The sequence below is a fragment of the Neovison vison genome, chromosome 12 (genome assembly GCF_020171115.1).
Source record: "Neovison vison isolate M4711 chromosome 12, ASM_NN_V1, whole genome shotgun sequence".
NCBI classification, from domain to species: domain Eukaryota; kingdom Metazoa; phylum Chordata; class Mammalia; order Carnivora; family Mustelidae; genus Neogale; species Neogale vison.
The window spans coordinates 102,194,507-102,265,222 of record NC_058102.1 but is presented as its reverse complement, the minus strand read 5'-3'; the positions used below and the strand labels follow the sequence as shown (position 1 = coordinate 102,265,222).

Sequence of the window (70,716 nt, the reverse complement as noted above, 5' to 3'; positions counted from 1 at the left end):
GAAATTCTTTTTTTTTTTCTTTGTTAATAGGTTTGTTTTATTTATTTATTTATTTTTAATTTAAAAAAAAAATTTATAAACATATAATGTATTTTTAGCCCCAGGGGAACAAGTCTATGAATCACCAGGTTTACACACTTCACAGCACTCACCACAGCACACACCGCTCCCCAATGTCCATAACCCCACCACCCTCTCCCGACCCCCTCCCCCCAGCAACCCTCCGTTTGTTCTCTTATGGTTTGTCTCCCTCCTGATCCCATCTTGTTTCATTTATTCTTTTTCTACCCCCCCAAAACCCCCACTTTGCATCTCCACTGCCTCTTATCAGGGAGATGATATGATAGTTGTCTTTCTCCGATTGACTTATTTCACTAAGCATAATACCCTCTAGTTCCATCCACGTCGTTGCAAATGGCAAGATTTCATTTCTTTTGATGGCTGCATAGTATTCTATTGTATATATACACCACGTCTTCTTTATCCATTCATCTGTTGATGGACATCTAAGTTCTTTCCATAGTTTAGCTATTGTGGACATTGCTGCTATTAACATTCAGGTGCATGTGCCCCTTCAGATCACTATGTTCATATCTTTAGGGTAAATACCCAGTAGTGAAATTGCTGGGTCATAGGGTAGCTCTATTTTCAACTTTTTGAGGAATCTCTTTGCTGTTTTCCAGAGTGATTGTACCAGCTTGCATTCCCACCAGCAATGTAGGAGGGTTCCCCTTTCTCCACATCCTCGCCAGCGTCTGTCCTTTCCTTACTTGTTAATTTAAGCCATTTTGATTGGTGTGAGGTGGTATCTCATTGTGGTTTTGATTTGTATTTCCCTGATGCCGAGTGATGTGGAGCACTTTCTCTTGTGTCTGTTGGCCATCTGGATGTCTTCTTTGCAGAAAGATCCATTCATGTCCTCTACCCATTTCTTGATTGAATTATTTGTTCTTTGGGTGTTGAGTTTGCTAAACTCTTTATAGATTTTGGATACTAGCCCTTTTTCTGATATATTGTTTGCAAATATCTTCTCCCATTCTGTCAGTTGTCTTTTGGTTTTGTTAACTGTTTCCTTTGCTGTGCAAAAGCTTTTGATCTTGATGAAGTCCCAATAGTTCATTTTTGCCCTTGCTTCCCTTGCCTTTGGCAATGTTCCTAGGAAGAGGTTGCTGCGGCTGAGGTTGAAGAGGTTGTTGCCTGTGTTCTCAAGGATTTTGATGAATTCCTTTCTCACATTGAGGTCCTTCATCCATTTTGAGTCTATTTTCGTGTGTGGTGTAAGGAAATGGTCCAGTTTCATTTTTCTGCATGTGGCTATCCAATTTTTCCAACACCATTTGTTGAAGAGGCTGTCTTTTTCCATTGGACATTCTTTCCTGCTTTGTCAAAGATTAGTTGACCATAGAGTTGAGGGTCTATTTCTGGGCTCTCTATTCTGTTCCATTGATCTATGAAAACACAGAAATTCTTAGGGAGCCTCAGGTGGTGACTTAGACCAGGAGAATCAGAATGCCAGAATGCAAGGGTGGATTCTGGGTAGATTTTGAAAGTTGGTCCGACAAGACGTGCTGATGAATTCTTTACAGGGTGTGAGAGAGAAGGGTTGAGGCTGACCCTGGGGTTTGTGACTTAAGTGGCTGGAGTCTGTATTGTATCATGCCTTGAAGGCAGAAGCTGTGTCTTATCCATCCTCACTGTATTCTCAGGAATACAGAATGGGGACAATGTGCAGTGCATGATAAGGGAGAGAGGAAGGGAGCCAGGAAGAGAGGGAGTCTTGAGGGAACGGGTAGATGGCAGAAGAGTATTTATGCCATTGATATTTCGAAATACTGCCTACTGACAAATAATTCACAGAATGACCCAAAGATGTCTGACAGCTTGCTGTGCCCTTCTCAAGAGCATTCTTATATAAAGATGTGTGTGTGTGTGTGTGTGTGGTAATTATTTGACAAAGAGAGAGAGCACAAGCAAGGGGAACAGGAGAGGGAGAAGCAGGCTCCCCGCTAGGCAAGGAGCCCAATGCAGGGCTGGATCCCAGGACCCTAAGTTCATGAGCTGAGCCAAAGTCAGATGCTTAACCCACTGAGCCACCCCTCAAGGTTATTCTTAAATCTACCTGTCCTCCCAACTTCCCAGTCCAACACCCAGCCTTAAAAAATAGCAATGCTCTGGCAACTAGCCTGTTGAGAACTGGTTTACCATTTTGACCTCACCATCAGGTTCACCTTCACGTGGTAAAGCTAGAGATCTGACTGCTATAACAATAACAACGCTGTAAATGAGACAAAAAGCATTTCTCCTTCATGCACTAGTCTGAACACAGGAACCCAGAGTGCTACAGCAGCTCTGCATGGCAGGAGACCCAGCACCATCCATGTTTGCTCAGCCGTCCCCAGGCTGGGGAGGAGGGAGGGAGGGCCCTGGCCATATCTCATGGTCTCAGACAGCTGGTCACCACATCCGGACTCTGGAAGGAGGATGAAGGAAGGAGCAGGGTGGGGGAGGGGTGTAGAATAAAGAGCTCTGTCTTTTAAGGACATATCCAGAAATTGCACCAATACTTCTTTCTTTCTTTGCTTTGTTTAAATAAAGATTTATTTATTTATTTGAGAGAGAGAGTGCCAGCAGGAGGAGGGGCAGAGGGAGAGGAAGAGAGAGAATCCTCTAGCAGACTCCCCACTGAGCACAGAGCCCCATGGGGGGCTCCATCCCAGGACCTTGAGATCATGACCTGAGCTAAAACCAAGATACAGCTGCTCAGCCAACTGAGCCACCCAGGCACCCCTCCTCCACCCACTTCTGCTCATATCCCATGGGTTGGAGCTTGGCTGTGTGACCAAAGATTCTGGGAAATTAAGACTTAGTCCTGGAAGTCAAGTTTCCTACTAAAATCCAATGGCTATGGAAGAAGGGAAGGAGAATGTGTGGCCAAGTGGCAGTTTTGCTACCTAGGTTATCCAAAGGAGTTCCATCTGACCTAAATGTCAAGATCCCCCCTCCCCTCTTCAGATAGGGCACAGCTCAATTCTTTCCATTTTATAGACAGAATTTTTCAATATATTGCCCATCTATAAAATTGTACTCCAACTTTACAACACCCAGTGAGGTGTGTGGTTTTATCTGACTTAAACTATAAGAGAACCGGACCCAGAAAGGCAGGCGTGTTTTCTCCCGGACAAGGGCTGATGGACATCTGGGATTTGAATTCAGACCTTCTCTCCAGAATCCCAGCCCTCACTTCTCACTGACAGGGCACTGAATGGTAATCATTGTGATGGGAGGGAGATGTGAGCCCTGGCACTCATAACATGCACTAGAATTTTCCAGGAAAGGCATCTGCTAAAGATTCATGTAGCCTAATAGACCCAGACAATGGTACTGTTCTTACTGAAGTAGAAAAATCCCTCCAGCTCTGCACATCCGGGTATGTGACAAGAGACAGAGGAGTAGAACTGAGTAGCCAGGACCACCCCTGCGCCCCAGAAGGATTCAGCCAACATCCCAGTGCCAACAGTCTCCTTGTCTACGGCAGCAACTGGGAATATTGGTTGGAGGCTGTGCCACACCACTGTTGAATATTTTTAATATCACTCCTCATGAGCTCTGTTCCTGGTCCATCCCAAGGTGTCCTGTCATCTTGGAGAGCTCTCTCAGCTTCATGTCACACTTCTGTGCAAGAGAATGAGTCTATCGTAGCCCTCCCCACCACCCCCAGTCAGTGAGGGGACAGCTCTGAAGACACTGGGACAACAGGAGAGGTGACAGCCAAGTTTCTTTCCAGGCTTCTTTGCGACAGCACCTGAGCCCACAGCATCTTCCAGTCCAGCCTGCTCCCTCCCATGCCCACAGCCTCTGCACCCCAACTTTTGCTCCCAAAGCTACAGCTCGCCAGCCCCTAGCCTGCAGACCCAGCCCACTCCTACAATGCGGGGCAAGCTTGGAAGAATGGGCAGAAATCACAGGGCTTGGTGTATCAGAGAAGAGAGACCTTCAGAGACCATTGATCCCAGGGCCTCAGTGGCCCCGAGTGGCAGAGCCTCGATGAGGGCACATGATGGGGGAGGGGCACCCCCTCAAACTCTCAGCACGTGACTTGACCTGACTCTGAGGCTGCCAGCTGGCTTTGATGCCAACTCTGCCACCTAGAGCTGGATGGTCTCAGCTGAAAGAGGCAGCCTCTCTGGGCCTCCGTGTTCTCATCAGCAAAATGCGGATAATGAGAGCCCTAGGAGGGTCATTGTGATGACGAAATGAGTTTCCACAGCTGCTTCTTGGTATTCAGGGTTGTGCTGCTCCGTGAAGTGGCTGTACACCAAATTAGCAAAGATTAAACCACTGCCTCTGGGGACATACAGGAAGGGTTAGGTTCCCGCAAGCAGTCACACTTCCATCAGCCCGGCTGTACAGAGTCTGGCTTTGGGTGTGAACACACTTGACACCTGTTTTGTAGATGCCTTTACGTGACCTCATGGCTGACAGCACAACAACAACTCATGTTCCGATGAAGCTTCTCCAACATACCTACCTTCCTCGTCGGGCACATGACGGCCTTCTGGAGCTTAGGAGCGCACCAGACGGCGCTTCAGTGCTAAACTCGGGGGACACTTTCGTTGTTCTTTATTTTATTGAAGTGTAATTGACATACACTGCTATATTAGTTTCAGGTCATACTGTCTATTAATTCCACAGTTCTGTACATTACTCAAGGCACACGGCGAGAAGCATGGTCACTGTGTGTCATCATATGACGTCATTGCAATATTGCTGACTCGATTCTCTACACTGGACATTTCATCTCCTTGACATTTATTTTATAAGAAGAAGTTTGTACCTCTTAATCCCTCTTCTCTAGGTCACCTAACTCCCCACTGCCTCCCCTCTGGCAAACACCGCTTTGTATTTAAGAATTTGTTTGTTCATTTGTTTTGTTTTTTAGATTCCACATAGAAGTGAAATCATGCCATATTTGTCTTTCTCTGTCTGCCTTCTCTCACTTAGCATCATCCCCTCTAGGTCCATCCATGTTGTCGCAAATGGCAAGATTTCATTCTTCTTTGTGGGTGAGCAATATTTCATTGTATATACCACAACTTCTTTAGCCATTCTTCTATAGATGGACCCTTGGGTTGCATCCATATCTTTTCTATTGTAAATAATGCTGCAATAAACATAGGGTGCATTTATCTTTTCAAATTAGAGTTTTCAGTTTCTTTGGGTAAATATTCAAGAGTAGAACTACTAGATCAAGTGGTAGTTTTATTTTAAATATTTTTAGGAATGTCCTTACCGTTTTCCACAGTGGCTTTACCAATTTGCATTCCCAAAGAACAGTGCATAAGAGTTCCTTTTTCCCCACATCCTTGCCAACACTTGTTATTTCTTATCTTTTTTATTTTAGCCTTTCTGACAGGTGTGAGTTGATATCTCATTGTGTTTTTGATTTGCATTTCCCTGATGATTAGTGATGCTAAACATCTTTTCGTGTGTCTGCTGGTCATCTGGATGTCTTCTTTGGAAAAATGCCTATTTAGGTCTTCTTCCCATTTTTAAACCAAATTGTTTGGGGTTTTGTGTGTGTGTGTTGATGTTGAGTGTTGTAAGTTCTTTATGTATTGTGGATTTTAACCCTGTTATTGGCTATATAATTTGCAAATATCTTCTCCCATTCAGCAGTTTGCCTTTTTATTTTCCCAGTGGATTCCTTTATTTTTTTTTTAAGGTTTTATTTATTTATTTGTCAGAGAGAAAGAGAGAATGAGTGCACAAGCAGGCAGAATGTCAGGCAGAGGCAGAGAGAGAAGCAGGCTCCCTGCTAAGCAAGGAGCCCGATGTGGGACTCGATCCCAGGACCCTAGGATCACAACCCGAGCCAAAGGCAGCGGCTTAACCAACTGAGCCACCCAAGCGTCCCTTCCTGGTGGATTCTTTTGCTGTGCAAAATTTTTTATTTTGGTGTAGTACCAGTAGTTTATCTGTGCTTATGTTTCCTTTGCCTGCAGAGACCCAGCTAGGAAAATGTTGCTAGGGCTGATGTCAAAGGGCTTTCTGCCTATGTTTTCCTTCAAGAGTTTTATGGTTTCAGGTCTCACATTTAGGTATTTAATTCCTTTTGAGTTTGTTTTTGTGTTCGGCGTAATACAGTGATCCAGTTTTATTCTTTTGCATGTCGCTGTCCAGTTTTCCCAACATTCAGGGGCATGTGAAACTGTGAACCAAAAAAAGCACAAAATTGTGAACAACACAGCACTAAAATGCCACAAAAAGGACAGTAGGAGCTGAAACAAGAAGGCAGACCGTCGCCTTGTTCAACCTCCGCTGGGAACACGCGCACCAGGCAGTTCAAATGTCTCCCCGCTCCACACATGTACTGGAATGTCTGTGAAAACACGAGTATTGATTTTGGGAGTTACACATAAAATGTGAGTAAGGAGGCGAATTTGCAAATATGGAATCTACAAATAGAGTGGGTCAACTCTATAGAGAAAGCCCTCAGAACTGTGCCTGGTGTGTAGGAGGCATTCACAAACAGTGTTACTTTGTACGCCTCACAGTGTCTGCCCAGAGACAGAGATGGCTCCTCCCATTTCACAGATGAGGAGAGGAAGCGTCTGGGAGGCTGAAGGACTGGACTCAGGCCACGTAACTGGCCAACGATGGACCCGAGTGTAGGCCCAGCCTAACTATTTTCTATGCTGCCTAGAACCCGGGGCCCCTGCTCCTTCGACCTGGCCTCTGCACAGGCACAGGGACACTGGCTGAATATGACACACAGGCAAGGCAGCCACCCCCACCCCCAAACAGAAGCCCCGTGTTTACACAAGAGCTTCCTTTCCCAAACCTTCTCAACTCTGAGACGCCTTAGGAACAAAGAGGTTGCTGGGCTTCCTGCTCCAGGCCATGGCATTCCTCCCTTGTGGCTGTGGCTCTCCCATGCCTTTTCTCCTCCTTCTGCCTCAGCACCGCCCAGCCCGTGCCAGCCACCAAGGCGGCCTGGCAGAAAGGCCTGGGGACCAGCAGCTAAAGACAGATTTTCTCCGTTGGACTTACCTGACCAAGAACAGAAGTCCCAGGAGAAATGAAAGCAAGAGAAAGTGGTGTGGAGGTGGAGAGGCCTGGGCCCAGGGACCCCAGTGAGGCTCTCCACAGAATAGGGAGCAGAGGGGAGGCTGGGCAGGCAGAGGGGCAAGGGTGAAGCTGCCCAACAAAACAGACAATGAGAAAGGCCCCGGAGCCCACATCCCAGTGGGTCTTCAGCAAACCAGCACCCATTTGGACCAGTTAGGTAACCCCACCACACTCCTGGGCCCAGGATTCTCTGAGTGGGTTTCAGATCCCCTCTGAAACATGGGAGGGCACATCATTCTGCATTTCTGTCTACCTTGTTACCAGGGGTCGGTAAGCCATGGCCTGTAGGCCAAATCCAGCTGGTGGCCTGTTCATTACCATTCACGAGCTAGGAATGGTTTTATACTCCTCAAGGGTTGAAGAGAGAGGAAGGAGAAGAGGACATGACGTCATATGTCACCCACAAAGCCTAAAATATTTACTTTTTGTAGGAAAATTTTGCCAGCCCCAAACCAGATTGACCCAGCTGTGGGGGCCCTACACTCACCCATCGCTGGCCAGTGGCCTTGGGTATATTTTCTCACCTCTATAAAGCTCATTTTCCCCAGCGGTACAGTGGGGGCAGTAACCCTATGTCCCAGGGTTGAGAGAATTCAATCAGGCATCATCTGTGCTATGCCCACAGCCCAGAGCCTCCGGGATCCTGCATATAGCCATGGCAGTGGTGCTGTGTGGCAATGTGTGGTGGGAAAATGAGGGAAAAGGACCCATCCTGATTGATGGGCCATCCTCATGTCACAGACAAGTAGACAATCTAGAGCATGGGAGAGTGACTCATTTGAGGCCAAAGAACTAAAAATAAGATGTCACCAGGACAGCTTTCCACAGACTCATGAATGTCCTTGTGTCTCCCCACCCACTGCCCCTTGCAGCCCTAACCCCCGCCTTTCTTTGACCTCTGCCCTGGGTCCCTCTCTTACAGGACTCTGCTCTGAGCAAGAAGCTAGTTAGTTGACTTCTTCCTCTGCCATATTAGCTGCCCAGAGCTCCAGTGATTTCATATCCCAGAGTATTTTCATTTGACAGGTAACTCCTAGACCCCCAGACAGTCACAGATATTTACTCTGATTATGTCATGTCAGCACAGTGACGGGCCTTTGGAGCTATGCTGAAAATCATGGATGGCCACTTCCATCCAAAAAGCACCCTTTTATTTTCCCACATTCCTCCCAACATCAGGATCAAAATCTGGCCAGCCAGAGCCTTGCCTCTCCGGTCAAGTATCCAAATTCAGGCTCGCGTGTTGAGCTCACGATCTGGAACCGACAGATGAATGCAAGATCATGACATGGCCACAGAGTTTGGTGCAGCCCCCGGGGCAGCTGGTGCTTCGAGGCCTCTGAACATGGGGTTCCCCTCTCCCCAGCTCCTGGTGCTTGAAGGAGGCATGGTCTCTTGGGGGGTCCTGTGAGCAGGCCCCGGCCAAGCCATCTTTTGTGATTACCAGTACCTATATTTTATAAGATGAGGAAGTCCCCAAACAAGGTTAAGACACTTGTGATCTATTTTAAATATTTACACTGCAAAATTTACAGTTCCATCCTGAATAATGCAACCTCGTGGTGCTAATGGACAAAATACTTTCCAGGTTATAACAAATATTTACTTCTCCTGAACTCTTAGACAAAAAGGCCCAATGGTAAGCTAAATGGCAGTTTAACGTTGAACAGCATGTACCTTTTTTTGTTATTGTTCCATCACTGTGTCTCCATGTCTAATTATAGCGTTGCTGATTGAGAGATGAGGTCCATGAAAAGGAGACCCCAGCCACCCAAGCTCTGGCCTGCTTCTCCAGGAAATGCCCAGGTGGGTCTCCCAACACTGGGCCATGCTGAGTGGCTGCTTGGCCCTGATCCTGGGCCTCAACTCTTCTCTTACATCAAGCCCACCTCAGAGGCCACCAGCTTCTCATGGCCAGGTGCAGATTTTTCTGATACAGGACACCTGCCATCAGCCTACTCTGCCCTCCCTCCCCTCCCCCTGCTTCTAGGAGGGTCCCCAGCTTCATCTCCTCATAGCGCTCAAAGAAATAACTCTTAAGTACAGTATTGGAAAGGGAGAGTCAGTTTCCAAGAGACAAACCTTACCTCAGCTGGGTGATCAAGGTCAACACCAACAGGCACAAATCATGTTGACAATACATACTCTTAATGTGTAATAAACCAACAGGGACATGTCATGTTGACAATATGCTTTCTTGATGCATAATGCAAATGGCACTTTACCCTTGTGCTCTTCCTCCCCAAAAGGCATAACTCTAGCCCCACCGTGAGAAAAATATCGGACAAATTCTAATTGAGGAACATTCTACAAAATTCCTGACCATACTAGTCAACATTGTCAAGGTCACCAAAAACAAGGAAAGTCGGAGAAATGGTCACAGCCCAAAGAAGCCTAAGGAGATGTGACAACAGAATTGTAATAGGGCATCTTGGAGCAGAAAAGAGACATTAAGGAAAAAAAAAGGAAATCTGAATGAACTGTGGGCATACCTTAATCATCATGTATGGATATTGGTTTTTGAATAGTGATGTATGTGACTTCTAAAGCAGGAGGTCTGTAACAGGAGAAACTGGGCATGGGGTACACGGGAATTCTCTGTACTACCTCATCAACAGCAGTTCTAAAAATCTACAAATATTCTAAAATAAAAAGCTTTAACAAAAAAAGAAAAGAAAGACCCCTCTATGCTTCCGTTGCCTTCCTAGGAACAGGAAGGGGGCGATACCCACAGGATCTGCTTCGTGGAACTGTTGACAAAATTAGTATGTAAAGCTCTTAAGCAGAGCCTAAATCAGAAAATGTTTGTTGTGATGTTAATATTTTGTGTAGTCGAGTGATAACATCTAGAAGGAGGGCTGCCCCAACATGGCAGGAGCTGCATGGTCAGAGACCTCCCAGCCCTTCCCAGGTCACAAGGCAAAGATGGCCATCGTGTCCTGAAGAGGATGGAGTCCAGGAGAGGAAGAGGAAGCGGGCGTCTGGGAGACCTCCCATGAGTGACCACACTCAGGAGCCTCCTTGGAATGCGGGGGGGGTGGGGGGTGGCGGGAAGTACAGGGTGTTGCTGTGCCTTCTACAAAGGCATCCTGGTCTCTGTGTTCATGACCGAGGGCACTGGCGAGCACAATGGCCGGAAGAGCTATTCACAGCCCAGCAAACAGACAGTGTCTGCCGCCTCCCCTCGTCGCCCAGGAGATCTGCTCACCAAATCCTGCTGAACATCAGGAACAGTGGACGCAGCAGGTCCCCCAAATAAACCACCGAGTAACCTGGGCCTCCAGCGCCCCCAGCAGCCAGGCTGCCGCAAGGCCATCTCACAGCAGCCAGACCAGGGCGGGCCTTGCCACAAGCCAGCTTCCTCGGAGCCTACCCCTCAGCATTTATGGAACACCATCTGGGAGCAAGTCCCCAAAGGGCACGGCCTTCCAGACAGGTGGCATGGAGGTGTGCCCGTCCTGAACCAAAAGTCACAATAGTGGATGTGAATTCCACAGGGTCCCCGATTCACTGTCACCCAACTTCTCAGTGCCTTGGTTTCTTCTCTGTCACCGGAAGTAGCACCACCTATCATGGATGTCTCAGAGCCCGGGAAAAGCACAGGGAACCGTGTGGATGAAGGCGTTCGGTGAACCTCAAAGCACACAGCTTTCTTACTCCCACAGCACCTGCCAAGCTCTCGATGTCAGGCATTTTGTACTACAGAGGACTTCACCTAGGGATACCCTCTCCCCTGCACACCCATTCTCTCTCTCTCAAAAAAAGTGTCTTAATCAACACCCTCGATATCATCTCTCCCTACCCCAGTCTACACCATCACCAGGGCTATTTACCCCACCAAATGCTGACTGAGCCACACCCCTACCGCATCAGGCAGACTGCCAGGGAGAAACGGAGGGAATTACCACAGGGGTCTTTTTTTTTTTTTTAAACTTTATTTATTTATTTGACAGAGAGAGATTACAAGTAGGCAGAGAGGCAGGTAGAGAGAGAAGGAGGAGGAAGCAGGCTCCCTGCCGAGCAGAGAGCCTGATGCGGGACTCGATCCCAGGACCCCGAGATCATGACCTGAGCTGAAGGCAGCGGCTTAACCCACTGAGCCACCCAGGCGCCCACCACAGGGGTCTTCTAAAGAGAGTCTAAGGGATGCCTGGGTGGCTCAGTCAGTTGAGCGTCTGCTTTTGGCTCAGGTCATGATCCCAGGGTCCTGGGATCGAGTCCTACGTCGGGTTCCTTGCTCAGTGAGGAGCCTGCTTCTGCCTCTACTGTTCTCCCTGCTTGTGCTCTCTTTCTCTCTCTCTCTCTGACAAATAAATAAAACCTTAAAAAAAAAAATCTAAAGAGAGCTTACTGCAGGGTTAAGTGTACCAACCAGGGATGGAGATGGCCCTGGGAACTAGCCCCGTGGGAAGCCTCCACCTTCCTAAGCCTGAGGGTCAGAGAAAGAAGCCAAGTTACCAAAGCCAAGGAAAACCAGAGCTGTGGCCGCAGAGGGACGCTGCCACTGCCTGGAATGTGACAAGGCAACAGGGAGATAAACACCCCAACCCATCTCTCCTCCCACCTTCCAGGGAGGGTAGGTGAAGCAGCAATGGAGAGGGCGAGTAGAGGGTAGAGAGTGGGTGGGCTAGCAAGAAGTGGGGCAAAGAGAAAATAACCAGCACACACTCACATTCTAAGGAGCAAGTCCAAGTGCATGAGTTGGACACAGTCTGGCCACACTCTCTCTCTACAACAGGGGTTCCCACGTGTGCCGCCCACCACGCGCACGCCCAAGCCCCCTATCCCAGACTTGCAAGGCCCTCTCCTGACTTCCCACCTTGTCAGGTGCTATTCCCTCGGCTTACATTATGCCTTCTCCACGCCCCAAGCTCTCCCCTTCTTTTACACATCAAAGTCCCATTCATCCTTCAAGGCCTTTCTCCAATGGCACCTCCTTTGTGCAGCCTTGACCAAGTCCCACACTCAGAGCCTCTCCCGCGCTTCCACAGCCTCCTCCAAAGACTCCATCAGAGCAGCTGTGCCCTTGTTCTGGGGCGGTTTGCTGGTCTACCTCGCTGTTCAGGTTGTGAGCTCCTTGAGACCGGGGATTGAGTCTCTTCCTCTCTCCATCCTTGGCCTAAACACAGTATCAGGCACATCGTCAGTCCATAAATACTCATCGCATCTATGAATTGAAGATGAGGAGAGGACTTTCGTTTCCTTCCAATTCTCACCCCCACCCCTATTTTTTTGCTCCCACAGCAGAGAAGCAGAGTAGGGCAGGAATGAGAAAGAGAAAGAGGAATGTGTACTGCAGTATCAACCCTCTGCTTTTCACTCCCAATCCAGCCCCAGGCTCTGCCTGACCTAATACAGGAAACCTTTCTCCTTGGCCTTTCTATTACTGGACAAGTCCAGGTTTGAGTGGAGTGGACCTAAAGAAACAGCTTTTTCCCCCAGGCCGCTGCCCTGCCCCCAGCACTTTCTGTGGTAGCATCCACCCCACCCACAAGAGGTCCTAACCATCTGGCGAGTCACGAAGAGCGCTCTACTGCCCTATGTATTATAAGCACTTTTTGTCATAGCATGTCTGATGGGGCCGGGGCGGCAGGGTGGTGGGGAGACAAGACTCATTCCTTCCCCTTCTACAGAATTCACTCATTTACAATTTGTACCCAGTGCTTCAAAGGACCAGGCACAGAGGACACTGCCCTGAATGAGCACAAAAGGCCCCTGCCTCCCGGACCTACAGGCTCGTGGGGGAGAAGATGCTGAACAAGTAACTGTTCACATATTGTGCAGGGACTGTAGAGAAGGGGGAGGAGGCCGCGGAGGGAAGGAGCAACCAAGAGAACAGATGGAATGAAAGAAAGCCAAAAGCAGAAAGATCCTCACAAACCAGCTCCTCTTCTCTCTTCTGCTTAAAACTCCAGAACTCAAGGGACCGGGAGAGAAAGAATTACCAGGCAGGAAGGGGATTGTATCCGTTTCCTGGGGCTGCCGGAACCTACCACAGGCTGGGGGGCACCGAACAACGGAACCTATTGTGTCACGGTCCCAGGAGCCAGGAGCCTGAGAGGAAGGTGTGCACAGTGTTGTTCTTGTGAAGGCTGTGAGGGACAAGTTCTCGTGCCTGTCCCGCAGCTTCTGGGGGGTTGGTGGGCCATCACCGGTGTTCCTTGACTTTCAGATGGTGTTCTCCCTGTGTCTTCACAATGTCTTCCCTTTGTCTGTTGTCTCTCTTCACAGGGGGTGTGTGTGCGTGTGTGTGTGTAACATACATAACAACAGACTTAACTATTTCAGCCATTCTGAAGCACAGAGTTCAGCGGCACTAGGCACCCTTCGCGACGTTGGGCAACCATCACCACCGTCCATCTCCAGAACTTTTGCATCTTCCGAGACTGTAATTCTGTCCCCGTTCAACACTAACTCCCCATTCCCCACTCCTCTAGCCTCTGGGAGCCCCCTCTGCGTGCAGTCTCTGAATCTGACTATTCTAGGTACCTCCTAAGTGGAACCATGCAATGTCTGTCCTTTTGTGTCTGGCTGATGGCACTTAGCACGAGATCTTCAAAGTTCGTCCCTGTCTGCATGGCATTCTTTTCATGAGGACACAATCATACTGGATTAGGGGACTGCTCTACCAGTATGATCTTATTTTAACTTGACTGATTATATCTGCAATGACCCGAATGCCAATTGCAGTCACATTCTGAGGTCCTAGGGGGTGAGGACCTCAACATATGGATTCGGGGACAACAGTTCAACCCATACCAGACATGCACTGATCAAGACAGGGATGGGCCATACAGAAAAGTCTCCCCTGATGGGCAGGGCAGGAGCGGTGGATGAGTAAGAGCTTGTTTTGTTGACCCCTAACCCTGCTATACTCCTGACAGGGGCCACTTCCCCGGCACATTTCCCCAAGCTGGCTGACTCACTGCACAGGAAGGGACGGGCAGGAATGCTGGCTCTTGAGCCAAGGACCCTTCACCTCTGGCTAGGCCTGGCATGACCTCCTACGAGTCCCACTCATCAGCCCCCCCATTCCACTCTGTGTCCTGCCTGGATAGTGGGTGCCCACTTAGCCCTCAAAGGGAAGCCAAGGGGGCCCCTCTCTCCCTTGACAATGTCCTTATCCAGGGGCCCAGCCCTCCCAGCCCAGAGGCTTCCGCTGCAAGTCACACCCATCCACACAGACGAAGCACTCCCTTCCTTTCCAGCAAGTATGTATTAACACCCACTGGAGGCCTGATCCAGGCCTTAGCGATAGAGCAGAAAATAAAAGAAACAGCCATTGTCCCTGAGAAACTTATGTTCAAGTGGAAAAAGGCAAAGACAAAACAAATCAACGGCACCAAGGCAGGTGGTGACAAGGGTGATGGAGGGAAAGAAGCCTGGGAGGACCATAGGGAATGGGTGGGTGGGGCTGGGCTGTGTCCTTTGTAAAGTTGAGAAGCCATCCAATAGCAAAGGTCCAGAAGAAGGAGGGGTCCTGAGGAAAGGGATCCAGGCTGAGGGAACAGCACAGGTGCGAGGACATACACATACTTCCTCACCCTGAGGAAGCGGTGGGGCAGGGAGGAATGAAAACAAAATGTCCCATCCCCTCAAGGAGCTTCCAATCGAGGTTTGGAAGTGGAGCAATCCCCAGAGGTGGAATTCAGGCTGAAGAGGCTTGGAACCAAGCTTGCCTTGAGAGAGTCGAACTGCGGTCTGCCAGGCCTGGGGAGACACCGCAGGTCTCAATTTAGAAGTCCAGTGTTCTGTGTCAACATTGGTTTGAGACTCTTTGTTCCAAAGGGGGTTGTTTGTTTGTTCATCTTAAATTTAAATTGGGAGGGAAAGTCCAGTAATCTCTGGGTTAACCACTTTTGCCTCGGAAAGCTGGTGACTCCAGCCACAGCTAACCCCATGCCATGCAAGGCAAGACGCAGTGTGTATGTGTGTGTCTATGTGTGTGTGAGTGCACACATGGGCATGCAGAGAGCAGTGTATAACGCCCTCCCCAGCTGGCCTCTTGGGCCAAAAATTTGCAGATCTGGTCAAGTTCAGGAGGAGAGGGGTGCAGGGGGATGGTCCAGGGCCAGAGCTGAAAGTATTAGCATCTGTGGGTTCCTGTGGTGGAGAGAGGAGTTTCCGCTGTCACCAAGCTCAGTGGGGCCAGAGGAGAGGGGAGCGCTGGGCCGGCCTCAGCTGTCAGCAGTGAGAGAGGACAGTGCTTCCCCCAGAGAGGAAAGAGGCTGCTCCCACCAGGAAGCAAAGCAGAGAGAAGGGCCCCGGGGCCGCACCCCCCACCGTGGGGCAGGAGGGGCTGAAGGCAGACTGCCCTGCAGCAGAAGATTTCCTGGAGGCCCGCCCATGGGTTAGCACCCTGCACTCCCCACTAGCCCGAGGGGGTGGGGCCAAGCCTGGTGGTGGGTATTAAGGAGGGCACATATTGCACGGAGCACTAGGTGTGGTGCATACACAATGAATTCTGGAACACTGAAAAGAAATTAAAAAAAAAAAAAAAAAAGAACCCAGAAGGTGTGGTCTAGAGCAGGAGAGAAGGAAAGCCAAATTTGCTGGACTTTACTATGTATGGGATATTTTCCATAGGGTCCCACAATGATCCTGAAACGTAGGTGTTTTTGTTCCTTTTCTACAGATGATGAAAACAGAAAAGACTCACACAACCCCAGGCCCACCCAGCAAGTGAGTGCCCTCCTACACCCAACATTTCTGTCACCCCCACACTCATGTAAAAGGCAGAAGAGCTGCTGTGTGTGAGGGGAAGCAAACACATTCCATGCAGCCCCAGAGGGCAGAACATAGACTCGGTTACAGGCAGGGTGCAAACTTTTCCAATAGCCACAACTACCCCATGGGGGGGGGCCGGCCTGAGGAGGGGTGAGCTCACGCCAAGCTGACTACTGAGTCATTACGGGGGACCCTGGAGGAACAGATCCCTCAGAGAAGCTATGCCGGGTGAGAGCAGCACGGGAACCTGCCAGGGTCCCCTTGTGCCCTTGATCTGCCAGGCACTGTGCTCGATGTGTTGCATGCCCTGTACGATTTAACTCTCAAAGCAACACTATGACACAGGTGCTCTTATTATTCCCCTTTATTTCTTTTTTTTTTAAGATTTTATTTATTTATTTGAGAGAACAAGAGCGGGGTGAGGGGCAGAGGGAGAAGCAGACTCCCTGCTAAGCAGGGAACCCAATGCAGGCTCTGTCCCAGGACTCCAGGATCATGACCTGAGCTGAAGGCAAATGCTCAACCAACTGAGCCCCCCAGGTGCCCTTTCTTACTCCCTTTTTACAGATAAGGAGACCAGCTCAGAGAGGTGTTGTAACTTGCCCAGAATTGCACAGCTTTGTGTGGCAGAGCCAGGACCCCAGCCCAGATCGGTGAGACTTCAGAACCAGTGTGTCATACAAGGAACTGATGATGCTACCATCTGTACCAATACAGAAAGATCTCCAAGATAGAAGGTGGGAGTTTTCCATGGTGCTGTGACCGGTTACAACACACTTAGAGAGGTCAGAAGTCTGGCACATGGGTCTCACTGGGCTGACATCAAGGTGCCAGCAGGCCTGCACTCCTGGTTCTGGGGACTTTGCCTCTTCCAGCTGCTAGAGGCCATCCTCATTCCTTGGCTTGGGTTCCTTTCCTTCAGCTTCAAAGCCAGCCCTCTCCTGTCTTTCCGACCTTTTGTCACATCTCCCTCGGATGACAGCCAGGACCACAGCTCTGATTTTAAGGATCCATGTGATGAGACTGGGTCCACTTGTATAATTCAGGATAATCTCCCATCTCAAAGCTCTTAATCATGATCATATCTGCAAAGTCCCTTTTGCCACATAAAGTAACATAGGTGCAGGTTCTGGGGAGAAGGATGTGGACATTTGCACAGAGAGGCGTTATTCCACCTACTGCATATAATAATGGTGGGAAAAGGCAAATGCACCAGGAGAGAGGTGCGAAAAAATGGTGGGGAAAGGAAGTGAGTCATAATATATGAGTATTTGCATAAAGAACCATGCATAAAAACCGGTATTCATTCCTGGGGGAGGGCTAGACTGATAGGGGATGGAGAGGTCCAATGAAGATGTCTTTTGTCATTATGGAAGGGTTCAAACACACACAAGACAAAGAGACAAGTATAATGATCTCCATGTACCCATGTACCCATCACCGTGCATCAACAATCACCACCATTTTTCCATTCTTATGTCATTCGCTTCCCCACTTTTGGGGAAGGGCCTGAGAAGTGTAACGCAAGTCCCAGGCACAAGATCATTCTAGCCTTAAAAATTTCAAGATGGGGGTGCCTGTGTGGCTCAGTGGGTTAAAGCCTCTGCCTTCGGCTCAGGTCATGATCTCAGGGTCCTGGGATGGAGCCCCGTGTCGGGCTCTCTGCTCAGCAGGGAGCCTGCTTCCCTTTCTCTCTCTCTACCTGCCTCTCTGCCTACTTGTGATCTCTGTCTGTCAAACTAATAAATAAAATCTTTAAAAAAAAAAGTTTTTCAGGATGAATCTCTAAGAGATAGGGTTTTTCAAAAATATCCCACAACACCATCATCCTCCTAAAAAAATTAACATGTCCTAAGGACATATCATTTAATACTTAGATAATATTTAAATTTCCCCCATTGCCTACAAAAAAAAATTTTTTTTTAGTCATTGGTATGGTTGAAGGAGGATTCCAACCAGGCCCACATGTTCCCCTTAGTTGACAGGACTCCTTAATCTTAATATAGAACAATTTCCAGAAGGGTCACTTCTCCCTCCTTACTCTTTTATGTCTTTATCTTTTAATCATCTAAAGTTAAATTTAGAGAAAAATCCAAACCTAATGCTTAAGGGAGGGTTAGGGCCCCCCAAATGTGGGGGGTTGAAAGAAAGCCCCCAAGCAGTGGAGACTCAAGGGTGGAGAGGATGAGGGGTGGCAGAAAGCCCACCAAAGTTCCAGGTGGTAGAAAGAGTCAGGGATCCCAGGGGCCTGGCATTCTGGGGGGTTTCCTGGCCTGCTCGGCGAAGGTGGATAGAAGGGGGGTGGGGACAGGAGCTATAATCTAGCTTGGAATAATAACCTGAGGAAAACCCCCAAAGCCAAGGGTGATAAAATCATTCTAAATATGCATGGTGGTGAGACACCACAGGAAGCTCACCGTCCACCAGATTGAATCAAGTGTTGTACCAAAGCCCACCCAGATTGGACAACCGGGGACAGTGGAGACAGGCAAAGCACGGAGCACAGAGACAGTCAGAAGAAACTGGAACTCGAACACCTGAGTTCAGGTTCTCGCTCTGCCACCAGCTGCCTGCACTATCCTAGGAAAGTCACCTGTGGACCTTGAGGAACCATGGCTGGGGGAGGGTGGAGTGAACAGTAATGTATGTTAGTATTTGCTTGCATGGCATAAAGAAGGATGCAGAAAACCCAACTGAGAGTCAAATGAGATCCTCAGTGTGGAAAAGGCAGTGGCAATTTCCCCACTTAATACTGCAGAATGGCCAGATCCCCAAATCCCACTCCTACCAAGCGCCCCACATTATTTCTAACCCAGCGGAAGGATTGCTGCAGGATGTGTAAGAGTTTGCTGTGAATGGGAAAGCTACTGTAGACAAAGGAAATGGCAGGCTCAAAGGCAAATGGATGAGAATGAGCCCAGTGAATTCAGAGAATTAAAAGGAATACAAAATACTAAATCACTGTGGGAACTTAGATTGGATATTGGAACAGGAAATGGACATTAGTGGAAAAACTGGTGAGATCAGAATAAAATTTGCAGTTCAGTTAATAGTACTGTACCCATGTTAACTTCTTAGTTTTGACAAATACCCCATGGTTACGTAAGATATTGGGGGAAGCTGTACTATTTTGGCAAATTTTCTGTAAACTTAAAGTAATTTCAAAAAAAAATTTTTTTAAGCTATTAAGAAAGAGAGAGAAAATAAAAAAAAAAGAAAAGTAGTGCAAAACAGCCAGAGCATATAAGGAGCTGAAGAAGGGAAATGGGTGACAGGCATCAGTCCATGCCAGGGGCCTCCTATCTTGTGGAGCTGGGGGCAGTGACTCTGTGGCCATATTCTCCCTCTCTGAAACCTCCCTGTGGGTCCCAGGTGGACACTAGTGACAGCTTGTTTTTTTTTTTTCTTTTAACATTTTATTTATTTATTTGACACAGAGAGAGAGATCACAAGTAGGCAGAGCAGCATGTGCGGGGGAGGGGGGGGAACAGGCTCCCTGCTGAGCAAAGAGCCCAATGCAGGGCTCAATCCCAGGACCCTGAGACCATGACCTGAGCCAAAGGCAGCGGCTTAACCCACTGAGCCACCCAGGTGCCCCTATTTTTATTTTTAAGATTTTCATTTATTTGACAGAGAGAGACTCCCCCTGCACAAGCAGGGGGAGTGGCAGGCAGAGGGAAAGGGAGAAGCAGGCTCCTGACCGAGCAGGGAGCCTGATGTGGGGCTCAATCCCAGAATCCCGGGATCATGACCTAAGCTGAAGGCAGATGTCCAACTGACTGAGCCACCCAGGAGCCCTTAGTGACAGCTTCTTAACCCTATTTCTCCCTAACTATAATTCACCTGCCTGAACCCACACACTAAGGTCCCAGGTCACACACACAGACACACACACTGCCCCTCTGCGAGGAGCCTGTGTCCAGTCCCCGATCCTCCGCCTGAATCCAGAAACAGCACCCAGAACAGAAGTCAGCAGCCATTCCCACTCAGTGAAGTACGGAAAATGCAGCAAGTCTCCTGTTCCCACAGCTGCAGAAAGGGAGGCTCAGAAAGGCAGGCCCAGGTGCAAATACCACCTGTGCTCGAGAGTCAGCTTGCTCAGAGGCACCTTCAGGATGACATCGCCCTCAGGGCATCACCCTCCTCCATGATCAAAGGCAAAAAAAAAAAAAAAAACAGTAAAGAACAGTGCCAGTGTTAACACAGCCCCTTACCCTGTGAAGAGGCAGGTGAGCACCTGGTCCCTGGAGCTGGACCACCTGAGTTCAAATCCTCGCTCTGCTGCTTCCTAGCAAGTTCATTAACCTCCTTGTGCCTCAGTTTGCCCACTTGTAAAATAAAGATCATAAGTCTACCAACCTCATGGGGCCACTTGCAGGCTCAATGAGCTTATCTAGCAGTTAAAACAGCCCCCTAGCACATCATACGTGCCATCCAAGTGTTATTCTTTGAACTATTTTTTCACTGAGTATCTCCAGAGTGCCTACAGCACCCCAGGAGCTGATAATTAGTTGAGATTTTTTTTTTTTTAAAGACACATGAGATATCATATTACCATCCAGGGCAATGTCCGGATACAGTCTAACAGGTAACTCAGAAAGAAATTCCTACAAGAGTACTGGGTGAAGGGGGGCAGAGCAGACTGATGTGACCAAGGGTACTGGGGCAGGGGGAGGCCCCAGTGGCCCCAAAGCCGGGTCAGCTGCATACAGGGCAAGAGAGGAGGAAGGGCCCTGGGCCAGGAGCTGGGGCTAGGGCTGAGGACAGAGGAAGTGGGAACTTAGGTCTAGATGCGGGAGTGCACACAGGCTCTAAGAACATGGACAGAATTGTAAATATCAATCCGTTAAGACAAGAGGGAAAGGGCTTTTGTGATGAGTTTAGAATTGGAACATCAGCTTTTCGTACATTCAATAAATACAGATTTACTGAACACCTACTGTGTGTCAGGTACTGTTCAAGGCACTGGGGACACATCTCTGAGCAGGACGGTTCAAACCGCCCACTCTAGTGGGGTTTAAATTCCAGCAGGAAGAGGCAGCCCATAAACGGGACACATACCAAGAAAAGTCTCCACTCGGGCGCCTGGGCGTCTCAGTTGGTTAAGTGGTCCACCTTCGGTTCAAATCATGATCCCAGGGTCTTGGGAACTGAGTCCCAAATCAGGGTCCCTGCTCAGCAGGGAATCTGCTTCTCCCTCTCCCTCTTCCCCTTCCCACTGCTGGCTCTCGCTCTCAAAAACATGAATAAGGGGGCGCCTGGGTGGCTCAGTGGGTTAAGCCCCTGCCTTCGGCTCGGGTCGTGATCTCAGGGTCCTGGGATCCAGCCCCGCATTGGGCTCTCTGCTCAGCAGGGAGCCTGCTTCCTCCTCTCTCTCTGCCTGCCTCTCTGCCTACTTGTGGTCTTTCTCTGTCAAATGAATAGATGAAATCTTTAAAAAACAAACAAAAAAAAAACAAAAAAAAAAAACAAAAAAAAACATGAATAAGATCTTTAAAACGAAAAAAAAGAGAGAGAAAAGAAGTCTCTAGTCTGTTAGGTGAACGTGCTCAGAAAAACAGTGTCAATGCAGGGGGAGTTAGGAGGTTTTCAAGCAAGAAAAATGAGTAGGAAAGAACAAAGCAAAGCTTCAGGAGTACAACAAAGTATATTAAATATTCATTACCTCTAACCTCTTCCGCCCCTCAGTCGCCTAAAGAGGACAGATCCTGAGAAATACACTTGCTTGGCAGAGCTGGGGAAGTGGGAGTGGAGAATACAGACTGGAAATGCACAGTGAGTACTCACCGCTCCTCATGGACAGAAGGTTGGCTGGTGGGGTCTGGGGGTAGGGGGGCGTGGGCAGGGGACAAGGCAGGAGCGGCTGCCATGGAATGGGAGCTTGCAGAAAGAGACACCTAGAAAGGGTTTTTAGAACTGTGTTCTCTGGCCTTTGAGGAGTCCTCCCTCCTCCAGCTCTCCATGGCACCTTCAGGGACTGCCCACTAAACACAGGTGGTCCCACGTTGACTGGGTGCATGTCTAATGCAATGCAAAAATGTGGCTGGGAGCAGAGGAGCCCAGAGCAGCCCAAGCCCAGCGACGGTGCAAGGCAATGGGTCGAGCGATGTGTGCAGACTGGACAAGTGAAGACAGGGGGTCAGGAAGAGGGTGGAACGGTTGTTTGGACTGAGGAAAGAGCTTTGAGGGCCTGGCCTACAGGATTCAGGAGGAATGAAGGCTGAGAAACTCAGAGCTGGCAGCAGAAGGCCCAAGACCCAATCTTTGGCCATAAATCACCAACACCTCCTTCTTCAGCTTGCTTCCTGATCTCTAAATTGGGCAGCCTTGTGGCCACTGCCAGGAGCAGTGGGAGAGATTCCCAGAAGCAAGACCCACATTCGAGAGGCAGGTGTGGGACTGGAGGCAGAAGCAGTCACAGGTGCTATGAATCTCTCTGCTGACGGATGAGACAGTGAGGAGAATGACCTCTGGAGCAGGGAGGCTCTCAAGGTCAAGAACTCTGATCTGGATATTTGTTTTGAGATTCCTATTGCTTCTGTAACAAATTACCACCCATTTAGTGGCTTACCATAACACACATCATTTTACAGTCCTGAAGGCCTGGAGTCTAAAATGAGTTGTTCCTTCAGTCAGCCTTAGAGGAGAATCGGCTTCCTTGCTGCCGCGAGCTTCTGGAAGCAGCTGTCTGCGTTCTTTGGCACGTGATCCCACATCACTCAGCCTTCTGCTTCCACCTTCAGATCTCCTGTTCTGGCTCTGACCTTCCGTCTCTTCTCATAGGACTCCCACTGATCACACCTGGCCCACCAGCATAAGCCAGGATAACCTCCCCATCTCAAGATCCTTAACTTAATCACCTGTGCAAAAAGCCCTCTGGCGTGCACGGTGACCTCCTCACAGATTTGGGGGGTTAGGACATGACGGGCCATTAAAGTGGAACTGCCCAACAGGCCCTCAGTTACCATGATGAGTTTAGGGAGAGGTCAGTTCCAAAGAGAGAAAGTGAGAGGGGGCAAGCGCCCCGTGAGAGCTGAGAGGAGGGCAGAGGCCCAAAGCCTGAGGAAGGCTCACTCCTCTGCAGCTTCTCCACACATGTTTGCAGAGGGCCTGATGGGCCGGCAAGGGACAGGGTTCTACGGAAAACACAGAAATTAATCAGGTTAAGTTTAACTTTAGAGGAGCTTACCACCAAAATGTGAACCCACAAGAGAACATGACGAAGGTAAATAAGTCAGCATGAGGGAGATTCAAACAAGGTAATCCATGGAGGAAAAGACTGAGATGTTCTTCATGAAGTGGTGGCATTTGACCTTAGTAAGAGGAGCAGGAAAGAAGTTTCTAGAAGTGAAGGGAGTGAACCAAGATGGTACATGTAGCACCAGGGATACCCAAGGGAGAAATGTCTAGAAAGAAGGTACGGTCAGCATGGTGAAATGCTGCTGCTGCAGCAGCAGCAGCAGCAGGAAGAAAACAAGCCCCCAAATGATCCCTGGTGGGATGTCTAGGAGGGCAGTGAGTGCCCAGTGAGAGCAGGGGTCCTGCCTGTTGTCTCCCATGGCTGGAGAGATGAGCAGTCTCGGGGAGATGGGTGTGGCAGGTCGTTAGTTCCCGTGCCCCGGAGGTTTCAAACCTTACCACCAGGGGGCGCACAAAAGCCAAAGTGGGCCTTCAGCCCCAACCCGGGTTTTTCCAGAAACAGGATACCCCAAGGGAAGGGAGGGAAAGTTTCCCACTCCCAGCACCACAAAGCCTGGAAGCCCTCTTTGCCTCCATGTGATCTCTGACTCAGGGGCTTACCCAAATTTTCCCCTTCCAGCTGCAGCAAACCACATTTTTTTCCATCTCTCCCTTTCCTGGTTACCCATAGAACTGCCCGTAATAAACACACTTTGGCCCAGAGGCTTTTTGGATTGTCAGATGGAGGGCACCCCGCCATCTCCTAACCCAAATTGCCCATTCTACAGGTGAACAGCCTGACACCCAGAGACAGCAAGTGACTTGTCCAAAATAAACCAAAGGGTCGGATTAAGACCCTTAAGATCTGTGGTCAGATGGCCACACTCACGTTATAAGGACCCCCTTGATTGTATGTAATTTGGAGCTGCACCATACCCCCCCCCATTGCTTCTGTAACAGTAACGGTAACATTTCTTGCTCACTTGTGTGCCAGGCACTGAACTAAGCCTTCCTACAGGACTACCTCATCCAATAAGCACATTACCCTGAGAAGGGGTTTCTAGTATAAGCTAAATAGTTCCTGAACTCTCCTCCCACCTGCACTGGTTAACGGGTGGGGGAGCAGGGAGGAGAGGAGAGAAGAATACCAAAAGATAAAATCCTCTTTCCCTCCAACCTGTTTCTCCTTAGGTAGGTTGCCTCTGCCTCAGAGCAGCACAATGGAACATTGTCTGATTTCCTACCACCCCCACATACGGCCCGGCCCCAACTGTCCTCAGTGGACACTAGATTAGGGTGAGTGACGAAGGTGAAGCATTACCAAAATTCCTGCAGTCGCTCGCTCTTAGTATTGTGCAACACTGAGGGGAACCCGGCTCCAGCTCCTCGCTTCTCTTTCCTCATCACAGCAGGCTCCCAAGAAGCCTTAGAACACGTGAATGGAGTTCCCCATCATCTGGCTCCAGCTGTTCTGGCTGAGATCTTCCCCGCCTCCTCCCGCCTACACACACACACTACACACACACACACACACACACAGAGTCCTCTCTTTTGGTTTTGCTGCACTCTCCAACCTATACCCCATCGCCCCATCTTGTTCACGTCTCTCTGTCTCTCACCTGACCTCTCCTAGGGCCTCCTGACTGCTCTCCACATGTCCCCACCTCACCTTTTGTGTTCCATGCTCCCCTCACACTACCCAGTTGCAGGGCCCGGTTACAACACGTCACCTGTCAGCTTCCTCATAATCCCCCAAAGCTCTGAGCCAAGGTCGGGACAGACAAACACTAGTCCTTATCCCCAAGGGGCTTGCTGCCTGCACCTCCTGCCCTCCCCACCCAATGGCCTAAAATATAGGAAACCCTCAACCTAAATCACACAGCAAGGGGAGGCCCCCCTCACCCCAGCAGCTGGGTCTCCACCTTGACCTTCCACATACCTCCCCCAGCTGTGAGATCCGCCCCAGACCCCAGAGAACCCCAGGGCCCCAGGCTTTGCCAGAAGATTCTCCTGTGAAACAACTTTCCCTTTGGTTCTGCAGCATCACTTCCCAGTCTGTGTCAGAGGCCCCTCCTCGGAGCTCCCTCAGCCTCCAAGCCTATCTCCAAGCCCCAAACAGTACTCTCCCCCACTGTCTGGCCACCTGAGTCCCTCCACTCCTGCCCTCTACACGCAGCTCCTGCCCCTAAGGAGCCCCCTTAGGAGTAGAACATGAAAATGTTTTTGAACAAATCAATGAAACAACTGAGAGTGATAATAAAAAGCAAAATCAGAGCTACAAAGGGTGACACCCTCTGTTTCTAGTGGGTGAAATTTGAGTTAGGCTCTTTTTTTGCTTGTTGGTATTTTCTGTTTCTTGCTTTTGTAAGGGAAACTTCATTTGGGAAAAAAAAATACAAAGGGGCTTCGGGACTTCAAAAGCAAAAGGAATCTCCTCATCCTTTGGTGAGAAACAGGAGAGGAGTTTCTCCAACTGAAGAGGGTAGGGCCAGGCAGCCCCAAGGCCCACACCACATGCCACAGGCAGGGTTAGGCCACATAGAGGTGGGGAGCTGAGTAGGGCGGGGAGTGCCAGGGAAAGCAGCATTCAGCATAGACAGGAGATGAGGAACAGAATGCCAGATGGGTAATTTCAACTCAGGTCACTAAATGTGGGGAGCTACAGAAAGTTGTGGAGCCGAGGAGAAAGGGGATCAGAACTCAGCATGTAGAGGTCAAAGGGCAAGTGGAAAGGCCATGCGGAGTAGAGGTGAGAACAGAAGCCTGGCTAGGAACTCTCTCTTCTCTCAGGGCATCTGAACCCCAAGACCAGAAAACACGGCAGGACCCCTCGACTTCCTCAGCCATATTACTGTTCAGGAAGCATATTTGAAAATTACTCCCATAACTCTCCATCCTCTCTTGCCGCCTGGACTGCCAGTTGCTAATTCCTGTTCCACAGAGTGAGATGCCAAGTAAAGAGTGTACTCCATGAATGAAAGTTTGCAAGGAGCCGCCTCACGGAGAAATAAAGCCGGGCGGCTCCCCTTCAAATCGAGCCCAGAGCAAGAAGAGCCTTCACTCGGCGGGCAGCCGCCTGGACTAAGGGGACTGGATCCCAACCCCAACCCCCAACGACCCGAGAAAGGTTTCCCGAGGCAGAGGGCTCAGGCAGGGAGATCAGAATCAACAAAGCGGGAACTTCAGGGCAAGGCTTCCACAGAACTCCTAGGTAAAAGCGGAGAGGAGGAGGGGAGCGAGCAGTCTGGAATGATCCCGGGGCTGTTGAGAGGAAAGGGGAAGGTCGGTGGCGGGAAGGAGGGTCGGGCCAGCGAAGGTGAGCGAGAGGGCTGTGCCCGGAGAAAAGAGAGGAAAGGGCAGTGCGGGTTCCAAGACCGCGGAGCCCCAGTACCCCCCGGAAGCCCGGCGGGAGCCGGCCTCTGGGCGTGGGCGGGGCAGGTGGGGCCAGGGGCCGAGTCGACCGGGGGCGGGGTCCACGGCACATGCGCACCGCAGCCACCGGGCTCAGTAAGGAGTGGCACTTTTTAAAAGTGCAGCCCGGAGGCCAGCCCGCTGCCGCCGAAGCCCCGGTCCCAAGTCTGCAAACCCTCGTCCCGGCCGCGCGCGCCCCCAGTTCCACACCGGTCCGGCCCAGGCCAGTCTAGCCCGCACCATGCCGGTCAAAGGAGGCACCAAGTGCATCAAATACCTGCTCTTCGGATTTAACTTCATCTTCTGGGTGAGTGAGCGCCAACCGCCGCGCGCTCCTCTCCGGAGCCACCTGTTCATCCCGGGGACCCTGTCCGCGGTCGAGGCTGCGGGTAACTGGCACTCCCCGCGCCGGGTGGACTCCGGGCGGGAGGAGACAAGGCACCGTGGCCGCCAGCTGGCTCCTCGACCGGGTCCGGAGACGAGCGGGGCGAGCACGATCGGTAGGGGCTCCTCCGAACCCGAGCCGGGCAGCGGGGCGCGGGGGGCTCTAGGGAGCTGGGGCGGGGAGACCGGTCCTAGCCCTCTTTTTCGCCGAGGTTTTGGGGTGGGGTTCGCGTCTGCTCCCTCCCCTCCCCCAGCCCCTCCGAGTGCCGAAGGGGAAGGCTGCAGGGAGAAACGGAGCACCCTTCTTCTTGGAACTTAAGGCCCTGGCCAGGGACTACTGTGGCGGGCAGTACGGTTCGCGATCTGGGTGGGGTCTCAAAAGTGGCCGGGGCCGCGAGGAGGGGATGGGGGGAGATGCGGGCGCTCTGAGGACTTCAGTGGGGCGAGGAGAGCTCAGCCCAGAGCTGTTGACACTTTTACACTGGAAAGGGAGAGGGAGGGAGGATTGGGAACGCGTCCCTGAGTGAGAGTGGGAGACCCCCTCCACCCTCCAGGAGGTGCCTGCAGGCTTGATTCTGTGCCCGCCGTGAGAAAGTCGGAGCTCCCTCGAAACTACCTGAAAGACTAGCTTGTCTTGATTTTTTTTTCCCCCAAAGGCGATAAGTATCTGAACTGGAGAGAACTCTGGGAGAGTTGGGGAGAGGTGGGGCAAATGCCTGTTGGCGCTTTTAGTCCTGTGTTTCCCCATTTCCGGGGGAAGATCAGGTGCCCTCCGCCTACTGCTAGCCGGGGTCCTCCAGCCTGGCCTACACCCCTGTGCCAGCCCACCCAGTGGCTGGGCGGGGCCACGGACAGTAGTTCACCTGGATAGAACACTGAGCTGGGGAGCTGCAGGACACCCACTGCTGGCCGCACTCGGCCTGTCTGCAACTGGAAAGCCTGAGGCAGGCACCTTCTCTTGGGGAATTAAGGGACCACCCAGAGATGGAAAAAAGCAAGGAAAAGGGAACCTTTGTGTCCTGAGTTTGAGGCCCCCATGCCCTGCACACAAATGGATGGCATTTGCTCCTTGCAGTTAAGGAAGGAGTTTGGAAAGGCAGTTCCTGTACCACTAGAGCGACTGCTGTAGAAACAGGCATGCCACCAGAGCCTTGTAGCAAAAAATATACTGTACCTGTTCCCCTGGAGCTGGTCACGGGGGTCCCCACGAACCTTGGGGCAAACCTCTTGAGATTTTAATCCTCTCCCCTGAGCGGATACGAAGAGTCTGACCTGCCGTACACAGCACATATTCTAGTGAGGATGCCACATAGATGTACCCCTGTCCAACACTTGGCCTGTTTTAGGGAGACCACCCCACACAGCAGTGGGCACTCTTCCTCCCTGTGTTCCCACCAGTCCCCAGCAGCCAGCCAGCTGGCTCCCAGGCTGGGCTTCCTCCTCTCACCAACCTCTGGCACCAGAAAAGAATGTGAGAAGGCTGGCTAGCCCCGCCCCACCCCACCCCTGTCCTTGGGGAGTCTTCCTCTCCCCTCCCCAGCACAATCTCTCCTGCCACCCTGTTGCTTAGTCCTCAGTTATCTGCCTCGGCTGCATCAGGGGTTTGGGCCAGGGAGGAACCACAGACTGCCATGTGCCTTCATTAAACACATACACACACACACACACACACACACACACACCCTCTGCCCTGTGGCTCCTGCAGGAGCCTGATGAGAGGCTCCAGTGCTCCTCGGTATCTGCTCAGTCTCATTGTCTCCATCCTGTACCACTCCACCCATATTCAGAGCTGCCCCTACCTGGTCTAGGCGCTGCTGGTCAGCCACGTCATCTGAAACAAATATGAATCAAATATGAAACAAATAGAATCTGGAAATGTTGGGGTCCACAATTGGGAATGACTTTGGTGATTATCCAGTCCAGCCCTGATATTCACAGTGAGAAAGCAGAGAACCAGAGAGGGGTAGGGTGATTGGCCCAGGATCCCGGGGACCGAATCAATACCATAAGCCCTGGCTCCCTGACTTAAGTCCCATCCTCTTCTGTCTCCATCAGGAAACCAACAAGGGGACCTGGTAATGGACTTGGGGGAGGGGGGAGGGGGGACAGCACGGGTAAGCCACATTTTTCTGAATTAACGATTGTTCAGTAGGCCTGTATGTATTAAGGTCCCTAAAGAGATGCTAGAATAAAGGAGTATCAGGATCCACTGGGGCAGTGTTCTATAGTCTGCAGAGGCCTTTTCCAGGTCCCATGAGAGAAGCCGGAGCAGGAAGCATTATCCCTGTGGTACCAGTGACCAGGAAACTAGTCTCCAGAGAGGTTAAGTGACTTATCCAGGGTCATGTGGCAGGATAGCATCAGGAGTAAGTTTAAAGCCATGTCTGGTTGGCTTAAAGTGCAGTCTGCTTTCCACCCCAACCCGCTGCCATCCCCAGCCGGGGAGAAACAAGCTCTCATAGATACCTTTAAAGGGAACGGCTCAGACTGTAATGATGGCACTGGTTACCTTTCTCTCTTGAGACCAGGAATTTTTAAACTTGGCATTTGGGATCTGATGCGGGCCTTGGAAAACAGGAGTGTGAGGCCAGGAGCCAGCAACACCTCATGAACAAAGGATGCTGGGAGGGGTGGCCTAGCAGCGACCCAGAGAGAGAAGCAGTGGGATGATCAGGGTGGGGAGATGGCACACGTCTGCGCCGGCCTCAGGGAACCCCAGTGACAGCTGAGCCCACCCTCCCTGAGTAGGGCCTCTGATGCTCACAGCCAGACCAGCAACCAATCTTTTCGTCCAACACCCCACAACCCTAACTTCTTGACTCTCAGTTGTTTCTATATTTTCCTCTGGGTCATCTTGCCTACCCATCTACCCGCCCCCAAACAACAACAACAACAAAAAAAAAAACAGTGGGAATCTGGACAGGGACCTGGGTATTCATCTAGATCTGTCCTCAGGTCACTTTGAGACCCTGGGAGGTGGCTTTTGTGTTTCAGACCTCAGTTTGCTCATCTGTAAAACCAATGGGTTTTATAATTTTTTTTTTAAATGTTTAATTCTTCTTGAGTTCTTTTTTTTTTTTTTTTAAGATTTTATTTATTTATTTGACAGAGATCACAAGCAGGCAGAGAGGCAGGCAGAGAGAGAGGAAGGGAAGCAGGCTCCCTGCTGAGCAGAGGGCCCGATGCGGGGCTTGATCCCAGGACCCGGGGATCATGACCTGAGCCGAAGGCAGAGGCTTTAACCCACTGAGCCACCCAGGCACCCGGTTTTACAATTTTTTACAATTGGGTCTTTACCTCTGAGGCCTGATTCTTGGTCTCTTTTCTGTTGACCTCACATCTCCCTCTGTCGCCCTGGATAGGGTCCCTCTGTTTAGGGGTTTTCTGTTTTCCTGACCCTCCGCAATCCGTGGTAGTCCTGCCCACTGGTCGGCGCATGGTACATTCAGCCCTCCCCGCCATGAGCAGACGGAGCCAGTGTCTATGCCAAGGACTTGCCGTGGGTTAAACGAGAGAACGTATGGGCTGCCCTTGGCATAGCTTAGCGCCAGACCCAGTAAACTTCCAACCAAAGCCGCTATTACTCCACAGCTGAGAAAGTAGATTGAGGCCATGGGGAGGGTAGGAGCCCTTCCCCAAGAAGTGTGGATATTGAAACCAGGGATGTAGGCAGGCATCCACACTCCACACATCCCCCCGCCCCCTTCCGACTTCCTGCATCCCGGCCAGCCTCGTGATCCACCCCACCTCCATGATTCCTGCTCCAGGACACCCACTCCATCGCATGTGCGGCTCCACGTTTGACTGTGGGGCGGCCCCAATTCTGAAAATAAACTACACGGCAGAGAAACCCTAAGACCTCAGACTTTTGGGCCTGGGCAGTGTACAGACCTAGCAGTGTAGACAGGGGCAAAAGCCCCTCCCACCCCACTTGCTGCTTCCCCCAGAAGCTGTTGGCCTTCTGCGTTGGGCTGAGCAAGCAGCTGGGACGCTTGCCTGAAATGGCTCCCCACCTTTGGCACACAGACAGCGGGAGCTCTGGTAAAGCTGGCGGTGTCTGTACTGAGGCTGGCAGGTTTGGGGAGAGGTGAGAGGAGGCCAGGTGTCCGCATCTGCTAAGAAAAAGAGGACCTCGCCCCTGCCCGGAATCTTGACGGCTCGCCCCTCACTTTTCCCTGCAGTGGTTGTCAACAGCAAAGCTCTGATTCCTGATTTTGGGGGGCAGGGGGATTCCTCTACACAAACGCTACCCCTGTCCTTTCAGAGTGGCCCATGGCACCGTTCCAGACCTGACTCTTCTGTACTCAAAGGAAGAGGTTTGAGGACTTGGAACCACTTGAATAAGCAGCCCATGGAGGGCCGTCCTTGCCAGGACACCTAACCAACTCTGCTAAATGAGTCTTCTGTGGCTTCAAACGTCACAAGTCAGCGTTCTCACACTCTTTTGTATTAGATGTGGAATCTTCCTGTTAGACGCAGTGCTGGGTGTCCTGTGTTTGATTTGTGTGCTTGTTTTCCGGTTCAGTTCAATTTTATGAAGAGGTGTGGCTTTGGGTCACACAGTTCGCAACTTAATAATACACCTCCAACTGGCAAAAGCGCCTTTTCTTCTGAAGAACCTAAGCCTTGACAGTTCTTTGCTGGGTGTGCCTGGCTGTAGGTAAGGGTACGGACCTGAGGTCATGGGGTCATCATGGCTTCTGTGGCCTGTTGTCTCCTTGGTAGACAAGTATTCTTGACAGACCTGTGTCCAGCTGGGGAGAAGAGTGAAGTTTGAGGGGGTGCAAGTTTTTATTCTGCGTTCCCCCCTCCCCGGTACAGGGGAGGGGAGTAGGGGGGGGGGTCAGTGGGATTGCCTCTCGGCCTGCCACAGGTCTTTTCAACCAAAGCCCTGCAGAAACCTTCGTTCCATCTCTTCCAAACGAAAAAGCAGTGACTTACTTATTCTGGGGTTTTGAAACTCTGGGCAAGAGCCCGATGTTCTCAACTACTCGGAAATGTCCTCTGCAACTGAGGGAATTTAGGAGACCAGAAGGGCTAATCTTAACAATACACTTTTTAAAAAATTTATGTTTTGAAGTCTGACTGCAGATCACTTGCCTGTTTCATTCTGTGGAAAAAGTAATGCTGGTCCAGGGACATTTTCATTTTCCATCAAGTGATGGCATGCAGCTGTGGAAAGCAGCATCCTGTCTCCAGATGAGATAATTTTATAATAATTACATCCATCCGGTAATTCCAACTCCTGTCCGCCCCCCCATCCCCAACCACCACCACCACCCCCAAAAAGTCCTTCATTTTGAATTGTTTTTAAGTACTGTGTACCATTGTCCTAGGCTCATGGACCTTAACCTTTTTAGGGAATTCCACAAAAATCAGAGACCCACCTCCAGAAAAATGCTTTTGACTCCTTTTCTTTTTTTTTTTTTTCCTTTTTTTTTCTGGAGGCCAGTGAATGCCTCATACTGGCTTTTCTCCTCTCTTGGTTTCCAAGCAACCTCTTCTCTGTTCTGAATCCCATGCTTCAACCATAAGCCGGGGGTTGCCTCGCCACCACCCAGGGACTGTGTGGGGGAATCCAGGGTGACTTGAGAAAGCGTGAGTTCCCCAAAGATCAAGAGCAACCTGGACTGGAGAGCCAGCCTCCCCACCCATACTTGCTCTGACTCTCAGCTTAATCATTGCCCAAGGAGTGGCTTTGACTCTCGATTAATTTAATGAGTGTTCTGTATTTCTGATCCACATGAAGAATCCGACTTTATGAGCTTCTCGCCAAGTTTTGCTTCTTGGGTTAGTTTTTCCCATAGTTCAGGTGATTTGTATTTGTTTAGGAAGAACTGAGTTCTCTGTTTCCCTCCACCTCCTTCCCATCAAATGGAGAGTGATACAGCCAACCTTCCCCAGCCTTGCCCTTGAAGGCTTTGGAAGTGGGGGTGTGTGTGTGCAGGGGCGCTGTTTGGAGATTTGGATTCCTGGGGAGATGATATTCAGTTTGACTCAGAGGGGCCTGGATTCATTTGATTCTGGCAAAGATCCCTGGGTAGAGAGGTGTGGGGACTATGGACTTGGAGAAAAAAAATCAGAAATCTGGATTTTAAAGGTCCTTCTTGTTCAGTCCTCTTGCCAGCCACTATACAGGGATGCTGAAACAATGAATCTTGCTGGCTCTTGCTGAAGGAAAGTCAGCCTTCAAAGCTTAATCCTGTTACTGTTGTGTTCAATGTACATTCCGGGTTCCAGTGAACACCTCTCAGGCCAGGCAGGCCAATGGCCCGTGACTTCTACTAAACCCTCGCCTCCAAATTGCTCAGGACTCAGCCCCTTGCTTCTGTTCCCAGTATAAGGTGCTTTTCAGTTTCCACGTATAAAAACACCACAACACATGGATAATAGCAGAAGACCCTTGCATGGGACTTAGAAATATTATAAAGTAAATCAGACAGTTTTACTGAATTCAAAACAGGTTTCTATAGCGTTCTAGTTTTATCTTTAAGCCTACATTGATTGAAGCAGTAGCATGATAAATGAAAACCTGATGTATTAAAACGTTATACAGAAAGATCAGCAAAGGGACGGACGCTTAGGTGGCTCAGTCAGGAGCCTTCAGCTCCCAGGGTCATGGGATTGAGTCCCATACCTGGCTCCTTGCTCACTGGGGAGCCTGCGTCTCCCTCTGCCTGCTGATCCCTCTGCTTGTACTCCCTCCCCCCTTCCCCCATGACAAATAAATAAATATAATCTTCAAAAAAAAAAAAAAAGATCAGCAAAATCATATTTACGAACTCTTGCTTTTCAAGTCAGTAGAATTTTGGTGTTTTTAAAAGATAGTTTGCTATAGACTAGAATGTTTGTCTTCCCCCAAAATACATATGTTAAATCCTAAAACCCAGTGTAATGGAATTTGGAGGTGGGCTTTTAGGGGTGATGAGGTCGTGCAGTTGGAGCTCTCATGAATGAGGTTAGTGCCCTTATAAAAGAAGAGGCCCCAGAGCGTGCCCCCCTCCCTTCCACCATCTGAGATTATATTATAGCAAGAAGACAGCCCTCTGTGGACCAGGAAACAATTCCCCACCAGACACCAAGTCTTTGGTGTCTTGATCTCGGACTTCCCAGCCTCCAGGACAGTAAGAAGCAGTTTTTGTTGTTAAGCTGCCTGACCGATGGTCATTGGTTATAGCCACCCAAACAGGCTAAGACATAATTATTCACAGGTTCAAATCAACATCCCTTCTTCCCGTCTAGGTGAGCAGTTGCGGTGTGCCGTATTTCATGCCCAGCTCACATCCATGCCCCCCTCTAGTGGGCAGCAGGCCCCCTCACCCCCACAGCAGCCCCCCTGCTCCAGTCTGTAGAGACCAGAAACTTGTCTCTTGTCCCTTCCCACTAAGACCCTCTCTCCTGCTCTCCCCATTGCTTCCCGTGATACGGGGCTGTGGGTTTAAATACGTTACTGTTACGCTTAGGCTTTCTAAAGTTTTCTTTCTGCCAGCCTGAGAACCTCTTCTCATGCTCTACTTTCTCCCATTCCCACCATATTCTAGTCGCTCCGACTCCCTAAGACAGATAACCCTTAAGAGACCCAGAAAGCCTATTTCAAGTAGAAATTAGCTTCTCTCCCAGTGCTGGGGAGAGAGCCCGTTAGGATTAGAAGCTGGCATTACCCTCCTCCTGTGGCAGGTGCCTCCCAGGACCCCATAGCCAGGGCCATAATACAGGCCTGTGGTCATGCCCGCTCGTGCCCTTTGGTGGCAGGATGGTGCTGTGGGGGAAAGGCAGAGGTTCTGGGCTTCCCCTTGGGGCCATTCCTATAGGGGATGCAAGGGCCGTGGCCAGTGGGCAGCTGTAACCATGTCTGCACTGCAAGGCTTGCCGTAGTAGCAAAGCTGGGATGAGAAGAGGACACGCCAGGTGACTCTGGGGAATCTGTTTCCCAGAGCAGTGTTGTGTCCACACCAACTTTCTGGCCAGTACAGCAAGGGCATAGATGAAGTTCTCGGGCCACAGACCAGCAAGAAGAAGTGCATTCTCTCTGTGTCTCTCTCTTTCTCTCTCAACTCTGTTCGTTGGGCAGCTAGACTCAGAGAAAGGCCAGGGTCAGTGACGCCTCCAGGCCAGGTGGCCAAGGCAGGTGCCTTCCTGTCCTGAGAAGGTAGAGCATTCTAGTTCAAGTAGGCTCCTCTGAGACCTTTTAAGGATATAAGGTGCACTTTTGAAATGCAATCAGCTATGGCTGGGAGGGAGACAGGACAAAAGTGAAAAGTTTTGGCTCTGAAATTAATGACACTGATCAAGGAGACAGTTCTGCAGAACAATTGAGAATCTGGGCTTTGCAGTCAGACTCTCCGGGGTTCAAGTTCTCGCTCAGCCGCTTATTTGCTGTGGGATCTCTGACGAGCTGCTTCTGTGCCCAGGTTTTCTCAGCTAAAAAAATGAAAGTAAATGTTACCTACTTGGTGGGTCTGTTGTGAAAATTAAAGAGTACAGGCAAAGAGCTGCAGGCAGGGTATGGGGAGAGTAAGAGTTACAGGCTAGCTGGCCAGGAGCATACTGTTAACCCTTGAACATTACGGGGTTTAGGGACACCAATCCTGTGCAGTCAAAAATCTCTTTCGAACATTTGCCTTCCCAAAATTCTACTACTAATAGCCTACTGTTGACCAGAAGCCTTACGGAAAACAGTAAGATACTGTTAGCACATACTCTGTGTATGTATTATATGCTGCATTCTTAAAATAAGAGAAATGAAAATAGTATTAAGAAAATCATAAGGATGGGCGCCTGGGTGGCTCAGTGGGTTAAAGCCTCTGCCTTCAGCTCAGGTCATGATCTCAGGATCCTGGGATCGAGCCCCACATCGGGCTCCCTGTTTGGCGGGAAGCCTGCTTCTCCCTCTACCACTCCCCCTGCTTGTGCTTCTGCTCTCTCTCTCTCTCTCTCTGTCGAGTAAACAAATAAAATCTTTAAAAAAAATAAATAAATAAAATCATAAGGTAGAGAAGAACTGTAGTGTATTTATCTGCAAAATTTGCATATAAACTAAAATCTGTGTGTGCAAATGGCAACTATAATTAAGAGACCCAAAATGAAGGCAGAGATCATGGCAAAGGGATGGATGATAGGTTGGACGCGGCAGTTGGAGACCTTCGGCCCCGCTCCTCCCCTGGCTTTGGGCTCAGAATGCCCCATGATGAGGAAGGAGGGACATTTCACTGAGCAGAGCTGGGTGTGCCTGTTGCCAGCACTGCCAATCCACACACCACATGGCATGGCTTCAAAGGTCTAAACAAAGGGGCATCTCCCACCACTCAGGGCCATGCAGGCAAGTGGTAACCGGTCCCACAGATGGAATGAGAGCTAGCTGGTCCACATGGCTAAAGTGTATAAACAAGAGTGAGTGAGTGAGTGTGTGTGTGTGTGTGTGTGTGTGTGTGGTCGCCAGACATCTTAGTGAGGCATACACAATGGAAAACAAATGTGTGGTATTCTGGAATTTAAAGCAAAACATCCCCAAAACAATCCCCCACATCAGATGATTTTGGTTAAGATCAGAATGCCTGCTTTCAGCAGGAACCAGATTTATGGGCTGGCTGATGTGTGTTCCATGTCTGGCAAGCAGGCAGTGGAAACTTGCAGTGAGGTTTCTTGTTTAGAAAGAGGTTATCTTGGGCCCTCCCTCTGGATCCGTCATCCCCCAAAGTGCTTAATATTAATATACCATATTAGCTAAAACTTTCTTTCTCTTTTGGGTGGAATAGAGCTTTGGTTTTTAAATGATGCTGACTTTGTCCTTGGAAGGGAGGATTTCTCAGCTCTTGAACTTGTTCAGACCAGGTTGCTGCCTAATTACCATCAAGGTGTGCTTAAAAAAAAAAAAGCTTACAAGGCCCTTCATCCCCTGCCACACCCTAAAGAGAGGACCTTGCTAACTCCCTTCCACCAGGGCTGCTTCAGACAGTCAAGTAACTGACCTCTTCATGGCTCTTAGCCATCAGCTCTCTCCCTCAGGCATACGCAGAGCAGGATGACAGAGGGAGAGAGCTGATAGCTAAGTTGTTCCATACCTGCTCTGTGACCTTAGGCAAGTTACTTTACCTCTCTGAGCTCATTTCCTCATCTCCAACTGGGATGATCCTAACTATTTCAAAGGGTATAAGGCAGTCCTACCAGCCCTCTTAGATTCAGAAGGAGAGGAATCTAGCTCCCTCATATTCCTCTTCTCCCTGGGAAATCCCACTGTTGTTCCTACAGGGCGTGTTCCCCTCTTAGCTGTGCACCAGTCTTAGGCAAGCTGGAGGACACCATGCCCCAAAGAGCCATGCTTAGCAAACGGAGGGTGCCCGTATGGCATAGCTGTTGAGCCCCTTCGCCCAGGAACGCCCCCACCCCAAAGTGCACAGAATCCCCAGGACCTGAACCCCTGCAACGTCAGCGGGCAGGCTAAGCAGGTGCTTAGGAGGTCAGCAATGCAGGTAAGCCCAAGGAATTGTGGGGAAACTGGGTACTTTTTTGAACTACTTTATATTTTATATTTCTGATTTTAAAAAAAAATACTGAATTATATAGGTGGTGGGATGGGTGTTGCCATTTTCTCAGTATTTAGGGCAGTAAATGGTCACAAGAGGCAGAAGTGTGCCTCCCCAGGGGCCTGGCTTCTCAGGGATGGTTGGGTTTGCGTTTTGACCTCCCGACATGCCATCGAGGAGCAGCCCCCTTCAGCAGGGCCCTTTATGACCCAGGGTGGTGGTTGGGGTGGGAGGAGTTGACTTGTCAGAAATGCAGATTCCTAGGGGAGGCAGCAAATCAGTGACTCTCCTTATACCTCACTTTTATTATTTGAGTCCTGAAGGTCATACTGCCAGGGTCTTACGGTTGTTGGACATGATGGTGTATTTAATGTGAAGCGTGTGGCAGTGCCTGGCTCAGAGCAAGAGCTCAGGGGTTGCTTCGGGCCCCTCAGGCTGTAGTTACTGTTACCACGGCCACTCAGAACGTTCCAGAGATTGAAGTTGTCCGAAACACACTCCTCTGTGTCTTCTTGCTTTGGTTCTGTAAAGCCGCCTCACACAGGATTGTTCTAGGCTGAAACTTAACCACAAGACTCCATCCTTTTCAGAAGGTGAATTCAAGAACCCCTCCTTCCTCCTGTCCACAAAATGCCCATTTCAGAGATATCCCCAGCATGGGAAAGGTGAGTGAGGCGAGGGCCCAGTTTTGGCCTTAACTGGCCATGGCCCCAGCATCAGGACCGTTTGCCCCAGCCCCCCACACCCTTGTGGGGGTGAACGTTTAACAACAGCCATAGGAAAAAGAAATGTGCTCTGCCTCCAGACCAGGAAGGGTGGCCTCAGCACCTCTCCTGTTCACTTCTCATGTTTCCCAAAAGGAGGTCAATTCCTCTTATCTAGAACTTTCTTTATACCTTGAAGCCAGGTGTCAGAGCAGGGCAGGGCCAAAGTCACCACAGCTTCTATGTGGACACCACAGGGAGGAGAGGGAAGGTGGAGCTGGCCCCAGAGGGTGCCTTTTCTTCACCCGGTGATGGTGGGCTTGCCACCACCCCCTCTCCCAGCCTCAACAGAGGGGGAGGGGAAGGAGAGTGAGAACAAATCCCAAGAAGTTAGCGGTCAGGGCTCTGTCCCTCTTGGCCTTCCCTTAGGTGGGGCCTGGTGCCCTGAATCTAAATGACCTCGCCGCAGCAGGTGAGGTAAGGTTCAGTCAGGGCAGAGCATTTAGCCAAATTCACCATGTCCAGAGGACCTTCTTGTCCCCCAAGAAAAGTCCGTAGGGGTCCCCAGTCTTCCCATTTCCAGCTGGGCAGGGAGGGAGCACAGTTGAGGAGGACGAGAGCTTTGAGTCATCTGCCTGGTTCAGGTTCAGTGTGAACGCGGCCTCTGGCTGGCTGTGTTTCTTGGAGCGAGTTGTTACTTAACCTCTTGGAACCTGTTTCACCTCTAAAGTAAAGGTGACGAGGATTAAATGAGATGGTGTATGCCCGTCACTGCCTGTAACGTGGGACACGCATGGGTACTCAGAATAACTAATTGCTCCACTTTTTATATGATTTTCCTTTGTTTAGCCTCTGAAGGAGTTGCTCATGACAGAAAAGGCTGCCAGAAGTCAACTCAACACTAACCTACGACATCATTACCCGTCAGCCCCTGCTTTAAAAAAAAATCCCCCCCACCCCCGAATTTAGGGTTGGCTGAGGAAAAGAATCCACTCAGCCATAATGGCAGCCCCGCCTGGGGAGAACACTGGTTGCAGAAATCAGGAGGAAGTTTTCTTACCAGGAGTGCCCTGCTGCAGAAGCTGTGGGAAGCATTTTGGCTTCTTGGGGAAGAGAGTTCACAGGGCTGAGGCTATGGGATGAATACCGCATTTGGAAGCCAAATGCAGGTTCTAACTTGACCTGTTTACTAGGACTGCTCAGGCTTAGTGGGTTCAAGATGGAGTTGTCCAGCCATTATCTGTTTCATACCTCTTGCTTCCTTCCTGCTTACCTGTCCTGTATCCTCCCTGTTCGCGCAGCAGTTCAGGGTGGCCCTGAGGCCCTGTCCTGTGGTGGGACAGCTGAGCCCACGCTCTGGATTGCAGTGTAAAGGGGAATGCCGAAATTCTGCCCCATGTTGGGTGGAGCCCAGTGAGAGCTCATTCCCCCCCCCCACCCCCTCCATGGCTTCCTGCCCTTCAGCACTGGCATCTAGGAAGCTAGTCTCTGGGCTCAGAACACCCAGAAAAAGCTTCTCCATGTGGTCCCTTTACATAAAGGCCTAGAACATTGGTTCTCAGATGTGAGGGCACATCAGAATCATCTGGGGCGAGTGCTGGGCTCCACCCCACCTGCCTCTAATTCAATAAATATAGGATGCGGACAGTGAATTTTCATTTCTAGCACATTCCCCAGATGCTGCTGCTGCTGCTGGTCTAGGGTCCACACATTTCTCGGTGGCCCATCTTCTGCCCTCAGTGTCTTGGTAAAAGCCCTAGGGCAGAAGTGATCCAGAGGGCCGAGATGACCCCAGGGATGACGAGATTCACAGACTTACTCTCCAAGACCGTCACCTCCAGCGTTTTTCAGCTCCTCTCACAAAACTAAAGTTAATAACAAGCCCATGTTAACCTTCAAATTCTGCTCGGAAGTAACTAACACATGTAAGTTACTTGTGATCCTTAGCGAGGCAGGTCATGGCAGTTTTTTCCTGCTCCGTAGAGCAGAATTGGGTTTTTGGTGGTGTTTCCCTATGTCGTGGGGCCAGTTCTTGGGAGCACTCCAGCCTCCGCTCCCGCCCGGTGCCTGTGCCCTTCCAGAGGCAACAGCTTCAGCCTTCTTCTGGAGGTGGCAGAGGAGGGTTCCAGCAGAAGATCTGAAGAGGTGGTAAGGCCTGGGCTCCTGTTTGTGCTTGTCGCCAGTGCCCGGCCCGGCCTCCTGACGGGTGAATCAGCCCATCCGAAGCTTGGCAGTCAGCGGTGAGCCAGGGTTGCCATGGAGATGGGTGAGGCCCAAGCCCACAGGTCTGGGTGGCCTGACTTGTTTGTAAATGTTGAAGCCTGTGCGAACATAGAGGCTCTTATCTCCACTTCTGAAGCCTTCTTAAAATGTGGCTGGTATTTTGGGGCCCAGAAAAGGCCGATAGGGGAAACTCACATCCTTGATTATTGATTTCCTGGGTGCCATGGGCAACTATGCCTACAGGTCTCCCAGGCTTGGTACCTTTTAAAAAAATAATAATAGTAACAACCGGGTCTGCTACATATCTTTCTGAAGAAGGGAAGTAAAGAGGTAAAATCCCTTCCCTCTCTGCACCATGAATACCTCCTTCCCACGGAGGTCATTCGGATTACCATTCCTGTCTCATCCTCACAGAGCTCCTGGGAGGCATGTATGGGTGTGAGGAAGGTAAATTTATCCATGGTCCTTCCACCACAGGGTGCTCACACAGACCCACAGAATCCAGAACCCCTGTGACTTAAATTGCCCTGCTCCCTCCTGCCCGGCCGCCTCCTAAGACCGTAGGGACAAAACCAACAGCCACCGGGTGCCGTGAATCGCCCCCCCCATTGTCTTGTGTCTTTCTTGAGGTTTATTATTCTTTTTTTTTATTTTAAGATTTTATTTATTTATTTGACAGAGAGAGATCACAAGTAGGCAGAGAGGCAGGCAGAGAGAGAGAGAGAGAGAGGAGGAAACAGGCTCCCTGCTGAGCAGAGAGCCCGATGCGGGACTTGATCCCAGGACCCCGAGATCATGACCTGAGCCGAAGGCAGCAGCTTAACCCACTGAGCCACCCAGGCACCCGAGGTTTATTATTCTTATTACTGGCATTATTTTCCCTACAGAATCCAGCTGGCTATGCCACACTGTGGCTTCCAGACTCTTGTCAGTGCCTCACCTTTCTGAATCCCCCACTTCAAGCTAGGTTAAAGCCAAGACAGGGATCTTGCCATCTTTTTTCACTAATGAGAACTCTGAGGTGTGGAGAAGTCAAGGAAAATGCTAGTGTCAGCACCTTGGGGGAGAGGAGCGTGAGACCCAGAGTCCACGGCTGGCCACAAGTCCACGGCCGGCCACAAACCCAGGGCTTCTCAGCAGAGGTGTGCCAGAGACTCCCCTGGCGGGTGCGGGACTCCACAGGCACCTACAGAATTCCCACAGGGGACTCTGACGCCCAGCGCACGTAGATCAGGCCCTGGGTGGCCCTGCCGGTGGAGCGGGGGCCTCCTACTCCTTGCTTTGTCATTCTTTCTGGGAGGCCACCTGCCCTTCCAGAAGGACAGTGGGAAGCAGGATAGCAAGCACCCCTCTTTCCCCTATCCCAGCCCCTCCCTGCGACCTGCCTCCAACCCCGCCAGAGTGCTGACGTGACTACCTAAAGTCTGAGGCCAGCCTCAGAGAAACCACATGTGGAGAATGAGCCACTCTCCCCCTCTGGGCTTTCTAAGGCAGCTGGATAGAGATAGCATAATGAATATTTTGTCCTATTAAAAAGAAAAAGATTTGACCCTCAGGTCGCATTGCAGGAGAAAAGAGGGGACCTGGAGGAGAGTGGGGCCTAGCCAAGACCACCCAGTTTGTTTGCCATGAGAAGATTTTTCCTGGGACTGGGATTTGTCCAAGGCAGATAGGGCTCTTTCCACCTGAGGGGGTGGGCTGCGGTGCCACACGTATGTGTACACACACACACACACACACACACACGCTGCTCTTTTCCTTCTTGTCACATCCTTCTGCAGGCTTTCTTCAAGTGTTTCCATCCGGGGGGGGCTGCCTATCTGTAAATCTGTGCAGAACGAGTTTTGCAAACTTGGCATGGGGTCCAGAGCAACCAGGTGCCCCTAAGTGGCATCACACTTTGATTTGTTTTCAATCCGCCTTCAGAAATTAGAGACATTTCCTCTAACTCCAGGTGTGTTTTAGCATAAGATTTCTGGGCCTGGCCCCTCCCACCAGGCTTATGGGGTGACTCCCTGAAGTCCTCCTCTTCACGTGGGTGCCTGGAGCAAGGTGTGTGTTCAGCGTTGGCAGAGGGGATGACCAGGAAACTCCACTGTGGGCCCGAGCTGGTACACTGCTGGGTTCTCAGGTCCCCTGGAACCGGCATGAGCCCCAGGTGACAGGGTTACCTGTGCACTCTTCAGAGAGCCGAGTGTCAAACTGGACTTCCTGGTGGGGTGAGGACAGTGGCTCAGGGGCTCTGCATGAAGTCTCCTTTTCAAAAGACTCCATCCGGGTTTGTCCCTAAATTTCACTGTGATGTTCGTCACATGCCCTTGTGGGTCTTTCTCAGTATTTTCTTTGGACAAGTTACTGTTCTTGGCAATTTTTGACTTTGGTAGTGAGATAGCAGAAGTTGGATCTGGATGAAAAGCCAGATGGGAAAGGAGGTTTGTTGAAGGGAAGAGAGAGAGAGGAGAAGGTTCAGGTGGGAGTTTCAGAGATTCTGTCCCTTTGAAGTAACTGTCTCATGTATGGGATAATTATTTGTTGATTGATAATTCATTCACTGTTGTGTGCGAGGTGTGACTGGGCCAAGGGACTAGAAAGCCTGAGAAACAGCCCTGCCATAAAGGAGCTTGTGCCTCCAGTGAGACGCAAGCCGAGCACACCTGCAAGAGGAAGGGCATGTGTGTGTGTAGTGTAAGGCCACAGGAGAGAATACACGCAAAGCTCGTGGGCTTGCATTTCCTTGGGAGGAGGCTGAGGACATCTTTGGTGGGGAAGCAGCAGGCCACTGTGGCCAGGATGGTCTTCCAGGAGGAAGGACTGGCGTGAGCAGAGGAGAGAAGGCAGGAGACTTACTTGGGAACCTGAGTGATTCCATCTAAGGGGTGGCTGGGAGAAGGTGGGCTCAGGGCTCAATGGTGTCATGCTGCTGAGAGATCAGAAAAGGTGAACCACAGCTAATGCCTTAACTTAAACTTAAAACCGAGGGACGCCTGGGTGGCTCAGTTGGTTAAGCATCTGCTTTTGGCTCAGGTCATAATCTCAGGGTCCTGGGATGGAGCCCCACATCAGGCTCCTTGCTCAGTGGGGAGCCCGCCTTTCCCTCTGCCTGCCACTCTCCCTGCTCATGCTCTGTCTCTCTCTCTCTCTGACAAATAAATACAATCTTAAAAAAAACAAAAACAACAACAACAACAAAAAAAAACTTAAAACTGAGCAATTGACCTCAGCCGCGTGAGCTTTTCAGGAAAATGGCTGCTGCCCCACATGGAGGGCAGGAGGCAGGCTGGGTGTGTTCTACAGTGACTACTTGTGGGGACCTGGAGGTGAATAAGCCACCAGTTTTGGTGTCAGAGCACCAAGCAACCAGAAGGGAGCAGTGAACCTGGAGGCAGAGAGGGTTTGTTTCTATTTGGAATTTTAGGGTCGAGAGACGGAAGCTTTGAAAGAAACCCAGCTCAGTTTTAGATCTGTGGATCTTAGTTTAGATCTACAGTTTCAGATCTATAGAAAGGTTGCAGAGAGAGTATAGCGAGCCCCCCATTCCCCATCGGTTTCCCCTGTGATTAACACCTCTGGGACCACATTGCATGTGTCACAACTAAGAAGAAAATTAACGTGGTACATTACTGTTGCCTAACCCTAAACCAGGCTCCATCAGACCTGCCTTGTTTCGCCGGTAAGACCCTCTTTCTGTTCCGGGATCCCAGCCATGATACCACGTGACAGTTACCATGTCTTCTTCATCTCTGATCTGTGACACGTCTGAGCCTTCCCTGGTTTCTCAGAGACGACCTTACACTTCGGAGAAGCGTGGGCCAAGTATTTTGTGGAATGTCCTCAACGTGGGTTTTTCTCCTGGCTATCTTCTAAGAAAAAACAAACATGCATGAAGAATGCAAGCATTTCCAACACAACAGTGGGGGAAAGCTCTTCTTTTTCTCTCTGCACTGTCAGATAGATGGGCCCATTTGGGGGCCTAAAGGGAAAGAAGCTTTTCTTGGCAAAACCAAAATGTTTCCCCTTGGCTTCCTTTGGGAACAAGGTAACCAGGTAGACTCGGCTGTGCCTCAGGCTGGGAGTCGAGGCTTGGAATTCTCCACTTCCATCTCCACACACAGCTGGTGATCTTGGACAGTTGGCTGTCCTTTTCGGGAGGGGCCCTATGAGAGGAACTGGTTCACTGAGCGTCTCCATCAGACCCGCTCGGATCCTGCATTGTTGCCAAAGCAAGATGGCAGCCGGGGCAGCGGTGTGGCCAGCGTTCCTGTCACAGGTCAGCTCGTTCACCCGGGAGGAAACCAACAACTTTTGGCCTCCCAGACCCCTGTTTTCTTAGTTTATGGAGTCCCTTCATAATCGACTCTGTGCCTTTTTTTCAAAGTGAAAGCTCTCTCTGGTTCTTGCCGTTTGTTTTTTCCTAGTGTTCTAAGTAGCTAGGGGTGAGAGCCAGGTCGGGGGGCTGAGGCGCCCCCCAGCACCATGCCAAAAACTGAATTCTTCTAGAAAGTACTCCAGAGCCCCTTAGATAGTGCCACATGCACAACGGGAGCCATTATTAGGTGGTGACCAGTATATGTGGCCTTGTGACCCCAAGCCATCCATCCTGACCTGGCAGACTAAAGCAATTTCTCCCAATAGCATTCCAGAAAATAGGGCAGCTAATGGCTTACATATCTTCCCCTCAGGCCAATTAACTCAGTAATCCAATCCAAAAAGGCCTTAAGACACACTCCTCTGATTTCTGTGAACCACGTGCTCCCAGACCTGCCTCTGACCCTAGGTATCTACCCTTCTACCTGGGTATCTTGAAGCCTCCTCCTCTTTCTCTCTTTCAGTGAGTTCATAGGCCTAAGAAACTGAGATCAATTACTGCTTTTTCCATTTCTCCAGAGCCAGCCGCTCTTTCTTCCTCATTTTAGTGAAACGCTGTGGCTTTGACAACCAAGGGCACATGTGTGGGATCCCCAACTCTCTCTGGCCCTGTCCTTGGCCAGGGTGAGACCTGAAGTCTTTTCTTCTCCTGGTTCCAGTTCTCCAGCCTGGTGTCCTTCTTGCCACTGGTATGTGTAAACCAGAGAAATGATTGGACTTAACACAGATTTGGCTCAGGGTCCTTGAAATGATACAATGGAAGAGGTCTAACCATTGCAGGTGTGTTTTGGGTACCCCTGCTGTTATCCATGGAATCATTCCCGAAGAGAAATAATTGCACATAATCGAGAAAGCATAGAGCAGAAAAGACAGGCCTCTCCTCAGTCCCAGGTGTTCTCAGCTATAGCACCAGCAAGAGGGAGGACTGAGGACAAGGTTTGTGGCCAAGCTTGGACTGAAATTGAGACCTCCCTCCAGCCTATAGTGTTCTCAGGTTAACATGATCATGTCCACAGGGAGGCCCGCGGCCTAAGTCTCCCATAGTCCAGGGCTCTCATTGGGCCTCCATATGTTGTGGGGCGATGAGAAAGTATTGCCGTCTTTCCTTTAACTCTTCCAGGACCCCAGGGGAGCTAGGCCAGGGCCTGATCACCACAGTCAGGACCCCACTTAGTGTGTACTTGTCCTGGACTCAGTGCACGGGGATGGGGATGTTGGAGCTGGCCCCACCGTGTCCCTGCCCCAATGGTGGCACTCCTAAGCCAGGAGAACCCAGTCTGAACCAGGGGACCCAGGCTAGAAATGGGGGAGAGACGCCTACTTCTACACCACCCTCGTCCCCCGCCGCTGGAGCTGTGTCTGCTGCCTTTGGATTAGGCCAGGAGGCCCTCACTCACCTGCAGGTCTTTTGTGAATAAGAAGGAAAACTTGGCACCGTGAGTTTTTCTTCTCTGCACTGTGTAGCTATGGGTCACCTGGTGTCCTTACTTCTTACTGATGTTTAGTGTTGCCTTCTATCAGATGAGAGCTAAGAGGAGATGCTGAATGACTGTCCTCCGCAGGGAGGGGTGCAACCCTGGGGACCTGAGTGCTGACCGAGTTACTCTCACAAGGCCCACTTGGTGGTACCCCCCTTCTAATGTCATCTCTTTTATTTCTACCCATACATAAATGGTAAGGAGGGGCCACATGTCACCATTCCTGTTCTACAGATGGGAAAACTGAGGCAGTAGAACCCTGAGCCAGGAATTCCAGAGCTGTGGATACACAGTGCTGGAGGTGTGGGCAAGGGTTTGACCCCACTGCAGGCCGAGGCCCTGGGTCATCACATCCGCTGTCGCCGCCTCCACCCCACACATCTGCACCCACTGCCAATTCCCCGGGAAAAGGAGAGGAGCAGACAGTTACAGAGAGAGAGGCCTGGCCTCACCATGGATGGCCCACTCCCAGGGCAGAGAACCAAGCTCCCTCAGGAGCAGGGGCTCTGACACAGGGCACCTGTGTCAAGGAGGGTGGCCTGGGAACCACTCACTCCTCCCGTGGGCTCTGCAATGCAGCCTGGGAGTCACTTTCACACAAAACCCAGGCCGGGTGAGAGACGAGGGAGCTCAGCTCTACCCTGGGAGTCGAGGACCGCTTGGCCGGGGGCCGCCTGCACAGGCCTCTAGTTCAGCAGTGACAGGCGGGGATATGGCACCTTAGTTGTACTTCCTAGTGGGAAGCTCTGCCCTTCAGGGTCCAGTATCTCAACTTGCCCACCTACAAAATGGGATTTTGGGGAAGATTGGGGGATTACTCACGTATCTTACCTGGGGAAGATTGGGGGATTACTCACGTATCTTACCTGATGTTTATAAGGATCACTCGTTTGGAAGCGTCTGCCTAAAACCGAGAATGGGTCCGGTCAGCCTCTAAGGTTTGTCAGAGACAGAAGGAAAGGACAAATGTGGGCCACTCCAGGGAGACTCTGCTGAGTCGCTTACTGAGCCATGTGATTTCGTGAAGAATCACAGCTGCCCTCATGCGTGCTAGACTGTGCCCGCTGAGCATCTGTCGTCTTTTTTACCGTACAGTGCATATACGGAGTAGTGCATGAAACACGAATGGTTTAAAGCCTCATTACGGCGTCAGTATCCACAGCACCACCACCCAAGTCCAAAGCTAGACTGTTCCCAGTGCCCTAGACCCTGCCCTTGTGAGTGCTATTCTCTCCCTCCCCCTACAGGGCACCCCACACTTGACTTTATGATAATTGCTGTCTTTTCCTTTTCCTTTGTCATTTACATGGACCCCTAAACAGTAAAGCGATTTGTAACTATAAAGAATCACACTGCATGTGTTCTTGTGTCCCTTGCTTCTCTTGTTGGACACCATGAGATGTGCTCATAGAATTGCATGTGGCTAACCGTGGCCCATGTTCACGGCTGGGTAGTGTTCCAGCATTGTTCTGCCGCTGGGCTGCTGGTAGGTAGTGGTTCCCCACCAGCTGATATTTTTAGCAAATGGATTGATCCCCACACTGTCTGCTGTTACTAGCAGGTGCACAGTGAGAGGCAGAGACCGAGGGTGGTCCTAGAGCCCTTTGCAAGCCTCCCTTCCGGTGTCATGGTGCTGTGCTCCCCTGGCAGGACTAATGCCCACATCTGGGATATCTTGCAGCTTGCCGGAATCGCAGTCCTTGCCGTCGGACTATGGCTCCGATTCGACTCCCAGACCAAGAGCATCTTCGAGCAAGACAGTCAGCCTTCTAGCTTTTACACAGGTGAGTGGGGAGGAGGCGCTGAGTACCTCCTCTTAACTGAGGAGATTCTGTGTTGATCCAGGGATTGGCCTTGGCAAAGACTTTTCCTCTGGCAGACCCCCCCACCCCACCCTTGGCCTGTCCTGTCCTTTTCAAGCCACGCTTTGTGCAGTCCAGCCCACAAATTTGCATTTGACTGTTGTGGTTTCTTTTATCATGCTGACTAAATTTGGCATCCTGACCATCCCCCCCCCCAGTTGGAAGCTGGCTGTGCCCAAGTTGCTGCCACTCTTGAGGTTTTAAGAACCTCTGTGCTTGTCCCTGACCCTCTCTTGATGCCCTGTCTTCTTAATCTTACTCAGTTCCTTAATTCAAAAAACTTTGTCCTGAGCATCCAGACTACAAGGAGTAGGAGAGGTGAGCCCTGCCCACTGTGCAGATAGGGGCTCTGAGACCCCAGACCACCTGCGTCCTGGATCAGACAGTCAAAACGAGTGAGAGTCTAGCAGAGATGCCAACCTGGCAGACCTGGGGGGGGGGGCTAGTTAATGCCGCTGGTATTCGAGGGCATTTGGCCGGCGTTTGGTTTTATTTGTTTGTTTTCTGAAGTGCTTTTGCTTTAGGGCAAAGGTTTGCACTTTAAACAAAAATAGACTTAGCAGCTTACTGGACATCTTTTTATATTTTCTACCATTATTCTGTCCCTTCCCCCCACTGCCAAGGCTTGTCAAATGCAATTCCCCAGTTTCTAGTCAACTCACAGAATACAAAATCCCACTGCTCTTTCTGTTTTGGGATAGGAAACACTCATTTACGAGAAATAAGAGCAGCCCCCTATTTTTAGGACGATGCTGCCATGTCATCAGGCTCAAAGTGTAAGTTTGGTCATTTCCTTCCCACCCACCAAAGAAGTTATTTTAAAAAAAAAAAAAAGATGGAGAACACAGCCTGAAGAGAGTGAGCCCCCAGGCCTTTTGGAAGGCCGCAATGGCTGGTGGGCACAGGGACCCCCTTCCCGCCTCCCAGATGCACCTGGGCCACTTGGCTACGGCGCCTGGCACGGTGGAAGTTCCCCTGCTTGTACTGCCTGTTGCTGTTGTTTTGGGGATTTTTCAGGGTGTGTCTCCCACTTTCCGGAAAGAAAGTGAGGGAAAGAATAGCACAAGTATGTTTTCTGAAAAAACTATGCGCATGCATGCACGCGCGCGCGCGCGCGCACACACACACACACACACACACACACGGAGTTTTTAGGGAGTAGGTCTCCAAAGTGCCCAGACTTGTTTTAGCAACAGCATTTTTGCAGGGTGGCAGGGGAGGGGGGCCTGGAATGCTGCCCTGTGGAGAGGAAGCAGCATAGGGGTGCTGTGCTGAGGGGGACCTGACCCGCTCCTGCCCTCCTCCTTGTCATGCCCGGGAGCTGCGAGCCCTCTGGGGGGAGACAGGAGAGCAGATCTGTCCAGGAATGGAGAAGCAGGTAGCAGCGTTGGGCCCGTGTCCTGAGGAGAGCCTGGCCTCCTGCTCCGCTGCCATTGTCCTCTGCAGAGTGCCTGGCAGGCTTCGGTCTTTTGCTTCCTAGGACTCTGGCTAATTCCCCATGTTTCTGGATCTGGGAGGTGAGTGGAGGAACCGGGAGGAAGACAGCTCCTCCTCCGCAGGTTGCTTGCTGTCTCACGCGTGTTGTTACGTGATTTAATCCTCGTAACTCTTTAGGATACGTGAAATGATTCCCACCTTATCAATGAAGGAACCAAGGCCCAGGGATTAGAGAACATGCTGAGCTCGTACCTGTCAAGAGGCAGGGCTAGGATTTGAACCCGGGCCTACGAAAGCTGTTTCTTGGCCTACCCGTAGTAGATTGAGGGGAGGACTCCCCATGTAGAAAGAGAAAGTATCTCTACCAACTGGATGTTCCCTGTTGGGGAGGTGGGCAGGGAGGAGGCTAGTCTGGCCTTTGACCTCACCCAAACTGTAGTTGGGGGAAGGGAAGCGCCCAGCACTGGTGGCCCTGGCCAGCAGGTGACAGGTGGGGAAGTCACGCAGGATGGCAGGAGAGTGAAGAGCACATGGCTGGAGGAGCCATGGCCTTCCTCTGGGAGTCACAGGGTGCAGGATGGCCATGATCCTACACAAAGTGACCAGAGGCACAGTCCCAAAGAAACACGGCGATCCCTAGTTGGAGGCCAGCGACCACTGCTCCCTTGGCTCCAATAGAGGAATACTGGCACTTTGCTTCCCTGGGAAAGAGCTCAGCTTTGGAGAGTGTGTTCTGCTTGCAGAAGCCCTACAAAGGAGGGCAATGCAAGGGACACTCAAGCATCCTCAGACAAGTGGCCACTTGGGTCTGGCTGGGCCTTGCACTTCACCGAGTGGGCTGGGAAACCGAGTCACCGTCACTCATGGGCAGAGGGCCAAGAAGGCGTCACCCTTCCCCCTTGAGCTGTGACACCAGCCTTTGTATTGACCCATGCCCCCTCTTCTGGCGGAGTGCCCGCTCCACCCCTGCCGATAGTCTGGGCATAGTGGGGTGACCTTACCTTGCACAGGGGGCCTCCCCATCTGCCGCGCAGCCCACCAGCCAGCCTGACCACACAACCGGCCCTTCGGAAAACCTGAATTACCCCGGGGTGGGTTTTCTCCAGGGTGGGCAACGGCTTTTAAAATAGAGAAAGAATGCATAACCAGTCCGAGAAGCAAGTGAAAAAAGAAACTTTCCAACATTCACAACAGTCAGTAGTAAATCCGGAGCAGCTGATGGCCTTATATGGGCCTTCTCCCCAGTTCAGGCCCTGGGAGATTCAGCCCGTCAGCAGTATCCATAATCCCAGGCTGCAAATACATTGGGGAACTTTATTTTCTTGGTCCCAGGCCAGCAGCCCTTCTTAACTCCTTGGCATCCTTCCAGAACCATAGCCACTGACTGAGGGCATCCTGGGGCCCCAGGCAGAGGCTATGGATGTCCTGGTCCACCCTTCCCTGGGACCATTCCTCTTCTTAGGACAAGGTGCCTAAGAGTTTCCAGGGTACGTGGCTTTTGCCCTCAACGAGCTTGCGGCCTCGGGCGCTTGGTTGCTCTGTGCCCAGTTCTCCCCAGCCTGAGACTGGCAGAACTCACACACCCACAGCCTCTCCGAAACAGAAATATACCGTGCTTGGCAAGTGGGGCATCACCGTGATGCTTATATTAGTGAGAACGGCCACCTACGGGACAGAGCGGGACCAAGGGAGAGCCACTGGGGAGCCACGTAGGGTTCCTTTGAACCCCTGATTGGGTATTTGGAGACAAGAAACTGTTGTTGTCAGTGGCAAGCTGGGGCCGGGGCAGGAGGCTGACGTGTCCCCCTGGAGCTAAAGCCCAGAGCCCTGATACGCAGGTGAAAAGAACGCTCAGTTTTGTGTATAAAGGACATCCCGGCATATGCTTCTGCTCTACCAAAGGTTTTTCTTCTCCTCTGACCAGGCCTATAATGTCAGCCTGAAAACAGAATCAACAGCCCTTAAGCAAATTAATACAGTAATCCTGGAGAAGGCTCCGTGACGAATAACTTTTTCCATGAGTCAGACAGAAAGCTAACATTCATTTGTTTTGTAAAGGGGAACGCTTTGTCATTTGTCATTGCCAGCCTTTGCTAACAAGCTCAGGATGTAGGCTGGGAGCAGCCTGTCCAGAGGGAAGCCCAGCAGGAACCTGCGAAGAAGCAGCCAAGCCCTCCAGTGGTTCCATGGCTTCCGAGGTGGGGGAGGGGGCCTGTTGCCCAGGAGCCCCCACTGCAGCTTCATGGCCACTGCTGAAGTGCCTGTCAACAGCCCCCCCGGGAATTGCTTATCTTCCTCCCCAGCCGGAGAGGGTGAAGCCAAGACACCCCCACATCTGCAGCTCTCCAAACAAGATACTACACCAGTGACCTTTGTCCTGCAGTCTTCATCTGCTGAGCCCAAAAATGAATATTTACCATTAACCAGAAAGCAAGCCCATTAGGAGGAGAATCCATCGCATGCGCTCTCTTTCTCTCTCTCCCTCTGCAGAGGGAAGTGCTTTTTCCTTTAGTAGCTCTCCATGCAGCCAACCCAACTCCCCTGACATCTGCCAGGGCTGTCCTGGTTTACGAAGCGGGGTCTGGACTTCACAGAAGACATGTCCACCCACTCCCACTCCGACTCTGTTCCATGTGCTTGCAAATCCTTTTGATCTCTTAATACCCCCTGTGTATTCAGCCCTTGCTGTGGAGCTCAAAGGAGTGACCTCATCCTTCGTTGTCTTCCCCCGATGAAACGGGGAGAAACTGGGGCCATTTGACTGCCGTGGCTCGCCTGTGTCCCTATGGCAGGGCCACCCCTCCCGCAGTGCCCGTGCAGTGCGTGGGGCCACGTGGCCTGTCTGAGTCCGGCCCGCCGTCCCCACACTGTCGGACAGCCCAGGAGGCTAGGACTTGACTCGAGGACAAGCTGCATTTGTCCCCATGCCCAGTCTGGGCCGGGCATGCACGGGAACAATACCCATATTCATACGACGAAGGGGTTTGCCAGTAAACCCACGTGACTTGACATCACGACAGATGTGGGGGGGAAAGGGGAGAGACACAAACGCTCCGTTGTGTGCGCTCCGCTCGGGGCTGCCCGGGAAGCTCAGCTGCAGGCTGCACGGTTTGTTGCCTGCAAAGCCTCAGCTCTGGACTAGGGGTGCAGATGGGGGACAGTGAAGTCACTGTAACACCTGCCGAGGTTCTCACTGCACTGTCCCGTTGTGCATTGTGCGGAAACATCACAGACACACTCTCTCAGCTTCAGCCAGCACTTCGGGGAAAGTCTCTCTAGTCCCAGTGAGTAGGGAGGGATCAGCCAGTGTATAAAGATGCACCGCGGTGGTTCTGAGTGACGGCCCTCTGACCCTCGTATTACGCAGAACCGCGGCAGCCAGCATTTGTTGTGCACCTTTGGCTCCTGTGCCTTCGTCTGCACTGCGAGCCCTGAGGTGGGCATCGTTCGCACTCCCGTCTCACAGATAGAAGGTCGTTGCTCAGAGAGAGGCAGTCGCTTTCCCAGGGTCACAGAGCTGGCTCTCAGGCCCCGACGTGCTCTCCCCACGTGACAGGAGCCCCTCTCCAGATTGAACAGAACTCGCCTGCCAGACAGGGAGGCTCGGGACCTCTCTGCCAGCTTCCCCATGGGGCCTCTGCCCTGGGGAGTGGGGCAGCTGTGACTTCTCCAGAATAGGACTACCAAGACTGGCCCCTCTGGGCCTTCCCTGGGGTGTGCCGGAAGGAAGGACGAGGGCAAGGCTCCACTGTGTTCCCCTCCCAGGGTTTTACACCATGTTGGGTCCAGGCAAAAAGTCACTGACCTTCTCACTCAGATTGAGGACTTTAGAAACTGTGTCCTCACCCTCCCTTTAAAGGAGGATCCTGTTCACCCTTCACCTGGAACAAATGATTTGCAACACTAAAACCTCTTCAGTGTGCTTTAAGGGATGTTTTGAAGTTTTCTAGCCACCGGACTCTCATTTTACTGATAAAGATACCAAGACCCAGAGAGGGAACGTGTCTTACCCAAGATCGCACAGCACGTAGTAGCAGAGTCCGGATCAAAGTGGGAGGTCTTCTGACCCCAGGCCTATGTTTTGCTCCCTAGAGCAAATACTCATTCCTTGGCCAACACGTGCCCTTGGCCTTACGGACCATGTGTGCCTCACTGCCCCCCGGAAGCAGGGCAGGGAGGCACCCCTTCTGGGAATGAGGCAGAGCTGGCCCACCCTAAGCAGGGCTGTTTGATCACCGCAACCCCTTCCTACCGAAGCCTGCACTTGACACACTCTTCTGTCCGGGGGAAGCCAGGCCAAGACTCCTCGGAGTCCCAGGAAGTCAGTCCCAGTCTGGAGGGTCTGTTTTAATTGGTGTGCATGGATTCATCTTGCTGGAAACAGCTGACAGACTGGATCGGTTTGTGTCCTGAGTCAAATCTGGGGATTTCTGTGGATCTCTTTGTCCTGGTTAGGGGGACGTGAGCACCTTCCAGAAAAGCGAGGGTAGGATGGAGTGAGGGCTTGATGGGGTGGGGTCCTAGAAGACAGACTGGTGGGAAGGAGACTTAAGAGCAGAGATGGAGGAGGCTGTTTTGAAGGATGGGACACTTCTCCCCTGACGGAGGGGTGATAAGGATGGGGGCACAGCCCAGACTCTTAGGGAGGGGATAAAGGAATTGCAGGACATATCTGGGCCTCCACACTATTGACTCCCTGCCTTGCCCTCTGTTCTCTCCCCTCAGGAGTTTATATTCTGATTGGAGCCGGTGCCCTCATGATGTTGGTGGGCTTCCTGGGCTGCTGTGGAGCCGTGCAAGAGTCCCAGTGCATGCTGGGATTGGTGAGTACACCATCCACTCCCCACAGCCACTCTGACCCCCGGACCCCTGACCCCAAGATCTCATAGAACACATGGGGTGGGATGGAGTGAAGAGGGTTCCCTAAGGGCTTGAGCTCTCCTCAGCAACTCCACTGCAGGCCCCGCCCCATCCTCCTACAAGGCAGCCATCTTGTCCTCCTCCCCCGAAGCAATGTCTTGCTCCTCTTCCTTTCTGGAGCCTCTCTCTCTTATCACTTCCCTTAGGCGACTAAATGCCAGGACTTTGTTTTCCCCTTTATCGAGGACCACGTTTGCTTTTTTTCCCTGAATCCGCAGGTACCTTTGCTTTCTCTTATTTTAAGATTTGTTACAGTTTTCTTCAAATTCCACAGTATATTCTCTCTTTATTTCCTCAAATTCCTGTGGTTTTTCTGAGTGAGTGATGGGATTTTATCACTGACTCTTCATTAACACCTTAGAAGTACCAGTTCTGGGTTCAGCTATGCCCCGTTCTTTCCTCCTGAGGAATCTCTTCCTACCACTGCTTTCACTCCTCACCTTAGCTAAGGCTCACAGTTTCATAAACTTCTCCCCTGTCCCTTCTAGGGTGTTCATTTGTGCCCACAGATGCCCGACCCCCAGAGACTTCCCATTCTTCCTTGGTCTCCAGAATACCCTCTAGTTGCTCTCATTGCCTGTCTGGGATTTCTCCTCATCCTATCCCTTCTTTGTCTTCTAGTTCTTCGGCTTCCTCTTGGTGATATTTGCCATTGAGATAGCTGCGGCCATCTGGGGATATTCCCACAAAGATGAGGTAGGTTTCTCCCATAAGATCTCTTGGGAGTAATACAGGTTTGGGAATTTGGAAGTGGGAATGATGAGGGCGGACGGGTGTCCCAGTTGGTCACTTCGGTCAGCTTTCAGCCATCGCACATGCCTCTTATTTCACCACGCTCCCACGTGCCCATCAGAATGTGATCTCCTCTAGGAAAGGGGATGTGGCTGTCCTGCCAGCCACTCCGTCCAGTTCCGTGGATGGTGCTGGCACATGATAGATGTTCAGGAAATACTCACTGGGTCTGTGTATGTGTATGTGTGTCTCACACATCAGCAGCCCGGCCCCCATCTCCTCTGGAAAGATGGCTTAGGAAAACAAGACTTTGTGTGGGCTGGACCCACCACCACCCCCGCCCCTTCACCTAGTCTCTGAATATGTGCCTCCATGAGCTGAGTGCTGTCCAGACCCCACGTGAGTCCAGAGATGTGCAAGCTGTGGGCCCCCCTTGAAGCAACTGCCACCTGGGTGAAGGATATGCATAAGTGTCATAGAAGTCATTTATATCCAGAAGTTCCAAGGAGTTGGAGACGGTAGCATGCCAAAGGGAAATCTCATCTGGCTTCATGGAGAAGTGGGCATCAACACAAGCCTTGGATGAGAGAGAGGATTTCAGGAGGAAAGTTGGTGGGAGACTGAGTACTTTTTTTTTTTTTAAAGATGTTTATTTATGTATTTATTTGAGAGAGAGAGAGAGGAAGCAAGCCTGAGCAGGGCAGGGGTGACAGAGGAAGAGGGCGAAGCACACTCCCCACTGAGCTGGGACCCCCAACATGGGGCTCAATCCCAGGACCCTGGGACCGTGACCTGAGCTAAAGGCAGCTGCTTAACAGACTGAGCCACCCAGGTGCCCTTCGAGGACTTTCTTTTAAAAAAAGACAGCTGAACATGGGCTCCCACGGGGAGCCACTAAAGAGTTGTGGGCCAGGATAGGCCACATCAGAACAGTGTTTTAGGAAGGGCTGTCTTGGCTTGTACAGCAGCAGCAAGTGCAGGGAGACTGGATGCCGGGACCCCATTTAAAGAGAGAAAAAAATAGAGATTTAACGGTCCAGATAGAAATGCTGTAACCATGGAAATAGGAAGGGATGCTAGTGGAAGCTGCTGAAGGAGAGATTCTGGATGTTGGTCAGGGTGAGAGACAGGTGTTGGTTAAACTAGGGTGTACCCCGGTGCAGAAGGAGAATAATTGTCCTTCATATTATAGTTGCTAATACTTATGCCAAATTTACTCTGTACCAGACACCGTGCTAAGGGCTTAACATGCAGCATCTCCTGTAAATCCTCACCATAACCCCTGAGGCAGAAACTCCTATAATCTCCATCCTACATACGCAGAAAAGGAAGTACAGAGAGGTTTGGTAATTTGCCAGAAGTCACACAGCCTCTAAGTGACGAAGAAACAAAGGGAAGCCTGAGGAGCTAGACTGGTCAGGAGTAGGATGGTGTTGTTACCGTTCTTTAGACTGGGGAAAGTCCATTTTGTTCACAAGTAGAAGGGAAGGAGCCAAGTTGGGTGGAAGGGACCAGCCAAAGGTACAAGAGAAGAAGGGAAAATGACCAGAGTGAGTTCCTAGGGATGTGGGAGGAGAGGAGAAGGGCCCTGGAGGCTCTGGGAGAGGCAGGACCGGTCTGGGAACTTCAGTCTGCAGGGACATTCTCTGAGCACAGGAATCTGTTGTCTGAGCAGGAACAAGATCAAACAGGTGACATTTGTCCAAGAAAAGGCCCTGTCTGCCCCTCTCTTTTCTGCCCATCCCAGGTGATTAAGGAAGTCCAGGAGTTTTACAAGGACACCTACCACAAGCTGAAGTCCAAGGACGAGCCCCAGCGGGATACCCTGAAAGCCATCCACTACGCGGTACGTCATCCCCGCAAAAGTTCCTTGGGCGCGCGCATGTGCACAGGGACCTGAGCACACCAGACCCGGCATCTGTGTTCTGGTAGTCTGCGTTGTTCGTCTCTCTCACCTGTCCCTGCCCTTCCCTCTGCAGCTGAACTGCTGTGGCCTGGTTGGTGGAGTGGAACAGTTTATCTCTGACATCTGCCCCGAGAAGGATGTTCTGTCAACCATCACAGTGAAGGTAAACTCATGTGCCCCCGCCAGCTGCTCTGGACCAATCCCACCAGGGTTGACTTGAAATCCTGCCCTCTCCTCCTAGGAGTTCTCCTCCTGTGCAAGGGCCCCTCAGTGGGTCCATCTCTTTTCTCCCTTCCCCTCAAGCCTCTGCTTCCTCAAGGGCAGCAGAACAAGGACCAAACCAGGGAAATAATGAAATATTTAAATGTGCCAACAGTTCATAATTGGAAGCTGGACCTAATGTCCAAACTTCAGAATAATCAGAAGTAACCTAGTGGCCTAATGGGAGCTAGACCCCAAAGCAGGGGCTTACCCTTCTTCCTTCCCTTATTTCTTACCCAGACTTTAGGGACCCACCTCCATATCCCTTGGGTCTCCCTTCCATCCACCAGCCAGGACACCTGGGCACTCCTATCCCCCGTCCTTTCTGGGACCTCCCAGCATTCCTGGTGTGAGACAGGTGCTATGGGAGGGAGGAGGTACACTCACTGAAGCAGGGATTGTGTGTGACCTGAGTCCTGGTTTGCCCCCCTCAGCCCTGCCCCGAGGCCATAAAAGAAGTCTTCCACAACAAATTCCACATCATCGGCGCGGTGGGCATTGGGATTGCGGTCGTGATGGTGAGTATTGAGGACACCAGGAGGGAATGATTGTCTTAGTGGTTAACATCCATGAAGCACACACTCTGGCCATGGAGTGTGTTAACTCATCAATTACTTTATCAACTAATTTAATCCTCACCATACCTATGAGTGCGAGCTCTTGGTATGCCCCTTGTACAGACTAGGGAGTAGAGAGACAGGTTGAGTTGATCAAATCATCTGAGCTCATGTGTGAAGCATCTGGGATTTGAGCTCCGTACGTCTCTCTCCGGTTTGTGTTGGCTTACCATCAAGGTTCAGGAGTAAGTGTAAGGTGATGCCAGTGCTGCTGGTCCATAGACCACACTCTGAGTAGCGAGGGTAGAGATCACCCAGACCTGTTAGTTAGCCTGGGATAATCTTCAGGACATGTTTTTGTTATGCACCTGCTGAAAGTAGTTCAATAGAAGTTACATGGATGGGAATTGTTTCACGCACACACACACACACACACACACACACATCCCATAGTCTGAAAGGCATCCAAAGGTGGACAGCCAGAAGGAAGATTCCAGACTTGAGATAATCTACTGTCCTGCTAATCAACACTCCCAGAAACCATTAAAGGGCAACCAGGATTCCCTGCAGTCACCCCCTCTTGCCCCAAAAGGGAGTAGTAAGAACCATGTAGGGGACTTAGCTCTCCTCTGCCCCAGTAAGACTATCCCAGAAGTGAGAATTACTTCCTTTCTTAGTGGTTATTTACACCTAAGAAAGGCTTGAGGCCACTTTCAGCAAAAACCATTACAGTACTTCTTAAAATGGAATATAAAACAGAGACACACACATAGGTGGAAAGTAGTACAAACCTGTTTGGATCATTGGAATATCTGCCCTTTGAGCATTAAATTGAGCTCTGAGCTTATTTGTCATGCTCTGGAAGTTTCCTCAGGGAAGTGGCTTGTGCCGTTTACATGAGCAAGTCACCGCAGACCCGCAGAACCCCAGCAGTCAGTGACTCTTCCTGTTACCCAGCCCCCGTCTCTCCTTCGGCACCCCTCAGTGTGCCTGGCCCTGTGGTCACTATCCTTGTTTGTCTTGGCCCGGATGACTCATGTCTTTCCTCTCCCTCACCCTTCCCTCGGCAAAGCCTCCCTGTTCCTCATGTTCCCTTCTGTCTTCTAGATATTTGGCATGATCTTCAGTATGATCCTGTGCTGTGCCATCCGCAGGAGCCGAGAGATGGTCTAGAGTCAGCTTGCACCCCTGAGCAGGAAAGTCCAGTCCTGAAGATTGTCGGTTATTTTCTTGGGGTTCTGTTTTTTAGCTTTGGGAGTTTTTTTGTTTTGTTTTTATTTTTGTTTTGGGGGGTTTTTTGGTGTTGTCTTTTTCTGTTTTTTTACTTTTTTTTTTTTTTTTGCCACTAACCTTAGTATTCATTCTGCATTTCTAAACAAAGAAGTTATTCCATGTTTGTCTTTTTAATGCTTTATTCAATATTGGTATTCATAGTTGAGAGATTTGGGGATTTGGTTTGCTTTGGTTTATATTTTGTTGTTGTTGTTTGTTTTGCTTATTATGTTAAGCAGAAATCCTGCAATGAAAGGTACTATATTTGCTAGACTCTAGACAAAAGATATTGTACATAAAGAGAATTTTTTTTGTCTTTAAACAGATAAAAAAATGTCTATCATACTTAATCAGGTTGTAACTTATGTTGAAGACAATTTGATACGTAATAAATGATGATGACAATATCCTGGACCAGTTTTTGGTTTTTGTTTCCTGTATATTTTGAAAGCTATTTGTTTTTCAGATGTCTTCTAACCTCATTTATTTGAGAATTAGGTTGGAAAGTTGGTCTCCCTACTTGACTAATGAAGAAAGCAAGACAGGAAGGGATTTTGATCCCACATCACACAGTTGTTAATAGAGTCTGTACCAGAACCTAGCCCATGCCTCTTCCTTGTATCATAGGTTGTATGTCGGGAAGATAGCAGTAAATGTGACCTCCCTGTTGGCGGGGGACTTAGTTTTCTTCACTGCTCTACCCCAAACACCTAGAACCTACTGTCTCTGGTGTGTAGTGGGTGCTCAATAAATATTTGTTGGCAACTATTATTTGTTGAATAAATGAGGGCATTTGATCAGGGAGGCAGAATATTAAATGTTAAATATTATATATATTATAATTTACATTTTATATATGAGTGTGTGTGTGTATAATTTGCTACACGGATTTGACCTTGTACGATCATTAGAGTTGTTTGCATAGTCTCTTTAAGACCATTGGCTTTGCATCAGACACAGGAACTTGATGTCCTTGGGGAGAGCAAGAACAGGCCAGAACTCAAACAGGAGCTTGAGAAGACAGACAACTCTGTGTCAGTTCTTGTTCCTCTGATGGGGGTATGGGTCCCACTGAGGCTAGCACTCTGTGTTAGAGCTAAACACGGGCCAGGAGCTGGAGGAGCTGACATGAGCCAGCAAAATAAGCAACAGTTTTGTGTGAGCTGCAAAATGTCTCATTACCTTTCAGGCCTCCCATGTGAGGAGGGGAAAAACCCACGGTTAGCGTGCTTGCATCTCATTGCTATTCTGTGGCCCCAGGAGCCATATTAATCTGAGCATTTGAGAGCTAATTGTACTGTTTCAATGTGGAAATAGCAGGCCAACTCTTTTTTCTATGAAAATGTGAATGAGCCCATCTTAAGTCAGCATCATAATCCCTGGTTAATTCTAATGTCTGCCCTGTTGGTGACTGCCAGCTCCCTCTGGTAAAGTAGGTTCCATCTACACAATTTCCACTCTTCTTCTCTGCTGAAGAGTAGGTGGGGTCAGAGTATAACAGATTTGCTACTACTTAAATTGAGGAATACCTCAGCATTATACCCCGTCTTCTCAGTTTGTCATAAATAATGGGTCAATTGGCTAGCTTAAGCGAAAGCTAAAGAACACAAGTAGTATCTCCTGGAACCCAAGAATGAAACACAGTTGAGCCATAGGAAGTTTCTGGAACCACGGACTAGGAACTCCTGCAGCTTTGCACTTCTGAGTGCTGTGTTCTGCTCCCCAAAGAGACCACTTGTCTCTGCTAGCTACTCCATCCACATGGGTTGCAAAGAGAGCTGGTGTTCAACCCCCAAGTTTACGCAGACAACCTCCAGTAGCCTCACTTGAAATTTCCAGAGAGAAAATCTGTCCCAGTTTTCAGTGCAGTATCTATCCCTGACTTCAGTGGAGGGGTACGTGTAGTAAAGACTCATCCATCCTCTCACCTGTAGACTGAACCTAAGATCAGAAACGGAGGGATCACTGAGAGCTGGCAGACCCCAGAAGGGAGCGTCCACGCTGTGCCCAGTCCAGCCCAGTAAGCTTGCCCTGAGTCCTGGTGGATCGGTCTAGTTGAAGGTCTACAACTAAGGCAAAACCAAGATCGGCCAATGCTCTCAGGGCCTGAAGAACTTTTGGAACAAAGTCCTTCAGGAAGTTATAGGTCACAAAAAGGCAATAGACTGCCAATAACAATAATAGCTGTGGGTCCAGAAAGAACCTCCTTGGGCAAAAGAGGAAGGGAAACACAGCTGTGTTTGGCCTGTGTCAGCCTCTTGGTTCAACTGGGAAAGGCAGAACAGGGGCAGCAAATTTGAATATAAACAAACGGATAGTAAAGGTTATTACAGGTTATTACTTTACCTGGTGCCCTTCAAGGACTGAGAGTGCTTTAATATCCCCAAACTCCACGCCTTCTACTGTGGAGCTGAGTGGTGCGAGGGTGGAGGCAAGACCACAAGTATCAGGCACTCCTTCCGTGCTTTGCCATTTCCCTGGCCAAGGAGTCTGAACTAGCGCATCAGGACACTCCCAAAGGGTGGTGTGTTTTTGTTTCACTGAAAATGAAGGATCTCCTGAGCTGCTTGGGCACAGGATGGAATAGTCTGGGTGGTCTTCCAGCACAATCAGATCCATAGCTGGGTGAACACTCCCATACAAGAGGAGAGAGCCACTGGTGGGCTTGGGGTTGGGGAGACCCTGCTTTGCCCTCTCTGGTCAGTATTTTAAATAACTTGGAATATTATGAAATATTACAGGTTTCACAAAGCTCTGAGGAATACCCAGTAATGTGAGTAACACAATTATAGTTCAAAGAGATCTCAGGATTTGTAATACTGGATTATGACACACAAAGGATGTATCTTATGAGGAATAAATAATAAGTAAGTGAAATCAAGCAGTCTACACTAATATGTTTAAACACAGCTCCTCATCCCTTAATGCTTCTAGCTGAAGAAGAAGTTAGTGCGTGTTTGGCTGGCTAGGTAATAGGGTTTTTCTCTCATGCATTAAGTCTGGAGACAACTACAGGTATTGATTCAGCAGCTAAACACTCAGAAAGATGGCATCTCTGTGATTCTCTTGGCTTTCCTCTGTCACAAGGTAGTTGCCATGGCTCCAACCATCTCTACGTTCACAGCAGGAAGTAGAAGGGCAAATCCTTGCTACAAGTATCCCATTTATCTAAAATGCAAAATCTTGGGGTGCCTGGGTGGCTCAGTGGGTTGGGCCTCTGCTTTCTGCTCAGGTCATAATCCCAGGTCCTGGGATTGAGCCCCACATCAGGCTCTCTGCTCAGCAGGAGCCTTCCTCCTCTTTCTTTCTCTCTCTCTCTGCCTGCCTCTCTGCCTACTTGTGATCTCTGTCAAATAAAAAAATAAAATCTTTAGATTAATTAATTAATTAAAAAATAAAATGCAAAATCTTCCCCCAAAAGCTCAGAAGCTAACTTCCATTCATGCATCATTGACCAAAATCTGTCCCATGAGTACTCAGCGACAAGGGTGGCTGAGAAAATGAGTATGTAATTATGCCAAACTACAAAGAAGATGGGAAAGGGTCAAATGCGTTATGGGTATTTCATTCCATTTTAAAAGCTAGAAGATGGGGCGCCTGGGTGGCTCAGTGTGTTAAAGCCTCTGCCTTCGGCTCAGGTCATGATCCCAGGGTCCTGGGATGGAGCCCCGCATCTGCTCAGCAGGGAGCCTGCTTCCTTCTATCTCTCTGCCTGCTTCTCTGCCTACTTGTGATCTCTGTCTGTCAAATAAATAAAATTTTTAAAAAAATAAAAAATAAAAAAAATAAAAGAAGATTCCAGGGCGCCTGGGTGGCTCAGTGGGTTAAGCCCCTGTCTTGGGCTCAGTTCATGATCTCAGGGTCCTGGGATCAAGCCCCACATCAGGCTCTCTGCTCGAAAGGGAGCCTGCTTCTCCCCCCCCCCGCCCGCTTCTCTGCTTGCTTGTGATCTCTCTCTGTCAAATAAATAAAATATATTTTTTTTAAGTTAGAAGATTCCATTTTAAAGAAGCTCCGTATTTGCCCCCAGAACATACAATTAATATATTGGATACAGATTTGAATCCAATTCTATTTTTCTCCAGTCTTACTGCACATCTCACATAGTGGCGCCTCCAGGATTAATAATACCACAGGAAGAAATTTAACAGGAACATACTGGAATCACTTGATTGGAAGAACTCATTACATAAATGCAGGATGGAGAAATAACTTCATTTGAAAAAAAAGAAAAAAGACAAAGAAATGTAGCTTACCACAAACTTAAAGAAGCCAAAACTGTGAGGTGAGGCTATTACAGGTTCCATCCAGAGACATAGGTGTCTGGATGGAGGGAGATAATAAAGCTACCACAGATGAAGCAGTCAGGCCTTAGGGCAGTATGGTGCTCCACTCTGGGGCCTGTCCTCAAAAAATAAGGGAGCCAAATAAAGACCTAGAGATAGGAGAGGGGAGGGATTAAAACCATGTCATCCCAAAGGAGAGTGAAGGACCAAAGGATTCTAACCTGGGTGAGGTGGGGAGAACCAACATGCAACAATCTTGGTTTCCAAATATCTAAAGAACTGTAGGGTAGACCAGGGGCATATGTGGTCCCAGAGACCGCAATGAGAACTCATGGCAGAATTAACAGGGAACAGATGTTGGCTTAAAACAAGGAAAACTCCTTGGAACCTGGGGCTATTGAACAGAGTAGTGGGCCCCAAAGTGTGAAGGAGGCTCCAGGAGAATCTGGAGATGGGATGTGCCAATCCCTGCACCAATGGGGCCTTGAGGAACCCCTACATCCCTCCCATCTCTAAAATCATATAGAGATGTACGTCTCCAAGCAAATACTCAGTGTTGGGGTGGAAGAATTTTCTCTGCTGTTCAAGGTCCTTCCAGTTGGACTAAGAATCAAATTGACAGGAGGCAGATTAACAGTAGGAAGCCATATTTAAGAGCATACATACAGGGAATCCACACAGACATGGAAATTCCAAAGACAGGCAACATGATAATTATATAAGCTAAGGAGGGGGGTAAAATATGAAGATACAAAGAGGAGAAAGACCAAGAAGATGAAAAGAGATGCTTGGAAAACAAAGGTTGCTCTATTATGCAGCTAAATGTCTTAGGTAACACGGAATCTTTGTTAACAGCTCTCTTCCTGGTACAAGCAGGCAGTTGATGGGGAGGTAGAGAGCTTTTCCTGAATGTGCTGGGGTTTGATGGCTTTTGATTCAAAATAATGTTTATACCAAAGTGGCCCATCTTGGGGTACCTGCCCTTGGCCCTTCCATCAGGAAGCCAGTGCTCTATATATATGTGTGTTTTCCTTTTCATTATCGGGGGAGAGGGATGAGAGTGAGGAGAGGACCTCTAATAAAGGTTAAAGTAATAGGAACCATGAATATTTCTATGGGCAACCCAAAAATATTTCAAAATAATGTTTTCTATCTGAAACTGTTGCATATTTTCCATATTCAGTGCCATTGCTGGGCTCTTCAAGATGCAGGGAAAAGAGCACTCCAGTCCTTAAATAATAGGTTTGTTGAAAGGATATTCAGCATCTCAGCAACCATACCACAACTTCTGATTTTTGCATTTCTAGCCTGGATGGTGCAGCAGGCCTAGCAGAGGTCTAAGACTGGGCTCATCCCAGCTCTGCAAATGCATCTCTGCTTCTCCCTGCATCTCACATTCAAGATCCCTTAGCAGAAGGGATCTAATGATTAGTTTGGCCCTGCCCAATAAGAAGCATCCATTGGCATCCCTTGTCAGGACACCCATCCCTGGTCCCGTGGTTGTGGCCAAGGGAGCAGTGTTAATGTTCAGGATGCCCTTTGGATGGCCTTCCAAGCATAGGAAACTGGGCAGAAAAGACTCCCCAGGACCACTTTCCTGGGGAGTCTTGGTCATCCTGGTCAGAGCTAACTGGCGCAAAGATGACTAGGTCAGCCACCCTGGATGAGCCCTGACACAGAGTCTTTACCCCAATGTGACCTGCCATGGAATTCTCAGAGTAAACATGCCTGGCGAGGATGTTCTCCTTAAGTGTGACCACACTCCAAGAGAGGCAGGATTTTATGTATGGGTCTCTGAGAAAGAAGTTCCAGAGAGGTCTGTGAACCATGGAAAGTTAATGGCAGTTACAAGTTCATGAGTCCCAAGCCAGGGATCATCAGAAGCTGAGGACTTTCACCCCATGGAGCTAAGTTCTCTCCTCGTCCCCTCAGCCCACCCTGAGTCCCTCGTCCCCTGAGCCCACCCGACTGCCGTCAGTTTTAATGCTGACTTGGAGAGGCCTGGGAAGCAAATGTAATAGCTTTTATTCAAGCACTGGCCAGCAGACCCCTGGAGAGCTAATTCAATTTCTTTATTTTTAAATTAGATTTCCCCAAACCATCTGCTTCCCCTGCAGCAATGCAGACAGGATCAGATCTTTTCCCAATGTGGAATCTCTACTACTCCGCAGGGCTCTAGGAGCCAGAACTGACCTACCCAAGCAAGGCAGTGAGGGACCCGGGGGGCTATTCCAACACACCCTGCAAAGGCAGTCACTGGTACCCACAGATCTCATTGCAGGATGTGGGCTATCCAACTGGCCCTCAGCACTGCCCTGGGAGTCAGGGAAACATGAGGAATATTCTCTATTCTTAACACATGGGAAAATTGAGAACCCAAGGAAGGAGGCAGTGACTTGCCCATGACCACAAAGCTCAGTCAAGCCTAGAGAAGCCCTTTGGCGATGGGGGAATGTCAGAGAGAGACACTAAAACAGATCTACATTCTAGCATTTAGCTAGCATGGTCTTGGACCTTGGTTTCTTCATGTGTAAGTAGGAACTGATACAACATATCTCACGAGGAAGTTTTGAAAAGTGAAAGTATTTTAAAAAGCTGGGGGGGGGGCACTACCAAGCTGTGAAAAGACATGGAGGAACCTTAAATTCATCCTGCTAAGAGCAAGAAGCTAATCTGAAAAGGCTACGTACTATGTGATTCCAACTATATGACATTCTGGAAAAGGCAAAACTAAGAAGACAGTCAAAGGACAGGTGGTTGCCAAGCATTAGGTAGGGGGAGCGGATGGAGAGGTGGAGCACAAGGGATTTTTAGGGCAGTGAAACTACTCTGCAAGATACTGTATGTAATGGTGGATGCATGGCATCATAAATTGGTCAAAACCCAGGGAATATACAGTGTCAAGATAAACTATGGACTTCGAGTGATGACAATGTGTCAGCATTGGTTCATCAGTTGTGACAAATGTACACTTTGATGCCAATGTTGATGGTGTGGGAGGTTATATGTGTAAGGGGCATAGGGAGGAAGAAGTATTTGGAAACTCTCTGTACTTTCCAGTCAATGTTCCTGTGACCCTAAAAACAGCTCTAACAAATAAAGTCTATTAATTAATTAATTTATTTTTTTAAAGATTTTATTTATTTATTTGACAGAGACAGATCACAAGTAGGCAGAGAGGCAGGCAGAGAGAGAGGAGGAAGCAGACGCCCCGCTGAGCAGAGAGCCCGATGTGGGACTCCATCCCAGGACCGTGAGACCATGACCTGAGCCGAAGGCAGCGGCTTAACCCACTGAGCCACCCAGGCACCACCCAAAGTCTATTAATTTAAAACAATTTTAAAATGTTAATCTGTATATAACAGGATGATAACACGGAAGTTTGAACTCAGACATCAAGATAGAGTAGATAGAAGAGTCCACAGTGGGGTGCCGGGTACCGGTTTTCTATGGATCCATCTAAACACTGGTGACATTACTTGAGCCTGCTTGCCATGATGGTGCTGGGTGGTAGCACGTTCCATGGACTTCCATGAGAACTTGAAGGCTACTCATTGGCATGTAGGCCAGAGTAACGATTCTTCTTTTTTTTTTCATTTTGTTTTGTTTTTCATTATGATAAGTGCATTATTTTTTTTTAAGACTTTATTTATTTATTTGACAGAGAGAGAGATCACAAGTAAGCAGAGAATCAGGCAGAGAGAGGAGGAAGCAGGCTCCCTGCTGAGCAGAGAGCCCGATGTGGGTCTCGAACCCAGGACCCAGGGATCATGACCTGAGCCGAAAGCAGAGGCTTTAACCCACTGAGCCACCCAAGCGCCCTGATAAGTGCATTCTTTAACCCCCATCCCCTATTTCCCCCTAAACCTCCACCCACCTCCTCTCTGGTAACCATCAGTTTGTTCTCTATAATTATAATTAAGAGTCTATTTCTTGGTTTCTCTCTCTCTCTCTCTTTTTTGTTTCCTTTGCTCGTTTGTTTTAGTTTTTAAATTCCACATACGAATCAGACCATAATGGCATTCTCTTTCTCTGACTGACTTGTTTCACTTAACATTACACTCTCTGGCTCCAACCATGTTGTTGCAAAGATTTCATTCTTTTTTATGGCTGAGTAATATTCCATCACACACGCACGTGTGTGTGTGTGTGTACATACATAGAAAATCTTCCTTATCTACTTATCAGTCGATGGGCATTTGGGCTGCTTCCTTAGTTTGGCTATTGTAAATAATGCTGCAATAAACACAGAGGTGTATGTATCCCTTTGAATTAGTGTTTTTGTATTTTGGGGGTGAATATCCAGTAGTGTGATTCCTGGATCATAGGGTAGTTCTATTTTTAACTTTTTTGAGGAAGCTCCATACTGTTTTCCAGAGTGACTGCCCCAGTTTGTATTCTTACCAATAGTACAAGAAAGTTCCTCCACATCCAACACTTATTGTTTCTTGAGTTTTTTATGTTATGTTAGCAATTCTGACAGGTATGAGGTGATATCTCATTGTAGTTTGGATTTGCATTTCCCTGCTGGTAAGTAGGGATGTTGAGCATCTGGATGTATTCTTTGGAGAAAAGTCTGTTTGTGTCTTCTGCCCATCATTAATTGGATTATTTCTTTTTTGGGTATTATATTGCATCTGTTCTTTATATATTTTGGATACTAATCCTTTATTGGATATGTCATTTGCAAATATAATTCTCCCATTCCATTAGTTGCCTTTTAGTTTTGTTGATTATTTCCCTCACTGTGTAGAAGCTTTTTATTTTTATGTAGTTCCAATAACTTATTTTTGCTTTTATTTCCCTTGCCTCAGGAGATATATCTAGAAAAATGTTGCTACAGCCAATGTCAGAGAGATTACTGTCTGTGCTCTCTTCTAGGGTTTTTATGGTTTCAGGTCTCATATTTAGGTCTTTAATCCATTTTGAATTTATTTCTGTGTATGGTTAAAAAAAAAAAGTGGTCTGGTTTCATTCTTTTGCATGTAGCTGTCCAATTTTCCCAACACCATTTGTCTTTTTCCCATTGTATATTCATTCCTCCTTTGTCAAAGATTAATTTACTATTTAATTACGGTTTATTTCTGGGCTTTCTGTTCTATTCATCTATGTGTTTTGTTTTGTTTTTTTTTTTTTAATGCCAGTAACATACTGTTGTAATTACTACCATTTGTAATATAAGTTGAAATCTGGAATTGTTCCTCGACCTCTCTTTCTCTATGGTATTCTCTTAACAACATCCCACTCTCATTGCTCCTAGACTTCGACTTTTACCACATGTACATCTGAGCCGTGAACAACTTGGCTGACTGATAATACCATTTAAATTTCTACCCGCAGATCTCAACTGGGTCCTTAACTATCTTACCATATTTTTCTGATGATCTCCTCCTCTCTCATAGAACACATTTATATTTTCTCACTCCTCTCTGACTCACTTCTATAGAGAAATAGACATTTTATTCCATCTTCTGTGTCACCTCCTCCACTTCCTCCTCACCATCCCTTTACTAAATCTGCCCTTGCACCTGCCTTCCCTCCCATTATAATAAATGGATTTCTCTTTGCCCCAAGTACAGCGAACATTAATACATTGCTCCAAGCCTCTGTGCTCATTCGCAGAAACCTATGGACTCTCATTTTTTACTCCTTTTTCACTCCCACCAACATACAGTCACAAAAAACTAACTCTCATATTTTAAAAATAAATCCCATCTTAGACCCCACAACTTCTTTCAACTATTATCCCATTTCCCTGTTTTGATTTATAATAAAAATCTTTGAAAATATTATTTTTAAAAAAAGAAATCTGGAGTTGTAGTTTTGTCTTTCTTTTTCAGCTTGCTTAGGCTATTCGAGGCCTTGTGTGGTTCCATACAAATTTTAGGATTGTTTGTTCCAGCTCTGTGAAAAATGCTTTTGGTATTTTGATAAGGATTGCATTAAATCTGTAGATTGCTTTGGGTAGGATAGACATTTTAACAATATTTATTCTTCCAACCCAGGAGCACAAAATGTCTTTCCCTCTCTGCATCACCTTGAATTTCTTTCTTCAGTGTTTCATAGCTTTTAGAGTACAGGTCTTTCACCTCTTTGGTTAGGTTTATCCCTCAGTATTTTATTGGTTTTGGTGTGACTGTAAAGGGATTTTTTCGTAATTTCACTCTCTGCTGCTTTATTATTAGTGTGTAGAAATGTGACAGATTTCTGTACATTGGTTTTCTATCCTACAACTTTACTGAATTCACTTATCAGTTCCAGCAGGTTTTTGGTGGGTTAGGGTTTTCTATATGCAGTATCATATCATCTGCATATAATGAGAATTTTCCTTCTTCCTTACCCATTTGTATGCCTTCAGCACAACGATTCTGATATGTGGGATGATACAGCTCTGTTGATGTTTAAGGTTGATGGTAAAATTGTACCTTTGTTTAAGAGTGCACTAAAGGTGGTGAAACGTTTGAAGCTTCTGACCAAAACTGTGAAACCCATAAAACAAAGTCTGTTAAAAAGCATTAGAGAAAAGAAGGTAGAGAAGAAGCGGAGGAAGGGGGAGGAGGAAGTCAAGGGAAGAAGAGGGAAAAGGGGAGGGAAGGCAAAGAAGGGGAGGGAAGGGGAAGCAGGAGGAGGGGCGAGAGAGGAGGAGAGGGATGGGAGGAAGAGGAGGGAGAAGGAGCAGGAGCACACAAGTCGAATGAAACAATGAGGAGTGGAAGCAACAACAGAAGGCAACAACATTTACTGAGCTACCTTGCTTTGGTTTGGAAATAAAGAGGAGCCAACTCCCCTTAGTCCATTTTTCTTCCTCTTTAAAAGAGTTATCAGGAATTAAATGAACCAGAGAATGAAGATGAAATGTAAAGATGATATTCAGCAAATTAAAGTTAGGAATCCTCTGAGTCTCTTGAAAATAAATCCAATCCCATGATGTCAAGGGTAGGGACACATTTTCATCTCTTCTGCCACATCTCCTGTCCCCACTAGCCCTAGAAAAACCTAGACTCAAATTCAGTGGCCACCATGCTTTATATCAAGCTGCTCCCCCCCATTTCCTTCTGGACCAGAGTGGAGTCCCTTATCTCTTCCCACTCCCAGATCCTACAGATGACGCTGATGGGATGGAAGGCATCTTCATAGTTTGGTCCATAAATGACATATTGGGTGCCCTCTGGGTTAAAAGCAGAGGCAGAGATGGAAGGTCATAGCACTCAGTTAAGTACAAATCTTTCCCAGGGAGAGCAGTACTTTATTAAACCCTGGCTTACATGAGCAAATGTTACATCATTTTCCCCATAAAGAAGTGACCATTATATTTAACATAATCTACATCTTTTTTCAGTTGTGGCTGGTTGGATATCATT

General features: G+C 49.4%; 1 protein-coding gene and 1 long non-coding RNA gene across 2 annotated transcripts; both read left to right on the top strand.

Moving 5' to 3' along the window:
- The first annotated feature begins 6,175 nt into the window (after positions 1-6,175).
- Positions 6,176-9,740, top strand: LOC122891857. Its single transcript, XR_006381330.1, has 3 exons — positions 6,176-6,422; positions 8,853-8,934; positions 9,378-9,740. It is a non-coding gene; the product is annotated as an uncharacterized LOC122891857 (long non-coding RNA).
- A 16,811-nt stretch (positions 9,741-26,551) lies between these two features.
- Positions 26,552-59,476, top strand: CD9 (CD9 molecule). The gene is made up of 8 exons (XM_044226922.1): positions 26,552-26,752; positions 47,804-47,906; positions 54,147-54,244; positions 54,963-55,037; positions 56,821-56,919; positions 57,053-57,142; positions 57,675-57,758; positions 58,905-59,476. Exons 1-8 carry the CDS (start codon positions 26,687-26,689, stop codon positions 58,968-58,970), a joined length of 681 nt encoding a protein of 226 aa, XP_044082857.1. The 5' UTR covers positions 26,552-26,686; the 3' UTR covers positions 58,971-59,476.
- The last annotated feature ends 11,240 nt before the right edge of the window (positions 59,477-70,716 follow it).

Excerpts from the sequence above, each read along its gene's own strand:
- CD9 (XM_044226922.1), top strand. The coding sequence starts at position 26,687 with ATGCCGGTCAAAGGAGGCACCAAGTGCATCAAATACCTGCTCTTCGGA. Across the intron at positions 54,245-54,962 it reads CCCAGTGCATGCTGGGATTG|TTCTTCGGCTTCCTCTTGGT; the intron begins GTGAGTACACCA and ends TTTGTCTTCTAG. Across the intron at positions 56,920-57,052 it reads TGAAAGCCATCCACTACGCG|CTGAACTGCTGTGGCCTGGT; the intron begins GTACGTCATCCC and ends TTCCCTCTGCAG.